Raw genomic sequence first — 72,089 nt, 5'->3', positions numbered from 1 at the left:
GTTCCGAACCTCCCACTGCAACACTTACTTAACCTTTTCATAATAAAAAAAGGGTTATATAATGTGCATAATTTACCAAAAAGTACTAACCAAAAAGTTATAAAAAGTGCCTAGCCTACCAGAAACAACAATTTCATACTGTACTCACCATTTAATTTAACATCTTTGGGCTGCAGGAAGGGAGGAGGATGATAATGAAACTGAAGGCTTTGTAAAGGCTTTCTTTAACTTGCGCTCAGGCATTTGCAATCATTTCAATAGCTTCTTTTGCGTTAATTTTAATCTCCTCCTGCCTACAAGTTATTCTGACGAGAATTTTTCTCAGCATTTCCTTGCGATGATACAAGGAACTGTTTCTGAACTCTTCTGAGACCCCCCCCCCCCACACTCCCCACTCAATGGGAACGACATGCTGAAGTGCGTCCTGAAGTGCATCCAGAAGCGCGATTGCCGCGACTGTGGAAGCTTGCTTGTCCATTGCCGGGTAGGGATATCACATGCACATCACCCATCGATATCTTTTCTGTTTGCTTTGGCTGAGAGACTCAGCACAGCTTTAAGCCCGCTGTTGCCCCAGGAACAGATAAACAGTCTTCCATACGGAGTTTGGACTTTGGCATGTCTTCTAGTTGGGGGAGGTCCCAAGAGAGTTTACAAACCTGACATTTTATTGAATGAGTGCGGCATTACTAGGAATGTTTCTGTTTGTTTACAATCGCGCAAGCGGATACACGTGACCGCATTCAGGTCGTAACGCAAGATGTTGGTCGTAAATCAAAATAAAAATTTTGGTCGTAAATCAAGTTGTTCGCATGTCAAGCCGGTCGTATATCAAGGGTCGACTGTATATACATATCTACATATACACATATCTACATATACATATATATACATATACACATCCACATATACATATATATATATATATATATATAAATACATATACAAATTTACATATCTACATATATATATATATATAGATATAAATATAGACATACATATATACATACATACATTCACATATATATATATATATATATAATAGCAAAATACCCGCGCTTCGCAGCGTCGAAGTACTGCTTTAAAATTTTAAATAATAAACTGAGGGAAATTATACCAATAATTATTTGTTAAGGATCTCTTTGTATACCATGTTGTCAGTTCGCCCCTCCGGTTGTAATATGACGAAGTTGTGCGCTGAGCTTACTCTTGAGCATGCAACGTATACTTGGCCATGTGAAAAGCAAATCAAGAACAGCAAGACCGCGCCAGCTGCGGAGCTCAGCTCGGAGCGAAATGAAGTGAATGAAATGAGGTGAATGGGAGGGGAGATGATCACGTGACTCCAACACCCGCCTTAACTCTCCATCCCTCCACAAACACACAAAACAGTCTCTCAGATCCCAACTCTCCTTTATATATATAGATAAATAGCAAAATACCCGCGCTTCGCAGCGGAGAAGTAGTGTGTTAAAGAGGTTATGAAAAAGAAAAGGAAACATTTTAAAAATAACGTAACATGATTGTCAATGTAATTGTGTTGTCATTGTTATGAGTGTTGCTGTCTTTTATATATATAATATACACACACACACATATAAACATATATATATACATATACATATATACATATATATACATATCTACATACATATATACATATAGACTTCCACATATTAACATATATATATATACACATACATACACACACACACACACACACACACATATATATATATACACACACACATATATATATACACATGTATTATATAGCAAAATACCTGCGCTTCGCAGCGGAGAAGTATTGTGTTAAATAGGTTATGAAAAAAAAAAAAGGAAACATTTTAAAAATAACGTAACATGATTGTCAATGTAATTGTGTTGTCATTGTTATGAGTGTTGCTGTCTTTTATATATATAATATACACACACACACACATAAACATATATATACATATACATATATATACATATCTACATATACACATATGTACATATACATACGTATATACACATCCAGATAAACATATATATACATATACAAATTTACATATCTACATATATATATATATATATATATATATATATATATATATAGACATACATATATACATACATACATTCACATATATATATATATATATATATATATACTGTATATATATATATATATGCTGTATATATATATATATATATATATATATATATATATATATATATATATACTGTATATATATATATATATATATATACTGTATATATACATATCTACTTATTGGCTCCTGTATTTAGGATATGGCAGATTGGATAATGGACGGATGGACATTTGTATGCATAGCCCCATTTGCCCGTTTTCGTTTTTTTTCTTTCTTCAGTAATATTTCAGTAAACCCGGAGCTTGTCAGTTCAAATCGTGGTACTGACACCACTGTGTGACCCTGAGGAAGTCACTTCACCTGCCTGTGCTGCAAAAAACAAAAGTAATGTAACAAATTGTACCTCAGATGTTGTAAGTTGGTGGAATAAAGGCATAAGTAAAATAGATAAATATGTATTATACACATAGGAACTATTCATTTATTTTCAGTTAAGTCATCTGCAGCAAACTTTTATAAATGAGGGTTTCTGAATTTTAGATAGTGCAAACTGTTTCTTCTTCGTTGACGTTTTCTCTTGGAGAGCTTTTTTCATTTCATTGAAAATGAAAGCAGCAGCTGCCAAAATATGTAGCTTTCTTATTAATTTTTCAACATTGTGTAAAATAAATGTATAAAGTAACATAAAAGGTTTAAATACTGGTTATTCTTTTACAGTAAAATATTACTAAAGAGATACAAAAAAAGTAAAATGGATATGTTCTTTTTCTTTAAGGAGATTAAATATTACTGAAGAAAGAAAAAAAAAATTAAACAGCCAAATGGGGCTATGCATATGAACTTAAAAGGTTTAAATAAAACAGAAATATATATTTTATTTTTACTTGCTTAACTTGTGGAGGGTGTATCCTGTAGCAAAGCCCTAACTTTTTTCGTGAAAGCCCATTTCAGTCAATAAGTCTTATGTGTGTGTTTATGTATGTGTGTATATATATGTAGATATGTGTATATGTAGATATGTATATATATGTATATGTATATAAATGTTTATGTGTGTGTGTATATTATATATATAATATATATATATATATATATATATATATAAAAGACAGCAACACTTATAACAATGACAACACAATTACATTGACAATCATGTTACGTTATTTTTAAAATGTTTCCTTTTTTTTCATAACCTCTTTAACACACTACTTCTCCGCTGTGAAGCGCGGATATTTTGCTATTATATATATATATACATACATATACACACATACATGCAGTTTCAATAACATAGAAATCAATATAAACATTAACATCATTATCATATGAGAATATGAAGTAATATATAAGAAGCACATTTCATATAAATATAAATTATTAAACAGTAAAATCTTCTTCTGTAATTTGCTATCGTGGCAATTTGTGTGTCTGTCCAGGATTTTAAATCACCTGTAGCTCGCAAACCGTTTCACCTATTGACTTGAAATCTGGTACACATATAGTACGTCACGTCTACTATCCGCTTTATGGGTGATGATTGTATTACTCTTTTTATCTTTATTTTATTTTATTGTAGAATCAACTCCTATCTGCGCACACCAGGGCGGCCGTGGGCGGATGCGTATGGTGTATTCACTCCATGTTATCGTGCATTGCGCTGTCACTGGTATTTTGATAAAAGAATTTGAACAACATATAAGAAGCGTATAAATTATTAAACAGTAAAACATTAACATTTAAGAAGTAAAGTTACATTAAGTACTACTGCAGTGCTTTCGGGTATACAGTGATCCCTCGCTATATCGCGCTTCGCCTTTCGCGGCTTCACTCCATCGCGGATTTTATATGTAAGCATATTTAAATATATATCGCGGATTTTTCGCTGCTTCGCGGGTTTCTGCGGACAATGGATCTTTTAATTTCTGGTACATGCTTCCTCAGTTGGTTTGCCCAGTTGATTTCATTGGCAGATGGCTGAGAAGCTATCCAGCTTACTTTCTCTCTTCCTCTCTCTCTCTCTCTCTCTTGCGCTGACGTAGGGGGGTGTGAGCAGGGGGGCTGTGTGCAGCTGCTTCCTGAAGGACAGGCTGCACGGAGCTTCGCATACTTAAAAGCTCAAAGGGCACGTATTGATTTTCTGTGGCTCTCTCTCTCTCTCTTCCTGCTCCTGACAGAGGGGGTGTGAGCTGCCGCCTTCAACAGCTTTGTACCGGCGGTGCTTCGCATACTTAAAAGCCAAAAAGCCGTATTGATTTTTTTTTTGACTGCTTGCTTTGCACTCCTTTGAAAAGGAAGATATGTTTGCATTCTTTTAATTGTGAGACAGAACTGTCATCTCTGTCTTGTCAAGGAGCACAGTTTAAACTTTTGAAAAAGAGACAAATGTTTGTTTGCAGTGTTTGAATAACGTTCCTGTCTCTCTACAACCTCCTGTGTTTCTGCGCAAATCTGTGACCCAAGCATGACAATATAAAAATAACCATATAAACATATGGTTTCTACTTCGCGGATTTTCCTATTTCGCGGGTGGCTCTGGAACGCAACCCCCGCGATGGAGGAGGGATTACTGTACCTCATTTTTTGTTTGCCCATTACATGCTTAAATGTATACATTTTTTGGTGTACCTACCCGAGAACACGCGACATATAACCGAGCGTGGGAGAAGCATGGATTTTAAACACGCGTTGAGTTCATCTGCTGGTCTCCCTCGTGGAATAACTGGTAATGTTTGACTAAAATCTACAGCGAGTAAAACGACATTACCTCCTTTTTTTTTTTACGATCTCTGAGATCTTGCTTTTTTCGGTTCAAGGCTTCATAAGCTCTTTTATGTTGTATGGTGTACTTATCCCAAACCATCATCTTTGAATGTTGCAAGACTTTCGCCTTGTATGTAGATCGGGGTAATTACATTCATTGCATTCCTAGTCTGAATCACAATCTGATTGTATGGGTGGTTACCTGGCACTGTAGGGTTGCCACCCATCCTTTAAAATACGGAATCGTGCCGCATTTGAGAATGAAATTGCGTGTCCCGTTTTGAATCAATACGGGACGGGATTTGTCCCGTATTTTTTTTATAATTTTTTCTTAAAGCAGCGTCTCATGCAAATCATCCCACACGCATTTTATGAAGATGCCTCCTTTCCTACTTTTGATTGGGTAATACTTGATGTCATCGTTAGTTTGATTGGTCTTTTTAACTGTCCAGTGAGGAGGGTGGGTCTTTTAAGTAGAGTCTGCAAACTATTGGCACTGAGATGTGGCACCCGCTGCAGTATGCGTCCCTTATTTTTTTGTATTAAATGTGGTAACCCTACCTGGCAGGTAACACTTAAGTTTGGTCATGAAGTCGTCTAAAATCCGCCACGTGCCCTCTTTTAATTGCGAGAAGCCGATATATATAGCCAAATTCTCGCGGTCTGTTGCGGCGAAGTACTGCTTTTAATTTTTTAATAAGAAAAGAAAACCTTTTTAAACGGATCGAAAATATACCAATAACAATTTGTTAAGGATCTGTTTTTTTCTGAACCTCGCTTTTCACAGCTGTCGCGCTACGGCGTGTGTTTCGTTTATTTGACAGTATGTAGATCGTGGTAATTACATTCATGGCATTCGTTTTCTAAATCACAATCTGACTGTATGGGTGGTTACCTGCCAGGTAACGCTTGTGGTTGGTCAGGAAGTCGCCTTACATCAGCCACGTGCCCTCTTTCTGTTTCCAGAAGCTGATCATAGAAGGGTTTTAATAGTTTACTTTCAAATAATGCAAAGAGTATGCGACACGTGTTTCTCCCTAATTCTGAGCTCATCAGGCATACACACTCACTGCATCCCCTCTCGTGAATCGAATCTCTATCGTCAGCGCCAGAGTTGAAGCCCCTAACGTTGCGGTCAGCAAGTCGGCTAACATCCGCCATGTGCCGTCTTTCAGTTGCAAGAAGCAGATCATAGAAAGGTTGAAACTGTAGCCCCTAACGTTGCGCCACGGCATGTGGTTCGTTTATACCTCGTGTCTTCTCATTAAACTTTTATCTCGCGAATATGTTATTGCAATCCGCAGCGGGAGCGTTTCTATAAACTTAATTTAAACTTACGTTTTACACCGTGCTTTGTTTCCCTTATGAACATGCTTGTATGCTTCACTCGCTCCCTTCTCAATTGTTTGATGAATTTTTTGCTCTTCGCTGTTTGCGGGTCTTCCTTCATTTCCCCCTACTTCGTTCTTTTATCTCACGAATATGTTATTGCAATCCTTAACGGGAGCGTTTCAATAAACTGATTGAAAATAGTTTTGCAGTTACCTTTTTAGTAAAAGGCGAGCTTTTAAGCCTGAGAAATCACCCCGTAAATGCACACGTTTAATTGCACATGTGTTAATATGTATGGTTACACAGTATTAAAAGACAGTGAACAACGTCAGTTACCTTTGTTCCCGCGTTTGATAAAAGGCGAGCTTTTAAGCCTGAGAAATCACCCCGTAAATGCACACGTTTAATTGCACATGTGTTAATATGTATGCTTACACAGTATTAAAAGACAGTCAAAAATTAACGTCATTTACCTTCGTTCCCGTGTTTGACTCGTGCTGTAAATCTCTTCCTTATTTTTAGTTCACGTGATTACGTAGGAGGCGTGATGACGCGATACGTGACTCCACCTCCTCCATTACAGTATATGGACAAAAAATATGTTCCAGTTATGACCATTACGCGTAGAATTTCGAAATGAAACCTGCCTAACTTTTCTAAGTAAGCTGTAAGGAATGAGCCTGCCAAATTTCAGCCTTCCACCTACACGGGAAGTTCGAGAATTAGTGATGAGTGAGTCAGTCAGTCAGTCAGTCAATCAGTCAGTCAGTCAGTCAGTGAGTCAGTGAGGGCTTTGCCTTTTATTAATATGTATAGATTCTCATACTCAACTGGTAGCACTGCGATCACTACCGCCAAAGGAGCTATGTCAGACCTTATCAGAGGAGCAGCTTGTCAGAAGATGGAGAGGGGAAAGCTCCGGAGTGAGAATAAATGCAGGGTAGGAAGGATTAAAAACTATTCAAGCTCCATATAACAAGGAATGTTCAATTGCTGTTTAAGTTGAAGGAATTGTGACATCTCATGGCCAATTACAGCGAGTTCAGGCACTGTGGCATTTTAATTACTGCTGTGAACCAACTTAACACTAGAATTACCAGAGCCTACGAAAAAACTCGTAGATTCGTCCCACCTTAAATCGCTTCTTAAATCCGTTCGCAGCTCTCCGCCAGCGTCTTTTGTCTTCTAAATGTGCAGATAAAGATAAGCTGCAAGCAGCTGGCTATTCCATCCCCCCACCGACTTAGAGCGTGCACGAACTTCTCCCAGCTCAAGCCTTGATTGATTATGTGGAATTGAAGTGGAGTTTTAGAGTGGAAATAATAGATCGTTATTTGGAACACACGCATTTCATGTGTGTTCCGTTTCTACAGTAATCTGTGTAAACACATTTTTAAAACAGAAATGTTTTTCATATTCTAGTAGTAAATGACAAAATGTAGGCATAAACTATATAACGTATGAAGCCTGAAGTCCAAATATCAAAGAAACTTTTTCACAAAAGGTACAAATATAACAGAACAAGTGCACTTTTATTCAAAAATATGACTGCAGGAAAAAAAGCCGCCTTAGCATGCAACATTGACACATATTTACTACGACTGCTGCCGTGGCGCAACAGTATCAGCTGCTGACTGGGAATCAAAAGGTCATGGCCTATTTCTGATGCTAGGCTCTGCAGACAGAGTGGAAAAAGCAGGAGAGGGTCTGGAGACTTACGTGAATGAGAAATATAACATGCAAATACAATACAATTAAAGCCGACACATTTGATCCATTCTTTGAAATATTGACTGAATTTGTCCACATTACTGCCTAGGAGTGAGTTTGCATCATTCTGTTGATGTTGCTCAGTAAATGAAATGATTCACTCCTATATCAAGACTCTAACAGTGAGTCATTCTGAACAAACTTCTTACACCATGTTCCTTTTGTGGACACAACAAGCTGGACCTGCAGTATTAAAATGTTAATATCTTCAAATACACATCTGTTATTAACATGCTTATACAGTGGTGTGAAAAACTATTTGCCCCCTTCCTGATTTCTTATTCTTTTGCATGTTTGTCACACAAAATGTTTCTGATCATCAAACACATTTAACCATTAGTCAAATATAACACAAGTAAACACAAAATGCAGTTTGTAAATGGTGGTTTTTATTATTTAGGAAGAAAAAAAAAATCCAAACCTACATGGCCCTGTGTGAAAAAGTAATTGCCCCCTGAACCTAATAACTGGTTGGGCCACCCTTAGCAGCAATAACTGCAATCAAGCGTTTGCGATAACTTGCAATGAGTCTTTTACAGCGCTCTGGAGGAATTTTGGCCCACTCATCTTTGCAAAATTGTTGTAATTCAGCTTTATTTGAGGGTTTTCTAGCATGAACCGCCTTTTTAAGGTCATGCCATAGCATCTCAATTGGATTCAGGTCAGGACTTTGACTAGGCCACTCCAAAGTCTTCATTTTGTTTTTCTTCAGCCATTCAGAGGTGGATTTGCTGGTGTGTTTTGGGTCATTGTCCTGTTGCAGCACCCAAGATCGCTTCAGCTTGAGTTGACGAACAGATGGCCGGACATTCTCCTTCAGGATTTTTTGGTAGACAGTAGAATTCATGGTTCCATCTATCACAGCAAGCCTTCCAGGTCCTGAAGCAGCAAAACAACCCCAGACCATCACACTACCACCACCATATTTTACTGTTGGTATGATGTTCTTTTTCTGAAATGCTGTGTTCCTTTTACGCCAGATGTAACGGGACATTTGCCTTCCAAAAAGTTCAACTTTTGACTCATCAGTCCACAAGGTATTTTCCCAAAAGTCTTGGCAATCATTGAGATGTTTCTTAGCAAAATTGAGACGAGCCCTAATGTTCTTTTTGCTTAACAGTGGTTTGCGTCTTGGAAATCTGCCATGCAGGCCGTTTTTGCCCAGTCTCTTTCTTATGGTGGAGTCGTGAACACTGACCTTAATTGAGGCAAGTGAGGCCTGCAGTTCTTTAGACGTTGTCCTGGGGTCTTTTGTGACCTCTCGGATGAGTCGTCTCTGCGCTCTTGGGGTAATTTTGGTCGGCCGGCCACTCCTGGGAAGGTTCACCACTGTTCCATGTTTTTGCCATTTGTGGATAATGGCTCTCACTGTGGTTCGCTGGAGTCCCAAAGCTTTAGAAATGGCTTTATAACCTTTACCAGACTGATAGATCTCAATTACTTCTGTTCTCATTTGTTCCTGAATTTCTTTGGATCTTGGCATGATGTCTAGCTTTTGAGGTGCTTTTGGTCTACTTCTCTGTGTCAGGCAGCTCCTACTTAAGTGATTTCTTGATTGAAACAGGTGTGGCAGTAATCAGGCCTGGGGGTGGCTACGGAAATTGAACTCAGGTGTGATACACCACAGTTACGTTATTTTTTAACAAGGGGGCAATTACTTTTTCACACAGGGCCGTGTAGGTTTGGATTTTTTTTCTCCCTAAATAATAAAAACCATCATTTACAAACTGCATTTTGTGTTTACTTGTGTTATATTTGACTAATGGTTAAATGTGTTTGATGATCAGAAACATTTTGTGTGACAAACATGCAAAAGAATAAGAAATCAGGAAGGGGGCAAATAGTTTTTCACACCACTGTATATTGTTTCTCTCTCGAGTTTCTATTAAGTTTTCATTTCCTATGGTTGACAAATGAAATGTTTAATGATCTATCTATCTATCTATCTATCTATCTATCTATCTATCTATTTAACATCCTATTAGCCCTTTCGATCACTTCTGCACACTCTTTGGATGTAGATAGTGATGAATTCACTATGACTCCTATTTCCCTTACATGAGGTGCACTCTAAAAGTTTCAAGCCCGCCATTATAAGGGGGGGCATACCATCCCCTTTCTTCTGGACTGGCATGGTAACCTACCATGTCATTGCACCATTTTCCCTCTCCTAGAGCGTTTCACAGACCTCCCTTCACCCCATGCCATCCTTTTACTGTCTAATATCCCTGTTCATGAGGCAGCTTACCACAAAGCATATTAAAAACTCTTTGATAAATCTCACCCACTTTTATATATTCAGTCTGTGCCCTGGAGAATGTTAATGTGATGCCACTTCTGACAGCACGCTTAATGACATTTAATTGTTGTCTGGAGTCTAAATCTTAGAAAATATTGATATGAGTTTTAATTGTTTGTATGGTTTTTGCATTCAGTACTGCAATTATGACTAAAAAAAACCCAGAGAATATTCCACCTGCATTTTGATATACCAGAGTAGCCAGTGCAGAAAGGGAAGTTAAACATAATTTACTCCTTAACATTTTTGAATGTATACCCTAAGGAAAGGGAGGACTTCGCATATAATGTTGGTCATTTCCGATTAGAAGTTAACAGTCGTGGGTTAATGGCTGCGCTCTCTTCTGTCCAAGTTTGATCATCTTCTGTGTTGCTGCTGAGGTCCAGAAAAACAAACTGATATTCAGATACTTGAATATTTTCATACATTTTTGATCATGATTATTATTCCATACCTGAAAGAAGTTTCCATAAAAAAAAGAATGTGGTTGCTTCTAATATACTTTTTTAAATATAATGTGAATGGTGATTCTATAGTAGTGTCAGAAATGGTATTGGATTAACAATTCCAGCACACTGTTGGATCCTATTGTGTGTCTCCAACTGAAATTCTTCACTACAGCTTGAATTTATGTACAGCAGCTATTAAGAATTGATGCTTTCAGAATTTCATTTGAAGTGAATTAAATTTGCAGCCAATTATTTAACACCTATGATGCATTATGTAGGTGCAGATGTGCATAATATGCTGAGGAACAAGTTTGCTGTCTTTGGAATACAGTAGAGGTGCCCACACTCCCTGTCATACCTCTGGTGTAGACAAACTGCTTTACTGATTAAAGCCGAAGTAAGAAGAATGATGCCTCCATTACAGACCCACAAAGCTTTAAACAATGTTATGAAAAAGTCTGGGAGGTCAGAGACAGGCTCAGGAGGCTTGCAAATCATTAAAAGGATCTTTAACTGATCAGGTCACCTTCAAACCAGGATCATAAGTGACAAGACAGAAATCAATTTGTCTCTTCCCCATGAGCCTTTCCTTTTTGAAATGAGGAGTGGGGTCAGGCCTAGGTGGGGGGGTGAGACTGGTAAAAAAATTTGCTTTATTCAATTTTGTGCAAGCTTAGGATCATACGTTTGTGCCACTAATCATCTTTTTTTTTCAGAATAGACTATTATACAGTAAGTCTTAATGCCAGGTCAATTATGGATATGTTTTATAATAAGACAGGGCCTCATGTTGCACTAATAATGAATATTTATTCAGGCAATCAGTCAATCTTGTCTTTATAGAGAACCTTTCACAGGAAGGAGTTATGCATACTGCTTACAAAAAAAGAAGAAGAAAGAGAAGCAGTAATGTAATGGAAGGGCAAAAATAACTTCCCCCAAATCCAAAGTTGAGAACACACCATTGAGTGATGATGAAACGTCACTTCTTTAATACTGTTGTCTCATTCACCTTTCCATTCATTAGTGAATTTCCTTAATCCTGTTTAAGCTTCTTGGGACCGAATCATATTTTGCCAGCGTCATTCACAAGACAGGAATGAGCTCTGGACTGGATGCAAGTCCATTGAAGGGCATAGTTACACAATCACACACACACTCACAGAGTCATAAATGCAGGAACAATTTTGAGTCAGCAAGCAACTTATGGTAACACACATAGTTTTGGGAAAAGAGAAGAAAATCACAGAAACGTCACAAGGACTGCAGGCAGGAAAGGGTTCAAAACCAGGAGTCTGGAGTTGTGGGGTAAAAAACTAGCATCTATGCCACTGTCCCCTTGCCTTACTCAGTCATAAAGTGCCCATACAAAATATTCATACACACGAATGAGTTCACACTCATTTTCTAATATACTGTACAATAAGAATCACAGTGGATTTATTTTGCTTTTTTGACAATGATCAACAGGAAATGACTCCTTCATATCAAAGTGAAAACATTTCCCTGCAAAGTGGTCTAAATAAATTATAAATGCAAAACATAAAATAATTGATCCCATAAGTGATCACCCCCTTCACTTCAGTATTTAGTAGATGCACCTTTGGCAGCCATGACAGCTTTGAGTCTGTGTGCACAAGTCTCTTTGCATATCTGGACACTGTAGTTTTTACCATTGCTTCCTTGCAAAAAAAACACTCTGCCATGTTGCAAGGAGATGGTGAATGAACAACCTTTTACAAGTGCTGCCACAAATTCTCACTGGGATTGAGATCTGTAACTCTGACTCGGCTACTCCAGGGGCTTCATTTATAATGCTTGCATCTGAACAAAAAGAAGGTCGAAATTTGCGTACACAACTTCCCACACAAACAACAGGATTTATCAATGAAAACTTGACGGGGGAACGTGTGTATAATTATAGCAGCTCTGATCCACATGTATGCAACATTTTGGAGAAACTGGGAAATGATGACACACTTCATCAAAGAAGGGAAATGCAGATAAATGACGACTCACATGCATAACAAGTCATATCACCGAGCTGTTATTATAATGTGTGTTGATGTGACAAACATATTAAAGCTCAAATGTGATGAATATAATGCACTGACTGTATTTTAGTTCCCTTTTAAGAGGGCCATTGCTGCGTATTTGCACTGAAGAATGTTTTTGATTTTTTCCTTACTTTAGACAACTTGTTGTCACTTCTCACGGAATTGGCTCACAGTTCAAGAATATCTCAGCCAAGCTTCACTCCATCATGTCTTTAATCAATCAGCGAAGTGCTACATCCAGTTTTCGTATGATGTGGGTGGATATACATGTAACCTAACATGTTGTTACCAACATAAAAAGGCAATTTGCAGCAGTGCCTGTTTTCATAACATAATCGGAGCCCTTTAATGCACTCATATTGCAATAAAAGCACCTAGCGAGAAGAAAAGCAGTCACATTCTGTGATGCCAAGACAAAACTGACAATTGTCAGTACAGCGCCGGCATAACACAGCATTAAAAAGGCCTCTCCAATTACAGATCAAAATCAGAGAGCATAGATGTGTTTTTTGCCTCCTCCTGTTACACATGCACTCTAGTGATCGACTTCATCACCAGACATCAGACCTATTTTTTGATTTCAGGAATGGTGTGGTTGGAGCTCATGGCATTTAGAGCAATGGTAACATGTTGCCATTCAACATATTTGAGCTTGTTGTTGACACCGATGCTTAGGCCACTAAATAAAGTTTCTTTGCGTGCCTCTAATTTAGAGCCAAGAACTTCTGTCTCGCACTTCTGGATGTGTCTTGTTGGCTACACTACCAGCCAACGAACGTCTGCAGCATCGTGACCGCATATGTATGAGACTGATTAACAAGGCTCATATAGGATTCTTTCAGGGTGGAACCGAGTGGGGTTTGTGGCACGTCCATGAGCACACATTTACAAGATGATTGTCATTTATAAAGGGTACATTGAGTAGAAATGTGTGTATGCCAGGTTACATAAATCTGATTTTTTTTTTTTGTGTATACTTTTTTCTGTTTATTGGTGTAAGCATATTTTGATTCTTGAAATCAGTTTTATAGATGATTTGTAGAAGTTCAAATTCATTTATAGAAGTTTTATGAATGAAGCCCCAGGACATTAACATTGTTGTTTTCAAGCCATGTCTCGGCAGCTTTGGGTTCATGCTTAGGGTTGTTGTCTTACTAGAAAACAATTCCTCTCCCCAAGGCTTAAGTTTCTTGCAGAAGGCATCAGGTTTTCCTCTAGGATTTCCATTTATTTGGCTGTATTCGTTTTAACTTCACAAACCTTCTTGTGCCTGATCCAGAGAAGCATCCCTACAGCATGATGCTGCCATCACCATACTTCATGGTTGGGATGGTGCGTTTTTTTGAAAATATCCCCATGTTCAAACATGACATTTATTCTGATGGTGAAAAAGCCAAATTTTGGTCTTTTCAAGCCATTAAACCTTCTTCAGGCTGACTTCAGAGTCTCCATGTACTTCTAGTAAACTCCAGTTGAGATGTCATGTGCTCTTTTTTTAACAGTGGCTTTCTCTTTGCCACTCTCCCATTACGATGGAATTGGTAAAGCATCCAGACAACAGTTCTCTTGGTGACCTGTGTCATTCGTCATCTTTCTGCACCATCGCCTACTTTCTGTGCATGGCCTGCTCTTAGTTACAGCTGTGCCATACTCTTTCCATTTCTTAATAAACGATTTAACTGCACCTCAAGGGATATTCAGTCACTTGCATATTTTCTTGTTTCCATCTTATGGCTTGTGCTTTTCAATCACCTTTTCACAGAGTTGGAGTGTTCTTTTTGTCTTCATTGTTTAGGTTAGCCCACCATACTGACTCTCCACAAGCTGGACCTTCCAGATAAAGTGCATTTATACTACAGTCAACTGAAACCCCAGACAAGTGATCTCCAATTAACTAATTATGTTAGTCACATAAAATCAATTGGTGACACCAGTGATGACTGAGGTGTGTCATTTTAAAGGGGTTAATACTTACATGATCAATTATTTGGTGTTTTGTATTTGTCTTTTTTCTCTTTCTTCATCATGTAAAGCACTTTGAGCTGCATTATTTATATGAAAATGTGCTATATAAATAAATGTTGTTGTTGTTGAATTTAGACAGCTTTGCAGTGAACACCGCATTCTCACTGTAAAACATGGTTGTGGCAGCAGCATGATGTGGGGATGCTTCTATGGAGCTGGGCCTGGAAGGCTGGCAGAGTAGAGGGTAAGAATACAGGGAGAGCCTGTTTAAGTAAGCCAGTAGATTTAACGGTTTTGGAAAGATACCCCTGGCTAATGCAAATTACCCATAAATTAGGTGATTGTGTTTGAATGCAGAAAGGTGAAATAATGGCGGCCATCAAGGGTGGGTTCCTACTTTTTGACCAGTGCTGCCAGTATAGATTTTCAGTCCTTCATTCCACTGAATTTGGATTAATCAATGCTAAAAATGGTTGGATAAACAGAGAACACATCCAAATCTTTAACAAAACATAACCTTCTCAAACCTACTTAGTCCAATTCAATATTCCAGGGCCTGAAGCTTTTTTGGGCAGCATCAGGCACAAGGATGAAACCATCCCTGGACTGGGTTCATTTACAATTTTATCCTCATTCAATTATACCACCAATTTGCATTGACAATTAACCTTACATGCCCATCTTAGCAGGATGTGAGAGACAAAACCAGAGAACCACAAAAAACAGGGGGAGCATGGACAGTGTTTCAAATCAAGTTCACTGGATCATTGAGTCAGCAGCGCTAACCACTGCGCCACTCTGCTAGTCACCAGAACATTTAAACTCTACATTTCGTTTTTCTCTTATAGCATCTTGTTGTTTAAGATTACAGTATTGTGCACAATAAGAAATCATAAGCAAATTGTAAAATTAGTGGCTGAATAAATAATGAATATTGGTGTTTTAAAGATGCCCATGTTACGTCAACTGCCAACTCTAATCTGATGTGTTGTCTGTGTGATTGTGTCTCCGAGATGGGCGGCTCTTCTCCAGGCCTTGCATCTTCAGAAATGACGAGTCAGATGACTGACACAACACTGGTGAATTCAAAGGATTTATCATAAAAATAATTTGTCAAAAACATTAAACAAATTAGCTTTGTTCATGTCTCAATGAAACTGAGTAGGGGTAAAGATTAAGAAAACTTGATAATGGATGGATGGATGAATGAATATTAGTCTTATCTTTAGTTGAGGCTATTTTAATATACAACGTAGACAACTGTGTTACTTTCCTATGAATGCCATGATTTTCAAAATGATTAATGAATGATATCATTTTTATATCTACTATGTATATATAAAATCCTATTCCTAAAATTGCAACAATTTTGTGCAATAATTTTATGTGACTTTTTATGTCACCTTTTTTGTCACGCTTTAAATCTGGCTTATTTTAAAACCTACATATATATGTTTAGTATCATTCTTTTCACACGTTATCGACCTTTAATGTGTTGTTGTTAGATTTTCAGATTCTTATTCCGTTTTTAAATTATAAACTAAAAAATATCAGGAACTCATGTCCCGTGAGACGAGAATTTGTGCCAAGAGATTTAACCAGAAATAAAAGACAAAGAGTAGGACAGCTGCTGTACTGGCTTTTAAATGTTTGAAGTGCCGCACGAGTTGCAGATCATATGGCAGCAGCAGCAGCAGCAGCAGCAAGCAAGCCAGCAGCTGATCGAGCAAAGAGGAGGTTAAAAAAAAAAGTGTTTGTTTCCCATTGTATCACCGTTTAAGAGGGGGTTTCAGAGGAGCGACTGCGTCTTGTGACGATGAGGGTTCGATTCTATGCTCCCATCTTCTATGCAGGAGCCCTTGAACCCAACACCTACCGATGAGCTAGGCAGTGAGGCAATAACAATGGAGCAAGGGGATGGTGTATAACAGTGCCAAGTGCTTTTATTTAAAACAATAATCAAAACAATGTTCAAATTAAATAAAGTGCAGTGATTCAAAAAAAAGTCTTCATTAAATAAATAATCCATATAACAAGAGTGAAAAGTGGAGGTTAAAATCCATTTGAAAAATCTTTAAAACAATGAGGTTAAAACACAATGCAGGAAGCAGTCTTTTAAAAACATTACAAGCCCGGTGTCTTCTACCTGGTGGCTCCCCTACTTCTCCCGTCTGGACTTCTCAATAGGGGAGTTGCCCTACATGCAGCTGACTTTCTCATTGCCTACTTCTGCTGTTCAGATCACCTCACTGACTCCTGGCTCCGGTAGGCTCCTCCTGACAGTGACTTGGGTTCCTCAGCGTCCAGGGCGCCCACGCTGGGGAATACACACCCCAAGTCCCGACTCCCGCTGCCTTCCGTGGAGAGTCATCCACCTTCCGTCATCGGACTTCCAATACAACTCGGAGTCCTGCCATGTGCAAAAGTTCTCTGATGACACTGCTATCGTGGGCTGCATCAGGAATGGGCTGGAGGAGGAGTATAGGGACCTAATCAATGACTTTGTTAAATGGTGCGACTCAAACCACCTACACCTGAACACCAACAAAACCAAGGAGCTGGTGGTGGATTTTAGGAGGCCCAGACCCCTCATAGACCCCGTGATCATTAAAGGTGACTGTGTGCAGATGGTGCAGACCTATAAATATCTGGGAGTGCAGCTGGATGATAAATTAGACTGGACTGCCAATACTGATGTGCTGTGCAAGAAAGGACAGAGCCGGCTATACTTCCTTAGAAGGCTGGCGTCCTTCAACATCTGCAATAAGATGCTGCAGATGTTCTATCAGACAGTTGTGGCGAGCGCCCTCTTCTACGCGGTGGTGTGCTGGGGAGGCAGCATTAAGAGGAAAGACGCCTCACGCCTGGACAAACTGGTGAGGAAGGCAAGCTCTATTGTTGGCATTGAGCTGGACAGTTTAACATCTGTGGCAGAGCGAAGGGCGCTCAGCAGGCTCCTATCAATTATGGAGAATCCACTGCATCCACTAAATAATATCATCTCCAGACAGAAGAGCAGCTTCAGCGACACACTGCTGTCAATGTCCTGCTCCACTGACAGATTGAGGAGATTGTTCCTCCCCCAAACTATGCGACTCTTCAATTCCACCCGGGGGGGTAAACATTAACATTTAACATTATACAAAGTTATTGTCTGTTTTTCACCTGCATTATTATCATTCTTTAATTTAATATTATTTATTGTATCAGTATGCTGCTGCTGGAGAATGTGAATTTCCCATTGGGATTAATAAAGTATCTATCTATCTATCTATCTATCTATCTATCTATCTATCTATCTATCTATCTATCTATCTATCTATCTATCTATCTATCTATCTATCTATCTATCTAGAATCAACTCTGCGGGAGCGACCACTACTGCTACTCCTCGGGTGTCGGCTTAACACCCAAGCTACCTGTACAGCTGCGCACGAGCCTGCACTCGCTCGCTCTCCGACTTTCTCCTCCTGCTTCCTGCCTTCTCCTGCAACCTCTGTTTCGTTCGGTCTTTCTTTTCCCCTCCTTAGTCGACTCACGCTTCTATATATCAAGATGGCATAGCAGCTGTGGCAAATCAGCAGCCCCAGGAACAATCACGGATGTGGGACAGTTTCTCACCTGTGCACTTAGGTGAGAAACGGCCACATCGCAAATCGCCCTGAGAACCGCTTCAGCCACACAACCACCATGCCCCTTCACCAAGCTGCGAGTGCGGTGATTATTTATTTTAAAACGGGCCTTTGATGGGAGCTGTGGACCAGCTATACCACACGTCTACTTGGGGTGTGTTCAGGCCCTCTTTTCATAATGCATGTGGCAGAGACACGAAGTTGCTGGCACATAGTGCATGCCAGGGGGGTTGGCGAGCGAAGTGAACAGGGGGTGAACCCCCTAGTATAACAAATAAAATAATAGGGTGTCACAGTGGTAGCACTGCCAGCTCGCAGTAAGGAGATTTGTTTATTTATAAAGCACTTTAAAAACAACATCAAAGCTGAACAAAGTGCTGTACAATAAAAACCCAACATATCAGACACAGTATAACCAAGGGTAAATGAAACAGAAACACATAACACATAAGAGCTGAAGAGATTCATAGTAAAAAGTAAACAGATAGCCAACATATCATACTGGGTTTGCATCCCATGTTCTTCCCATGTCTGCGTGGGTTTCCTTTAAAGACATGCAGGTTAAGTGACCTGCTGATGCTAAATTATTGTGTGTGTGTTTGTTTTCCCTGCAATGGACTGGCGACCTAACCAGGGTTTGTTCCTACCTTGTGCCCTATAACTGGCTCCAGCACCCTCCGTCACCCTGATCTGAATTAAGCTGTTTAGAAAATGACACAACATGACATTAAACATTAGCTACTAAAAATGATCTTCAGTTATCTGTTTCTGTTGAACAGTTCATTATACCACAGGAAAAAGCTTTTTACTGCAATGTCAGAATAACTTTGCTCTGTAAATAAATCTGATGTTCATAACATTGTCTCCAATATGAAAATTATGTTTCAGATGCTCATGGGTGCATTGCTCATAATTTTTGGCCCTGAAGCCATTTTTTCTTGTATTGTTCACTAATAATTTTCAATAGCTTATATACTTTTTTACTTTCAGAATATTATTAAATGCTTGTGTCAGTTGCATTTACTATGATGCGTTCTTTATTATAAAGAATACAGTATTACACTTCACATCCCAGAGTCTCCAATTTTTTCCTTTTACAGGTTAACTTAATTTATTTAAGCATTCTAAGACACAGGCTAGGAATTAAACTAAACAATTGAACAAGTTTATCTATGTAGTACCTCTGACACTAGTGTATGGTGAATTGTTAACATACAGAGCTATATTCCCATTTTATTCTCATTTCATTTTTTTTTACATTCTAATTATTCTCACTGATGCCAGGCGTATAATATACATGTTTGATGACAGCCATGAGTGAATTTTGTTTAAAACAGGGTGGGAACAATTAGCTGGCTCACTGAGTGTCACACTTCTAAACCAATCCAACGCCACATGAAAGCAGCGCTCAGAATAGGGTCGGTGATTTTGAACTGCGAAGATCAGAGGTGCTCATGTTAACCTGGTCTGACAGACATCAAGCTTCTGTTTACGATGAACCATCTACAGTAGAAAAATCTCTTAAAAAAACCCTGTTAGATATATAAATGTGTGTCGCATATACACATATTAAAAATAAACTTAACCTGTAGCATCAAATTACATTGGCATTTGAAGGCATCAAAGGGTGAGTGGTAAATGGGAACGGTACGCTGTTGCAGCTGCTGTGTGTTCTCTCTGCTGTTCAGCGGTATGACAATACTATAGGAGTGGATGTAAGGTTGAAAGAATTGGCAGCAATATTCATGAAGATATGTACTGCAGAATATGACGTTCAAATAAAATGGCGTATCACACTCTATCAATAGGACTGCCGTTAAGAGAGATAATAACGAAGAGCCACAGGAGATGCAGATTTCAGTACTCAAAACACTCTAACCAGCAAATCTGATTGACACCAGTAGACACACAGATGAGGCTGCACAGAATCCATCTTCTGACTTTACATCTAACCAGATAACTAAAGAAATTTAACATTAATGTCTAATTGGAAATGCAAACATACCATGACAAAAGAGCCACGGCGTTTTCACATGTCGTATATCCATAGACCATAATGCTTATCTAAACTGTATTTGCTGTTGTTATGTCATATTTTCAAACATGTGGAGCTTAGTAGTGCGGTGGTCTATATTTGTGTGCGCGTCTGTCTGCAACGCTCATTACAACATGCAAATTAATTACTAAGCTTCATTTACCTTGTGCTGCTGAACTTCTGAATGGATAACATCAATTTTAGCCTTTTATTTTCCCTCAGTGTCAGGTTTCTTGTTAAATATCTTTTGCTCGCTCTCTAAAACCCTGGCGAAGGTTTAAAACACGCACAAATTGTTTTAGAAGGCTCTATGAGATTACCTTTTACAGCGCAAGATTTCGCCACTATTCACTACACACTTTTTAGTGCATTGTCGTCTAATGTGTATTCTCAGTGAGCATGAAGTAGGGATTGAGCTTCAGACTCCCACCACTCAGCCACACCGCCTACTGCATGCACTTTCTAATTCATCGCTCTACAGCAAACATTATTGATGGCAGGTGAATTGTCAGTGGGCCACATCAAATCTGTGTGTGACTATGAACCCAGGTTATATGGCATGTGTTAATGACAAACATTACCTTTAAAAACAGATCCTCTAAGAAATTATTATGTTTGTAAAATGTATTCATTAAAAGCTATTTAGAACATTGTTCAAACAGCAATTAGTGAGTAATTTTAAAATAAAGTGAGTCCATTATGACATTATTCTAGTATTATGAATATAACATTTCTTGCTTCTGCAAAACCTGTTAATATTAACTGAGGTGGTGGTTGTTGCAGCAATTAAATAATCGCAAAGATTTGCATCTGTAACTAGGCTTCTATACTTACTTTAGTAACTTTCATTTGCGAAATTAAATTTTGTTACCAAATAGTGATACTATTCACACTGCACACTTTCAAAGTCTTATGTAAGACTCCTGAGTAATGTGCAGGGTGTAGAAATCGAGCAAAGAAAATTTGGTAAACTTACTGTTATTCAAGGTTCAAGGTTGCTTTATTTCGTCGTGTTTACAGAAGAAAACATGAAATTTGCCTTCTCAGTTGCATCTAATAACAAGACAGAAAGAAATGAAACAAAACAAATAGAGACAGGACAGGTTAAGGTAAGGTAGTTTGATAATGCAGATTTATACAATAATTGTTACAGGATACATATGAAACCTTATTAATTATCTCCGATATTCCTTATTAAAAAGTTGTATGGCACTGGGAAGAAATGAGTGATTTGTGTGGTTTTTCAAAGCGACTATCCTTCCTGATTTATTGAAGTTAAGTTCTACATGAGGGCGGCATGGTGGCGCAGTGGGTAGTGCTGCTGCCTCGCAGTTTGGAGACCCGGGTTCACTTCCTGGGACCTCCCTGTGTGGAGTTTGAATGTTCTCCTCGTGTCTGCGTGGGTTTCCTCCGGGCACTCCGGTTCCCACAGGTTAGTGCATTGGCGATCCTAAATTGTCCTTAGTGTGTGTGTGCGTGCCCTGCGGTGGGCTGGCGCCCTGCCCGGGGTTTGTTTCCTGCCTTGCACCCTGCCTTGCACCCTGTGTTGGCTGGGATTGGCTCCAGCAGACCCCTGTGACCCTGTAGTTAGGATATAGCGGGTTGGATGATGGATGGAAGTTCTACATGTAATGGATGTCTGTCGTCAGTTGAGGTTATTTCCAGTTTCTATGGCATTGTCCTCTGACACACACTTGCCATATCATCTCCATCAGTCCCAATAACTTTAGCTGCAAGGAGTAGAGTTGGCAAAGGTGGATGAGTTTAAATATTTGGGATCAACAGTACAGAGTAGTGGGAATTGTGGAAGAGAGTTGAAAAAGAGAGTGCAGGCAGGGTGGAATGGGTGGAGAAGAGTGTCAGGAGTAATTTGTGACAGATGGATATCAGCAAAAGTGAAAGGGAAGGTCTACAGGACGGTAGTGAGACCAGCTATGTTATATGGGTTGGAGACGGTGGCACTGACCAGAAAGCAGGAGACCGAGCTGGATGTGGCAGATTTAAAGATGCTAAGATTTGCATTGGGTGTGACGAGGATGGATAGGATTAGAAATGAGTACATTAGAGGGTCAGATCAAGTTGGACGGCTTGGAGACAAAGTCAGAGAGGCGAGATTGTGTTGGTTTGGACATGTGCAGAGGAGAGATGCTGGGTATATTGGGAGAAGGAAGGTAAGGACAGAGCTGCCAGGGAAGAGGAAAAGAGGAAGGCCTAAGCGAAGGTTTATGGATGTGGTGGGAGAGAATGTGCAGGAGATGGGAGTGACAAAACAAGATGTAGAGGACTGGAAGATATGGAAAAAGATGATCTGCTGTGGCGACCCCTAACGGAAACAGCCAAAAGAAGAAGAAGCTGACCTCTAAACCAGGCAATGAAACCGAAAGTGATAACAGACTGGATCATACTGCAATAAAAGGACAACGTGAGGTCCTTCTCTACTTTGAATAGTTTGAGTTTATGGAAGAGAAATAAACTCATTGCATTTAAAGAATTTTTTTTTGTATTTGCATTTCAGTTAAGATTGTTATCCAAGTTAGTTCCTAAGTATCTATATTCATTTACTATTTCTACCTCCTCGCCCAGAACAACAATGGGTGAACAATAGGAATTATTGTTAGACTTGTTGAACATTGTCTACATTAACGGCAAAAGAAGATGAAAAAATTGCAAAAAGGTGTCTCAAGATCCTGAAAGAGAAAGAAAGATGGCAATGTGAGCTGCATCTGTGGCAAAGTCCTTGCATTTATCTGAACACTGATCCTTAAAACTGGGAATATTAGAAAATTCGGCCTGTTGCAATGGACTCAGATTATTATAAAGTTTGGACAATGGGGTGAAAAGTTTTAACAGTGCTATACCAAAATTGAAATGAGCTCACCCAGTGAGGAATACCTGCTCTCTTCTTCAGACTTGATAATAAAGTCTTTGAAAAACTCACCAAAGGTAGTCGAGATGTGGCTGCTGCTGCTGCTGCTGAGTGCACTTTACTCCTTGTCTCATCAAACACATGGGTGTAAGTAGAGAAATTATCTGTCTTGGTCGTTCCACTACTTGAAGGACCTTCTCCATCTAATCATATTTGTAAATGGCACTCTGGTTTTTGATGATTTGTGCACAGACTTGGGGTCAGACCTGGAGTTCTGCTTTCAGGGGTGCCACTACCGACCAAACCAATACAGTAGTTCAGTCATGTCCAAACTCATAGTCTTTAAAAACACTCATGTTAGACAAAAACTGGCAAGCAGCTAAAAACATAGAGACTTAACCCTCTAAGTGGCAGCATATGGTAAAAGATTAGTTTATTTAATTACAGTGTTTTGTAATAATAATATGGCAGATTAGCAGACTAACACCAGCCAACTGCAACACCATCACATTAAGAACAGCTGACAAGGGCTGGGATAGTAGATATTTCTACTAGAAATCCACAGGCCACTTGCACTTGGACTGTAGTTTGCCCACCCCTGCTCTACAGCACATCCATCTACGCTAGCAGATTTGGTAAAGTCCTACTAGTTTAAATCTCTTCAAACGAACACAGAAAATTTTTGCCTGTATCTGTTCAAGTCATTCAGTTGCTCGCCTGTTTGCTTTCCAAACCCAATTATTTCAGGACAGAGCTGAGGTGGAGGTGATCCCACTGCATTCACTCACTCCGGGCCAGTTTAGAGTCACCAGTCAACCATCCCTTCATGTCTCGAGGATGTGGACAAAATTCATCCTGACACAGGCCTAACTCAAACATGGCTGCTCTTCCTATCATATGGGATGCAGGCAGGGAGGGGCGGGTCCAGGAGGGTATACAAACAAAACAAGCCAATCTTCTATTCTGCAGAGGGAGGAAAAGAGAAGGCATTAGCACACAGCGCCAACCCCTGGTTCGGAGGGTAATTACCATCACGTGAGCACTTAAGCTGCCTCCCAAGCTCATGCATGTGACACACTGTATATGCCATAAAATACACTCAATACAAAGGAAATGGAGCAATACAACCAAAAGTAAAACCATACCAAAAGTAGACAAATGTTAGTTGAGGGCTGAAAAACGGTAAATACACCGTTACCTGAAGGCTCTATAGCCAAAGCGACATTTCCAACTTTCTTTTCATTTTTGACCTTGCAATGCTTTCTCCTCCCCAGTAGCAGTCCTCCTCCAGTGCTACCAAACTCAATAAACGTGAAGGCTTTTTTTTTTTCCTGCCAAGGGCTCAAATAAGACTCAACTGGGCGTGGGGACACACGGCCTTGTGACACTGGAGGATGCACTTTCTTCTTTCTTTTATTGTAGTCTATAAGACATGGTCATTCCCTTCTCTTTGTGCCATTCTCTTCAAGCCATTCAGTTAATCCTCTGCTGGGTTTTAGTTCATCCACCCATTCATTTTCTAACCCGCTTATCCAATTCAGGGTAACTGAGGTGAAACCTGTCACACAAGGCCAATTTAGAGTCACCAAATAGGATGTGGGAATAAAACCAGAGAGAGGAATTCCCCACAAACACGAAAAGAACATGGAGACTCCATACACAGACAGTGGCAGGGCGCTAATTCAAGGCCTTTTACCAGACAAAGTATGGCACCAGCACTGACCGCTGCACCACCCCATTGTATTGTAGATCTCTTCTAGATCAGAAAGAACATTTTCAAGATGCTTAGAAAAGTAAAAGCATCATGGTAATTGCGAGTCTGTCCCCTTTGTGACATTGTTGCGCTGCACAGGCTCATCCATTTTTTAGGAAAGTGGCCAGCCAATTGGCTTAAACTGTCCCTGGCAGCACAGGCATTGTGCTCGGCTGTTTAACAAGTGGCACATTCAGTTGCTTGACTCCCACATTTCAGCATTCATGCGAGGGTCTCTGGGAGCTGACACGTCAGCATTCTTGCTCAGTGAGCCTCTTTATACAAAGACCGTGCAGTTTTCTCTCCGCCTTGGTTTTTTTGTATTCCAAGGACCTGAAGGCAGGCTTTTTAACAAGTTACGGTGCATCTGCTATATTATCACAGAGGGATTTTTCCCATGGCCCCCTAATCTATCACAGTGAAGGCCAGGACCAGGAGGAGACGGCATTGTCAGTATAAAGTCCCCAGAGACACCTCTAGGAAATCATATTTTCTCTGCCTTATTAAATGGCGGTGGGAGCTGAGCCTCTTAAGAGACAGCAGCAAAATAATACAATTACCCTTGGTTTGGCGACAGCATCTGTTTTATTTAGTTTTCTTTATTTTTAAGTTGTAGCTTTGCCATAAGGCCCTGTGCTTATTCCCTTTATGCACTTTCTTGTGCTTTTTAATGAAGACTGCTTTGGCAATGTCGCTGTCTGGTCAAGTGATTCATTGTCCACTTCGATTAAGTGGAGTTTTGTTTCCTTTTATTAGCTCGAAGAAACAGAAAGACCAAATGATATTAATAAAAAAATGATGAATTAACAGGATACATATTGGCACTGAACAGCTTTATTAAAAGATAAATGCTGATTTAAAAATAAAAAATACAGTTTCTGATTATTTCATATTTGAAAAAACTTAAAAAGTGCAAATTACCATAAATTGCCCTAATCTTTGAATGTTCATAAGAAATGTAATGATTTACTTCATGAGGTAGAAGTACATAATAAACAAGAATAGTTGCTTCATATATTTGAAATATTAAATTGTGCGTTTCAGTTTAAATGTTTAGAGATTTAATATTCTCAATGTGTCATTTTCACCCTCTGATAGAGAGCTAAGATCAAAAATCTAAAATATCATCATATTTGTAATCACAGACATTGAAGCAGTCCAAAATGATACTCCACATGCTTATGTTAACTTTCTGGGAAAGGCTCTTAGAGGGCTAGGACCACCAGTAAAGAATCTCAAATAACATAAATCGTCATTCCACATGCCTATACAGTAGAACCTCTGGTCATGAACGTTTCCAAACATGTACAAATCGGGTTACGATCAAATAGTTTGCCAAAATTTTGCATCTGTTCACGACCACACGCTCTGGTGGCAAATAAAAACACTGGCGGCAAGTTTCCCTACGCGCGTTCGTATGCGCCAATGATTTGCCATTCTCTGTTTCCCATTTTCTTTTGTTTGCGTATACAGGGCCTAACAAAGCATCTGATGTTGCAAAAGGAGCTACAATGTTAACCAAGCAGAGGCCTCAAGTGCTGGAAGAGGTGGAAAAACTGTTGCTAGTGTGGTTGAACGAGAAGCAACTTGCCGGGGATAGCATAAGCAAGCCGATCATATACAAGAAAGCCAGGAAGATTCATGGTGATTTGCTGAAAAAAAATCCTTCTTCAAGTGGCGAAGGTGAGGAATTTAAAGCCAGTAGAGGATGATGGTTTGAAAAGTTTCGCAAGAGAAGTGGCATTTCATTTTTTTCCCCTGTGCTTAAAACTCAAAAAAGTGTTTACAGCGAGCGGTTTGTAAGGGTCTAGCATGAACTCTTACAATGTTCATTTTTTCAGTTGTTCAAGGTGTTCTCAGCGTTATTCAATGTTTTACATTTAGTTTACAATTACACTGTGCATTCTATGGTATAATTAACTATTTTTGTGCTTAAAAAATAATATATTTGCATACAGTTCGTACGGTCTGGAACAGATTAATTGTATTTACATACAATCTTATGGGGAAATTACGTTTGGGTTACGACCAAATTGGGTCGCGTCCAGAGTTTTGGAACGAATTACGGTCGTGACCAGAGGTACCACTGTATTATTGATCCCCAATTTTGTCAAAGTTTTGTGATAAGGAGTGACTTTGACCCCTCATATGTTGTTAAGGGGTGAACCCATGCACATCTTCAAGTCCTTCTGATCATATTTGTGCAAGACACCTATTGGTTTACTCTTTATCATACATGTGCAATTTCCTACACAAATCATTTACTCATTATCATAAGGGTGTAGTTTTCTGCACAAGAAATGGTCCAAAAATGGCCTAAAAATGGGGGATTTTCACATCTACAGCGCCAAAAATAGATGGGAAAACCAAAGAGCTTGATGTCTTGCATAATTAGGCGTATCGTACTGTATGTGGGGGCATTCTTGTGAGGAGATGACACAAAAAAAACTGAAGTGATTTCAAAGCATTTCTAAGTAATTCTTATGAACATAAATTAAAGTATCTATCTATCTATCTATCTATCTATCTATCTATCTATCTATCTATCTATCTATCTATCTATCTATCTATCTATCTATCTATCTATCTATCTATCTATCTAAAGTCAGAAAACAAGACTAAATGATGACCATTGCAGCACAAGAGATAGGAATAGAGATTTCAATAGGAAAGAAACATAATGTCAATGGAGGGGGGATAGAGATCTATTAGGTAGTGCTGACAGTGTCCCTCATTCGAGCCCCACTCCTTGCCATTGCCTGTGTGGACTTTGCACATTCTTCATGTGTCTTAAAGGCTTTTTTGTTTTCTACAGGTTTTGTGTTTTTTTTCCACCTGCATCCCCAAAATGTTTGTGTTACAGTTAGTTGACTAGTGATTAGAAAAAGGCCTTGTGTGAGAGTGTGTGTGAGAGAGTGCAAGAGTGGCCTGGAGCATGTAGAAGTTATGGCACTTGTACCCATTAAATAGGCAGAATAGGCTACAGCCCCCCATGATTCAACTGGATTCAGCAGGTTTGACAACATTATATTATTATCCGGGAAAAGGTGAGCAATCCTGTTATGGTGGAAACCTGGTCTCCCAAAATACCCCAATTACATGTGCAAGTCTGCTTATGGAGCTTTCCTTTGTCAAAAAATGTTGATGTCATAAAAGTGCACTAAAGAAAAGATTAAAAATCACCAACTCCTGCAATGAATTTGCATGGAATTTACTGTATGTCTCTCAAAATTGAGCTGCTAAGCTCAACTTGTACGTTCAGCTCATCAACATAAATTTACCAATTTCTTAAATCATGAGACAGCTTATTTCATTTTTTTTATTTTTTTTATTTTATTGTAATCATTCCGTACAAATAGATCAATCTTTACAAAAAATAAGATTGAAAACAAATCAAACCCCACCCCTGAGAAGGAGAGCATGGCCAAAGGAGTAATACTTAAAGCTTGTAAACATACCTAAATTGTTGAGTTTAATAGGGCAATAAAGATTAATGGAGAAGAAAAAAAAATGCAGAGATAATTCTTATTCTAAAATATTATTGATTAGATCCTATCAGGCTTTGAAAAAGTTCTGTACAGATCCTCTAACTGAGAATTTGATTTTTTCCAATTGAAATTGGAGACAGATTATTTCAACCAGGAGAAGGAATAATACAATTGCCCAATCATTTGCCACACAAAATGTATTTTCGTTGACACTTCCACCATTTCTACCCATGGCTGCTGGATGTGTGTGCAAAGCAAATACACATGCAGTCTAACAGTGCAACAGACATATGTAGACTACAAAATCCTTAACTGCAACCCGGTTAAGGGTTTACATGGCCACATAACCAGGTTGCTCTCTGATAAATCATTGTGTGTAAACCCAGTTTCTCAGGGACCAGTATCTTGGATTCTCTAACCAGATGGTGGGTACAAATGGCATTTTTGAAACTGGGTTCCTCTGAATTATTAAAGCACAGGGAAAATACTTTCAATGCTATTATTTTCAGCATTGCAAAGCCCCAGTGTTTATGATTTGTCCTGTTCTCCTCTGCTGTTTTGGAAGCAACACAGAATGCATGGTAGCAGAACAGTGGTTAGTGCAGCTACCGCAGAGCTCTAGAGTTTTGAGATTAAATCCGGGCCTTTTCACTGTCTGAGTGGAAGTTTCATATTCTCCCTTTGTCCATATCAGTCCTTCTCCAGTTCCGCTGCAGAACTTCATGTTGGGTTAATTGGCAGTGTGTGTGACTGGGATGAACTGCCATCTTATACAGAGTTGCGGCTTCAGCTTACAACTGGAGTAAGTAGATTTAATATTGGATGAACAGATTCACAAAACAACCCAATGAAAGTTCTTCATTACTTTAAGGTAAGCTTTCATATATTACACATTTTTGCATGTTCCTCATGCCATTTAGGCCAACAGAGTGGACAAATGGGACTGGAACAAGAGTTTCACCTGATATGATGGCAGTTTCAGTTTCTTTCCCCAGGAGAGTGGAAGACCTACCTGAGGATTGTTGATGTCACATCTAAATTTACAAGCTTCAGCTTCTTCTGCAGTCGTCTTTTGTTGCATTCACATTCTTAGTACAGTGGAACCTCGGTTTGCGAGTAACTTGGTTTACGAGTGTTTTGCAAGACAAGCTAAAATTTTTAATAAATTTTGACTTGATAAACGAGCGAGGTCTTGCAATATGAGTAGTATGTATACGCTTTGTCTGCTGAATGTCATGTGATCACAACTGAGCTGATGGTTCTTCCCTCTCTCTCTTGCTGCGGGATTGTGGGCAATCGTCTCCTATTCTCCGTCTAGTTGGCGTGCCTCACTCATATAGTCAACATCCGTATGCATGTATACTGCTTACTACAGCATTGTGACTCTGTGTGTGTGTGTGTGTGTGTGTGCGCTGTGACGTGCGAGTCCCCGTCTTGCACCCCAAACATGAAGCTGAGTCTCAGTACTTTAGTAACACCAGCTGTATTCAGCTGTAAACAGCAACAGTGCGGTTATTTATTGTAGCGGGATCTGCCACTCTCCTATAAACAGACACAGCAGTCAGGCAGGGCCGTGGCCAAGTAGTACTGTGCCCTGCGCATTTATAATGTTCCTTGTTTCCTTGTATCACCCATTGACGGCAGGTGCTTATAGCATGTCCGCGATCTTTTCGGATTTGCTTTTATGGCGAACTGCTACAGCGCTGGGAGACTGCGATTGCTTTGGGACGCTCTTCTGCGTGTCGTCCCATTGGGTGGAATCCCACAAGAGTTTAGAAACTCACTAACACCAGCCATGATTCTTTTTAAAGGTAAAGTGCAGGTTAATTTGTTTTATGTATTTTTTACTTTATGTTTTGTATTAATCATTTTTATATGAATAGTTTTGGGTTGTGGAACGAATCATCCTGAGTTTCCATTATTTCTTATGGGGAAATTCACTTTGATACATGAGTGCTTTGGACTGCAAGCACGTTTCTAGAACGAATTATGCTCGCAAACTGAGGTTCCACTGTAGTTTGCAAGTGTAAACGTAGACTTGTTTTAGCTACCTATTAAATTATGCATTTATTAAATACAAATTCATTTCTGTTTTTATTAGGTCTGTTTTTTTAATTGGTTATTTCACCATCTTTAAAATACAGGTGTCAAACCTCTTAACCAATGAAGGGGTAACAGTGAAGATGTTTTAATCTAACTCCAATTTCTTATTACAATTTAAAGATTAATTTCACTGTAAATTAGGAATTGATTATAAGGTACTGTAATATTTGCGGTTGCATTGATCTACTAGCATTTTTAAAGCTATAGCTTATATTCCCTTACAAAGAAATACAATGATGGCTAATAGTTGCCTTTATTATGTAACATCAGAGGTTAAGTACTGTTTGTGCCTTATTATAAAACCGCAAGAGCTAAGCATTATGCCTTTTCATATGTTTCAAAAATAAAACCTCAGAGGCAGCTTAATTTAACGTGTATTTCACTCAGTTTAAAGTCTAGCTATTAAAGAACACTCTCCAATTATGAATATTCAGACTAAACCACAGAGGCTGAGTTTCTACCATGTGTCCACAGAGAATAAGGGTTATACTTTTTCAGCATTAATAGTCACGATAGTAGAGTAGAAGATCAGATGTAGATTAGAAAGATTAAAAATTTATTATGCAGCAAACTCAATTATTTGTAGTAACAGAATAATATAATTACAAATATATGCTGGATAATGGCTAAGAACACACACGTGTTCTCTGAGTTTGCCGTAGAAATGACCGAATTGGCTATTGGGTATCAGCCTCCTTATACTCTGATGTACAGCCCAAGGCAAGTTACTGGACCAGTTTGGAGCACCAACTGAAAATGAAATCTGTGACACAATAATGTAAAGCTTTGCAGATCGATAGTTATCAGATGGAATGAGGTGCGACTCTTTGACTCATGGGAACATGCAGCTGACATAAAAAACTCAACTTTGATGTTGAAAATCTTTTAAAAGGGGTTACACAGGTGTGTTGTGTAATCAAACAGTTTTTCTCCCCAAGAAAGGTCAAACTGAAGTTTGGTTCATCTTCCAGGAAAGACTTGGCTTGCTTCAGAGTCTACTCAGAGTGTAATTATTTAATTGTCCATTCCAATTGTCCATTATTTAATTGTCCAATGAATTACATGGCAATTCCTGTGGTGGTTCATCTGAACCTAGCAACATTTGTTTTTCCCACCAGATGGGACCAGTTCTCGTGCTCTTTGATGTATAGATAGGTTACTGCTTATTCAGTGCTTAGGATTGGCATCTACACTCAGGTCATTTATGGTGAGTGGAATAATAAAAATATTCTCCTATTCATAGTTGCTCCAAAAACCAACAGAAACTCCAGGTGTATGCTCTATGAACTTGAACAATTGGACAATTCAGAGAATTCTTGGAGTTATGCTGTAACACTGACCCATCACCTAAGGCAGTTGTATAAAAAATATTAAGTGATTAGCTAGAAATGCCATTCTTGTGGTCAGTTTGCATCTGAAGCTAACTGATATACATTTAATATGTTCAGTTTACTCATTATTTTAACCAATATATATATATAGTTTATCTTGAATTTTTTTTATAGACCAAGTAAAATATCAACAGAGACCTCACTTTTCTCTGAATTGTCCAACCACAAATTCATGTGAATGCACTGAAGTGGGATGTGAAGCATCAGAATTCGGAGATTTTAATGCTCCAAGCAGCACGTGAACTTAGCATCATTGCAACCAGAAGGAAACGAAGACACGGTCATGTAGACCAAAGTGGCCATGAGCCCTGAGACATGCATGACTATGTGGAAAGCCAAACAGAAAATTATGTATCCTCAGCAATTTATCCCAGCTTTCACAATGACAACATTAAGTGGGTTTTTTTTTCCATAACTGGGACCCTAACTGTTTTAGTGACTTGCGATTATTTATTTCTTTTCACCAGGCAGAACATGGTCACTGTAGGGCACTTGGTTCTTGTCCTGTTGGCCCTTCTTACTTTGTACGTTTTTTAACCAATTGGTTATTTGATACAACTCTTGTATTACTACTTTGGCATTTTTGGCTTCATTTTGGGTTGAAGGGATGTTAGAAACTGACCTCAGCCTTGTATCAAAAGCAAATAAAGATAAATGAAAGTTAAAATTACTTACTAAGCAACTTGGCAGGATGGAGATTTGCAATAATCCATAATTTAACTAGATTTCACAAATTGTCCAGAATTTGAACCCAGAGTGCTCAGTAGCAAGAGGGTCCAGTTCTAAAAGAATTTAACTTACTGACAGCAATTTAAGGCAGAATAAGAAACTAGTTTATATGAAAACCTACATCTACTGCACTTTACCATTTGAGATGAATACAACTAAGTTAAAAGGTGATAAATGGCATGAGTGTGCTTGGCCTGAAAACCCCTTAGACTCCTCAGATCATCTCATCTCGTCTTCTATTATGGCTTTATAATAATGAGGCTTGTGACTCCTCAAATCATTCCCTTTCAAAATATTACACTGAAAAAAATCAGCACTGATTAATGAAGAGAAAAATAAAAATAACAAGTAACATCTTTTTTTCTTGGGAAAATGCATATTTCTATTATGCTTTTTGCATTGTCAGATGCAATTTTAATTAAATATCTACCGTACATTTAAACTAATTTGTTTTTGCTTTCCAAACAAGTCAAAATGGGCACATTTTAATTAGCTCCCAATAATAAAAACTAATTTATTAATGTAATTCCTTGTCACTAATGCTGTATATGTATAATACATTTTTTAAATAATGGGTGAGGAAAGTAAAGATGAAAAGAGCATTTGTAACTATAATTATGTGATGAATATGGATGCCCAAAATGTTAAATCTTTAGGTCTAAATAATAACAAACTGAAGGAACATGTGTAGAATAAATGCTTGAGATAGATAGATAGATAGATAGATAGATAGATAGATAGATAGATAGATAGATAGATAGATAGATAGATAGATAGATAGATAGATAGATAGATAGATACTTTATTAATCCTAAGGGAAAATTCACATACTCCAGCAGCACCTTACTGATACAAAAAACAATATTAAATTAAAGATTGATAATAATGCAGGTAAAAACAGACAATAACTTTGTATAATGTTAACATTTATGCCCCCCGGGTGGAACTGAAGAGTCGCATAGTTTGGGGGAGGAACGATCTTCTCAGTCTGTCAGTGGAGCAGGACAGTGACAGCAGTCTGTCGCTGAAGCTGCTCTTCTGTCTTGAGATGATACTATTTAGTGGATGCAGTGGATTCTCCACAATTGATCGGAGCCTGCTGAGCGCCCGTCACTCTGCCACAGATGTCAAACTGTCTAGCTCCATGACAACAATAGATAGATAGATAGATAGATAGATAGATAGATAGATAGATAGATAGATAGATAGATAGATAGATAGATAGATAGATAGATAGATAGATAGATAGATAGATAGATAGAGCCTGCCTTCCTCACCAGTTTGTCCAGGTGTGAGGCATCTTTCTTCTTAATGCTGCCTCCCCAGCACACCACCACATAGAAGAGGGCGCTCGCCACAACCGTCTGATAGAACATCTGCAGCATCTTATTGCAGATGTTGAAGGACGCCAGCCTTCTAAGAAAGTATAACCGGCTCTGTCCTTTCTTATACAGATCATCAGTATTGGCAGTCCAGTCTAATTTATCATCCAGCTGCACTCCCAGGTATTTATAGGTCTGCACCATCTGCACACAGTCACCTCCGATGATCACGGGGTCCATGAGGGGTCTGGGCCTCCTAAAATCCACCACCAGCTCCTTGGTTTTGCTGGTGTTCAGGTGTAGGTGGTTTGAGTCGCAGCATTATAACAAAGTTCTTGATTAGGTCCCTATAATCCTCCTCCTGCCCACTCCTGATGCAGCCCACGATAGCAGTGTCATCAGCGAACTTTTGCATGTGGCAGGACTCCGAGATGTATTGGAAGTCCGATGTATATAGGCTGAACAGGACCGGAGAAAGTACAGTCCCTTGTGGCGCTCCTGTGTTGCTGACCACAATGTCAGACCTGCAGTTCCCAAGACGCACATACTGAGGTCTGTCTTTAAGATAGTCCACGATCCATGCCACCAGGTATGAATGTACTCCCATCTCTGTCAGCTTGTCCCTAAGAAGCAGAGGTTGGATTGTGTTGAAGGCGCTAGAGAAAACCTCTTGTCAAATCTTACCCGCTAAAATTAAAATGCATGGTTAATTAATATAATTTATTTGTATCGATATTTTGATTACAGTAATCCCTCGCTACTTCGTGGTTCACTTTTCGCGGATTCACTACTTCGCGGATTTTATATGTAAGCATATCTAAATACATAACGCGGATTTTTCGCTGCTTTGCGGGTTTCTACAGACAATGGGTCTTTTTACTTGCTTCCTCAGTTGGTTTGCCCAGTTGATTTCATACAAGAGATGCTATTGGCGGATGGCTGAGAAGCTACCCAATCAGAGCACGCAGTTAAGTTCCTGTGTGCTGCTGATTGGCTCAGCGACGGAGTGTTGCATTAACCAGGAAGTCTCATCTCACTTATTCATCATTAACGTGCTAATGCTTCAGGGGCCGTGTCCAAGCACCAACAGAAGATGCAAATGATTGCAGAAAAGGTAAACGTTTTGGATATGTTGAAGGAAGGGAACAGCTACACCGCTGCAGGACATCGATTCTTTTTATTTAAAAAGGAGGAAAAGCATATAAGATCTACGGCCGCAGTGTCCTTTAACCAGGGTGCAAAACGAGTTGCAAGTGGACGTGATAAGGCAGTAGTCTGGATGGAATCTGATTTAGGAATCTTTGCAACAAGGTCAACGACGTCATGACCGCCTACAAGCTGCTACGTGTACTTCGCTATACAGTAAGTGTAAACTTATCTACCGATTTCATATTGCTTAGCAGTTGTCCCTGTTTTTAATAGAGTAAATGGTGGGTTGTAAACAATACAGGGAGGGTTTAAAAACGTCCAAATACACGTTAAATAATTAAATAAATATAGTGTCTCTACTTCGAGGAAATTCAGTTATCGCGGTCGGCCTTGGAACCTATCTCCCGCGATAAGTGAGGGATTACTGTACAACTAAGGCTTTAAAATGTTGGGTTCTCTTCATGCAGGATGCCTTACACAGTTTCCAAATGAAGAGTTCTTCACTGTTGCAAAGAATTATTATGAAACTCTGTTAGAATCTCGAGTGGGTTAAATGAATATTAGTTATTTAATTTGCCTGTATGTTGTTTCCTTAATTGTCATTTTTACTTATTATTATGTTCTTTTTGGTCAGTGTGTTGATGATCTCATTCTGTGTACAACATTATTCTTGACATTTAAGGTCACTTTACCATTGTATGCACCGACTGATGATGTGTCAGGCACCATCTTATTATGACAGAAGAAAAACAGTTCAAATTTTCTGCATTTTTTTTTAAAAAACAAAGACTCACAGCAAAAAAGAATTTTAGAAATGAGATATTATTAACAGGGGTGGCTCTATTATGGAACTAATGAACCATAAGCTTTAAAGTCCCTAATGCTAGAGGAGCCCCAAAAGAGACTTTAGTCCACGTTGCTTAAAAATTTTGGGTGTCTACTGTATGAGAAAGTTTTAAAAAATAATAATGTTAATAATATAGTGTCATTTAATACAAAATAACAGCTAAAATAAAAGTGAAAAGGTTATTAAAGTATCATCTAGGCCAGCCGTTAACAAAAAAAGTTCAAATTAAGGATGTTTCATTCATTCTAAGTATATTTAATTTAAATTCATTATAAATAATTTTAAACACTATTAACATTTATGACAGAAATTACATTTTTTTTTTAAATTATTTATTTTAGGCTAGCCGTAATTGAAAAAAATTAAAGCATATTTTGTTGCTGGCGGTCATTGTAAAGGGCAACATTTCTGTAACTTTTATTTACACGAAATGATCTTATAAAAACCTTAAAATATACTTAACATATAATATTATTACAATAAATAATAACAATTTTACCACTGATATGTACAACTAAAATACAGTAAAAATGAAAAGGTAATAAAAATGTCTTCTTTGATAGAGGCAAACAGTAGACGATGTGTCGAAAGGGGAGCTGTTGATAGGCCCTCACTATGCACTGTGATAGCCTTTTCAACGTGACAGCACTGGATAGCAACCTAGACAAGAAATTTTTCAAAAAAGTGTTAATGAAAATTGTTTCAGGGGTGCTTTGCAATGGCTGACACTGCGCTCTGACCCCCAAAGGTCAAGTGAAAAGACAATTTCCCCTTGGGGATTAATACAGTGTACCAAATAACTATGTAATAAAGATGATATAGTGTGAGATTAGCCTAAGCCTATTGTTTTTATAAACACTGGTTACCCAGACCTCATTGCTGATTGCAAAGTGGCCCCCATAACAGTTCAAGCTTCAAGGCCCCAAACATGTAGGTCCGTTCTTGATTATTAAGAGTTTCAGATTACCCACTAAGTAATCTCGACTAGGAATTCTGGTTTACATCAGAATTTGTGGTCAACCCCATCATGTCTCAAGGGTACAGATTCTGTTTTTTGAGTCCTAATTTCTGCAATCAAAAAAAAAACCTTATCAGCAATTTGCTTTTTCATTAAAAGACCAGATTGCTGGACACAGAATTGAAAAAAATGTCTGTTTCAACACCTGAAAAGACTGTCACTTTATAAAATGTATTGTGTACTGATAAATAAACCTAAATCTCTGAAACTGAGCACCTTTTAAGAATTTCTCCTTTTCAGCAAATGTTATATTCAGGAATTGTCTGCTGTAGATGTGATGTAGTGGAAGACCATAATGATAACTTAAAACAGATCAGTTGCTTTAACATTATGGAGTATAAAATTCAAAAAACATCTCATGCCTGCTAAAATGGTTTAAGCCTACAGCTGGATGGACACTTTCATTCATTCAATTATCTTCCATATATGCTCATTCCAGATGGTTCTTAGAAATCTTGAGCCTAGGTGGGGTGTCAGTTCACAGTAGGGTCCACTCATACACAAAGACAGCCTTCACCATGCCATGAAAGCCATAGATGGATCTACCATCAGGGCATTCTGGGTGCACAACCAGGGGCTCATGATGTCTATCACAACCCACAATCTTCACTTACTCTTAACCCCTCCTCAATACTCGAGTCACCGCATGCACTAAACAGCAGGGTATGCTGCACTGTTTAAAATACGCCCAACTATCTGCTAATGAGCTCTCTTTATTAAGTCACTCATGGGCCTGTGGGGGTCGTGTGTATTAGGGACATGGAAGTATAGGAGAACATCTGAAGAAAATATAAAGTGGCCTCACGAAGTACAACCTTTTCCTAAAAGCGAAAGTGGAGCTTCACCATGTGCTTGTGTCAGCGGGTGTGCAGCTTAAGCACAAGCAGGCAGACACAGACAGTGCCTATTTGATTTTACATTATTTTTTCCAAATACAAATAAATGACAAAAAATTCGTACAAAATAAATATTTATAAAAATCCACTATTTGTGCTTATCCAAATATGGTATTCGGATTCTGCTCCAACCCTACATGACAGGGTAAGGCAAAATGCTTAATCTGAACCTAAACCAGATCCAGAATGTGACATAAAACTGAACTAGCTCACGTTCAAGTACTTCACTTACAAATACGTTACGTTAAGTTCACCGTTCTTAGAAAAATGAGCTTGTTCAATGAACGCGCTCTTTTGAACTAGTTCATGCACAACACTGCTCTTGGCATCACCCAAGCACCCTGGCAAGGCTGCCCTTCTAAAATACAAGTCCTAGACAGCACTGCAGGCATCCAAACTGGGACCCAGTCTGAGGAGCACTGCCACATTTTGTGCTGGGGGACAAACTATTAACTACATCCAGTCATACTTGCTCCATCTACTTTCTGTTCATCCAAACTGGGATGGATAATGAGGAATATCCTGGCCAGGTTGTACCTCCATTTTGGTGGTTTGTCCATTACAACCACCCAGCCAGGCAGGGGATTTTCCTCCAATCCAGAGGGGATTCTAGTCCACCCTATCTGGCACATACACGTGACATCCACTCAAGAGATCATGATAGTAAAACATGCATCATATCAGATCAGAAAGTATGCTGCTGGAGCCAATGCTATGTAAAGAGGCAAGCAAATTATACTATGTAGTCAATTCTGTTCATGTTTCTGCACAAACTTCAGCTGCCTGCATACTTGTAAACAAACATTCTTTTTTACATAGACCCTGTTTTCAGTTCCAAAGTTTAATCCATTGTCACCACTAGGGGGGGTGCCACTGAGCCCCCAACCACAAACACAGCAATACCCAACACAATTCCATGTTCAAATAAATGATTTTGATTTGACAAAATGCGGTTCCACATTCAATCACCAGTAAAATAAACCATTCACAGTCCTCCTTCTTCCTCCAAAAGAGCGTTGCCTACTGCCTCCCAACTCAATTAAAGTGAGGAGTTTCTTTTAAACTAAACTGGGCTTTCTTTTAAACTAGACTTGGGAACTGCTTCCCATCTCTTATCCATGTCATCTGAAGCACTTACTGATTGTGTAGAAACCAGGGCAGTCTCCTGGCAGTGCCATCTGGTGATAACCAAAGACCCTGACAGGGCTGCATTTCTGGACTGCAACTCCCATGCCACTCTGCAGGTGTCTTAAACTGGTCCCACCTATTGTGTGGGGCAATGAACTGCTCCCAGTGAGTGTGTTCTTCTGCTCTTAGATTATGGCCTCCTGGCTGGGCATGAATCCTTCCTTTATCCTGGCCCAGATGCCTTTCCTTCCTCTCTGGAACCTACACTGCTAACTGCTTTTGTAAATGACTCCTCCGTTGGTCTTGCAGGTAGTGATCGCACATGGAGACTTCAGAATGTGTCCAACAGAGCTTTGCAGGCCATTAAATTAACAGGCACTCACTAAGGAAACACTACAAATGAATCCTATTATCCTTGTTCACTTGATTTTATGCTTAAATCTTCCTTGGAGTCACTTTTTGGACTGCACTTAAACCATCCCCTCCCTTTTAAGTAGTTTTCCAAGGATCATCCCACTATGACCGCTAGTCTTCCAAAGGCAAAATCTAAGGATCCCCGGACCAAGAAATCTCTAAACTGAATTTTTTTTCCCATTTCTATGCTAAGGTGGACTTGTATGTCCATTGGGAAGATTGGTTTCTCCTGGTTCATTTAACATGCCCTTTATGGAAACAGCTAATTCCTCATCTGCTTATATAAAATATATAATACAAGCGGCACTGTGTGTGTGTAATTTCAGTATACAGAGAAGTAAGAAAGGAGACAAAAATTAAATAAACAAAAGTCTATCTATGCATCTTATCTGCCATATTTGAACAATTACTGTCCCAGTTGCAACCTTCCTTCTTCATAGTTCAGACAATTGTTTTTGAATTATTTTTATTTTAACATGGCTTTCTCATAGCTACATTTTAATATAATCCTGATTTACTGTATATGCATTGTATTATCGTTTTGATCATGGCTCCGCAATCCGTACTAACCCCTATTTTGTCTGCTGTTCTTTTTCTGGTTTTCTGTGGTGTTGATCTGCACCACCACCACCTGATCCAGGCACCATGAAGTCCCTTCATTATTGGATTGAAGGCCAGATGTCCACATGACCATCATCATTTTCTTCTTCCATGTGAAGCCTGAAAACCACTGAGGACTGATTGAGATCATTGATGTTAGGTAGGTCCTGTGGCCTCAGAACCCCTGCAGATTTTGTTTTTTTTTTCTTCAGCCCTCTTTGTTTTTTCTGTCCTCCCAGGCCATCAGACCTTTCTTTATTCTTTGTTATTTAGTATTGCCTAAACTTATTTTTATATTTTTATTTTTTATAAATGTTTCTTTCTTCATCTAGTAAAGCACTTTGAGCTACATCATTTGTTTGAAAATGTGCTATATAAATAAATGATGTTGTTGTTGTTACACTCCCTAAATCTTGGAACAACTATAGGGCACTTCTACAAACTGTCATCTTGAAGTGACTAACTCAAACACATGAATTAATTCAGGAGGGCCACTCCTTCAGGTCAAAGTTCAGCTTTCATAGGACCAAACAATAGTTAAAAAAAGGCTATTAAAATGAACATCAGCTGTGGAATTGTTGCAGCAGGGGTCAGATTAAAGGAATACTCTACTGAAAAATAATAAATTATTTCATACAGTATATCACCCCATGGCCAAGAAAAAATTTTAATCTCTTACTTTCATGGAGAACCGAAAGTATGAGAATATGAGGAGAACAAAGAGGCAAATATGAGACTAGGATATAAACGGAAGTCACAATGTTTCAGCTTGAGTGGGCCTCTATAGCGACCAATGCAGAACAGCAGCAAACAATATCAAAAACATCCATGAACAAATCTAACGTTACATCACATAATTCAATTGCGTTAAGTCAACTAGTTTTATGCCCACAATGTCCCGAATTACATACATTTTTACTAAGATATTGTTCAATAAAAACACTATATGGAACTTTCCCATGAAAGATAAAAGATCATACTGAAATGTGGACCTGCATTTGACCTGAAGACTCGCCTCCCCTTACATTCATTGGTCGGGAGTTTAGCCCAGTAACAGCTTACTCATTGGTTAATATTGCACTTCATGTGATGCCAAGTTGTACAATGAGAGATGACTAAAGATTTTAAGTGAATGAAAACATTATCAGGAAGAGACTATGCCTTGATTTTGTTCACATCCAAGAGTCTTCAACAAACAGAAGGCCAATTCATCTGTGCAGTTTCTTAGGCTACAATTAAATAACCCCAAGGAACTCCAGTTGCAGCTCACCAATATGAATGTATGAGGGTAAGTCAATAATTATTATTATGTCTTTCAGTACATACCTTAGTTTGTTGGTATCACATGAACCACCAATAAACAGTATGTTACTGGGCTGGGCTTCTGACCAATGAACGAGGGGGCCGGGCGAGTCTACAAATTGAATCTACGTCCGCATTTAAGCATGTTACCTTGTTAATTCACAAGACCGTTTTTCCTGAAAGTGGTTTATTTAACAACAACAACAACAATATTTATTTAAATAGCACATTTTCATATAAACGATGTAGCACAAAGTGCTTTACAGCAGTGGTCCCCAACCTTTTTGACAGCAAGGACCACTTTATTAGATGCAAATTTTTCCACGGACCGGTCGGGGGGGTGGGGGGGGGGCGTTGGTGGGGGGGGGCAGTTTTATACATAATTTACATAACATTTCTATTATTATTAAAGTTATTAAGCAGTTCGCATACGTTTGCAATCTGAGATTTTTCTTCTTTTTTTTGCATATAACAAAGACATATGCTTTACATTTGTCATTCCAACAGATTGCACATCACAAACATTAACACTGTTATCGTTTTTTTCGTGTCTGCCGTTTCTATAGGAGGGTGACAATGAGTTATATTCCAATGGATGTTTTTCAAATGTTGATAAGCAATAAGTAAAAGGAATCACTGAAAACCACAGAAAACAAAAACAGCAAAAAAAAAAAAACAGTACGAGGAAAGTTCGAAGAAAGAATTTTTTTTACAATGTTTCTGTTTGGGGATTGTTGTGTAAATGTGCACATCTGAGCTGCGACCACAGATCTAACTGCTCTGTGCATGATTCATTCAAGCATTTCAAGGTCACTTCGTTGTAATGAAAGCATCTGTTGAATGTACTTCGTAGTAACGAGATTTCTATAGACTCATGTCATATGGGGAAACTGTCGGGACCATAAAAATACTTTGTTGTAATAGTCTCACACCTCGGTCTCTCTCCTCTCTCTGCGCTGCTGCAAAGCCCCACCCGCCAAGCGTTCTGAAAAGTCTGAGTGAGTCGCCATTGCCGGCAGTTCTCTCGCGGCCCGGCTGTCAGACGGCTGCGGACCGGTAGTGGGCCGCGGACCGGGGGTTGGGGACCCCTGCTTTACAGGATGAAGAAAGGGAAATAAGACAAAATATAAAAAAAAATTAGGCAATACTAATTAACATAGAGTAAGAGTAAGGTCCGATGGCCAGGGAGGACAGAAAAAACAAAAAAAAAAACTCCAGATGGCTGAAGAAAAAAATAAAATTTGCAGGGGTTCCAGGCCATGAGACCACCCAGCCCCCACTGGGCATTCTACCTAACATCAATGAGCTCAATCAGTCCTTGTGGTTTTCAGGCTTCACATTGAAGAATTTGATGATGATGGTCATGTGGACCTCTGGCCTTCAATCCATCAATGAAGGGACATCACGGTGCTTTGATCAGGTGGTGGTGGTGCAGGTCTCTACCACAGAAAACCAGAAAAAGAACAGAAGAGAAAGTAGGGGTTAGTACAGATTTCGGAGCCACCATGAATGATAATGATAATTAAATGCATATACAGAATATCAGGATTAAACTAAAATGAAGCCGTGAGAAAGCCATGTTAAAGTAATGTGTTTTTAGCAGTTTTTTAAAGTTCTCCACCATATTAGCCTTGTGAATTTCTATTGGTATGCTATTCCAGATTTTAGGTGCATAACAGCAGAAGGCCGCCTGACCACTTCTTTTAAGTTTAACTCTTAGAATTATAAGCAGACACTCATTTGAAGATCTAAGGTTACGATTTGGTGTGTAAGGTGAAAGGCATTCCAAGATATAGGATGGAGTGAGATTATTTAAGGCTTTATAAACCATAAGCAGTATTTTAAAGTCAATTCTGAATGACACAGGTAACCAGTGTAGTGACATCAAAACTGGAGAGATGTGCTCGGATTTTCTTTTCCGAGTTAAGATTCTAGCAGATGCATTCTGCACTCGTTGCAATTGATTGATGTCTTTTTTGGGTGGTCCTGAGAGGAGTGCGTTACAGTAATCTAGCTTTTGTTTTCAGACGGCTAGATTACTGTAACAATATTTAAGAACAAATACACGTATCTGGGACATTATAAGCATAGAACTAGATGGCTTGGCATGTGAATTATGTGAACCAAGTAACATGAGATTTTTGTGTCATGGACTTTTGATATTTTTTGCTGTTGTCTTGCGCGAGTCACCACAGATACCCATTAGAACTGAAACTTTGTGACTTCTGTGTTCTGTGAATTAATCCTTTCCCTGAATTATTCCTTTAACATTAGAAGTGCCATGGCTGATGTTAATTGCCGTTGTGATTTTAAATACTTATTTCATCAGTGTGAACATCACACTCTTGTCATTCCCTGACTTTCACTAATTTGATGCCCTTCAAATGCCAATGTTGTTGCGACTCGGAAACTCTATTCTAAACTGATAATATTTTACTTCAAAGACTGTATGCCACCACCAGCAATACTATTAGATATTGGTACCCAGGTCTGAATCGCTGTCTCTCAACTCCTTCACTTCAGCTTTCTTGAATGGTCTTTCTCTCCATTTACTCAAAGTGAATTCCCAGCTCTCTGATGGCTCGGACTCTCCTAGTTTCGTTCCTTGGTGCTCCTGAGGCTGACAGGCTGCCTTATTATAACAAAAAGAAGCAAAGTCACAATATTGTGTAGTGTATTTGACATAAACAGATTAGTCATATCCCTGCGGACTCTTTGAAATATTTTCTCATAAACAGACAATTATTTTCACTTTCTGATTGCTTCGTATCTGCACATGCTATGTCACTTGACTTTGCGCAGTTCCTGTGCTACAGTCTTGTTATTCTGTCTTCTCAACAGTGTCATCTGCCTCTTTCAGCTTACTGTCATGAAAGCTAATTAAGGACTTGTGTTTTCAAAAAAAAAGAGTGATTAGATTTGAGGTTTATGCAATGCAAAAACAATGTGAATATTGACTGCGGCATTCATCAGTCATTGCTGCTAGGGCTCTGATTTGAAGTCTGTGAGGATTCTCAGTCACAGTAAGATATTGCATGTTAAATGAATTTCTTAGACCTTGGAGGCTACGGGGAAGTGGCGAGTTCTCTTGGAATAGCTAAGTTACCCTGTAAAAATACGAAAAGACATAACAAAGTATTTCTTTAAATCTGCTGTCACTCATTATGCCGTCAGCATTGTGGACCTTGAGCTACTTTAGCTGTAGGTCAAGCAGGGTTTTCTTTTAAAAGCAGGCATACATAACCACAAAGGTTTCTCTTAATTATCCTGCTTCGCCTGCTCAAATGAGCCAAGTTTGTTTGAAGGCACAGCATCCTTGGGGGCTGTGTTACTTGTGGAGCAGATAGAAATGATTAGGACAACATTAAAAAGCAAACGTAACATTAAAGAATCCCTAATGATACAACAGATGTGTTGATGTCTGATAATTTCTTTGTGACCTTGCAGTGTAACGTTATTGCTTTCCATTCTAGCTATAAATAGCATTTGCTTCAGTTTTTAATATCTGTTATTCTAATTAGTTCTATAGCAGGTAGACAGATGATCACACAGTAAGTTGTGATATAAATATAAACGGATCTTTAGCTTATGTTGCCTATATATTGAGCATAATACTAGCTAAATGATTTATTTATGCTATAATATATAAAGACTTGACTTCTGTCTGTCTGTTTCAAATAATATACAGACCCATAGATTCATTGGCAACCCCCAGACGGCATGGACCAGAACCCGCCATCTTACCTGCTGACTCCCCCTACAGCCAGATCACAGCACAAAGACTTGGCAGCAGTTGTGGTGGCCCGGCTTTACAATGCGCAATGGCACCACTGGGGACAGAAGCCATCTGTTACAAGAAATAGACACAAAATACATTAAAAATAAAAATTCTGGTGCAGTAAGACATGCTGATTTTTGTGGCCATGATAGAAAACAATTAGACCAAACAACATATTATATTAATGGAGGAAATGAACAGGAAATGAAGAGCTGGAAGAGAATGTCTGTAGAGACTTTGGTCGACTGCAAGAAAACCAAGCATTAAAATTCTAAAACAACAGCCAACAACCATAGTCAAAAAGAAAGAAAAAAAAAAATGACCTAATGCTAACTTGAAGACTTTAGCACTCACTATTCAGCAAATTGCATGTTATCCTTAAGCGGGCCGAAAACACAGAAGCAGTTTTGTACATATCTCTTTTATAATGGAAGTGTGGTGATGTCACATTTCACAACCACGTGACCAGCAGTGTATGTCCTTACTATGAACAATATTGGTTGACTTCACAGAAATAATGCAGAAAATTATATGCAAATATATGCGAATCCAAAATAGCATGGAGTTATCAGGTGTTCAGTGGGAATTCGCAGTGGTAGCACTGCTGCTTTGGAGTTAAGGAGATTGTGGGTTCACTTCCTGGGTCATCCCTGCATGGACAGCACTTTGAGTACTGAGAAGGGTGCTATATAAATGTAAAGAGTTATTATTATTATTAATTAAACTTGCAAAGAATTCATTTTTACTGGAGAAATAGTCTCTGAAGTACCTTTTTAATATGGGAGGCTTTATACTTGCCAAGAAGGCTGCTTTAAAAAGTTTATTTTTGTTTTACTGTGGTGCCATCTTTGGCTCCATTACTGCACACAAAGCGAAGTAACTACCCTGTAAGTTTGGAGAACCGCCGTCATACCTAGCACGGTATAAAAGATCTCCATTGTGAATGAAGCACTGTTCAACTTTGCGAATAATTTAAAGAGAAAGCTTTGTGAGTACTCTCGTATAAATTCTGGTTTAGAAATCTATGCATGTTACTACTCCAATTTCTTTTCTCCCTTTGGTTTTGGTTGTTATCAGTGTCCCTGCAGTTTGTTGCGGGTATCCTGTTAACTCTTACGTCCTGGTTCTTGTGGTATACAGGGTGCATGGCTTAGCACAAAGTGGTCAGTTTTTAAATAAATAAATCATTTCATAGCTGGCTCGATCTCAGTGGGTGGGAGTGCATGCTCGCGAGGTTGGTGGGGTTGTTGAGACAGAGCACACCTGTACGTGAGGGTGTAGTCTGTCTTGATTGCTTCATTGGCTTTCCGTGGGTCACGTACGAGGTGCTGCACCCATGGAGGTATATAAGGAGGAGACAATAGGAGACAGAAAAAGATAATGAAAGAACAGGAGAAAATGTTGAATGAGGACAGAGGTTAAAGAAAGGAGAATCAACGCAGACCGCCCTCTCCTTTTCTCTGTGCACCTTGTGGTGTTAAACCAAAAGTTAAGGATAACATTTTACAAAATGAAAATAAAAAGAATAATAAAGGAATAATCACCATATTCCAAAATTTGCTCATAATGCTGCAGAGTTATGTAGAATATAGTAAATAGGAGACATGAAAGAAAGAGCATGTGGTTATATAAACTGTAGTAAACTAATCTCAAAAAGAACCTCATATGTATTTTAAATTACGGATACCAAACTTAATACCGTACTAAATAAAAGCAAACAAAAAAGAAATGAGAAAATAACTAATTGAAGAATGGCAAAATAAGATAGATAGATAGATAGATAGATAGATAGATAGATAGATAGATACTTTATTAATCCTAAGGGGAAATTCACAAAGAAATTATAAAAAAAATTATGCAAAGTACACTCATATCTGAGTATCAGTTGGCGACACTAATCTTAATGTTGCATTGGAGACAGAACAGAAAGGTGAAGCTCCATAGTGTTTGGAGAGTGCAGGTTCATAACCTCTTCTGCAGACATCAAGAAACAGGAAAGAGTGGTTGCTGGGTAATGGAGCAGCTTTCCATGTACTGAGATTTTCCGGAGGAGAAACACAGTGGTGCATTTTTGTGTTTCTTTTTTGTGGAAAATATGCAGCACACCAAATTTTTTAAAAAGACACTTCACTCCTCCGGGGTGATAAGAACAAGACGCGTAAATAGAATTGACTTTACTGCTGTGGTATGGATTACATGCAGCTGCTGAAAAGAACACATGGAGAAATATTCCTCATTTTCCACACCAAACAAATCTTTAAAATTTCTAAAAAGTGCTTTAATGCATTTCACAATTGTGAAATCACCTGCAAAACAAATATTTGTGTCAGTTTCCGGAAATTGTATACAAATCAAAACTTGCTTGTTTCATAGTGTGGTGCACATTAGGACTGGTGGGGGACATCAAACTTGACTTGACGTCATTTGGTACTAATTAGGTGATTATGAATGGTAAGGTTGATGGGCTGAATTTTTGTCAAAATTGGCTCTAATTCTCTATTGCAATTATTTTTATCTCAAATGATTTCTTTAATTAAATATTTGGAAAAAAAAAGTAAATATACAGTAGAAAGAAGTGAAGGAATGTGATGTACCAATCTGCTATGCTCCAAAAACACATTTTTATGATATTCTCAGAGACATAAAATCTGTATGGAATGGTTCATGCAACATTTCCATGTAAATTACACTTCACTGATACTGTGGGAAATCACTCAAGAAAAGATTTCACAATACAATACCACTGATTGCACTGTAAAATAATATACACTCAAGTACATTAACTTACGCAATGTGTATAACATACCCAAATAAATGTAGAATAAAATAAACAGAAAATGGAATCAAGTGAACAAATTCAATATTTAATTTGAAACTAAACACATTGGGTCAAATGAAGCAAACAAGCTTTACATAAAGACAGGTTCATACAGGAGTGGCTTAATGCCTCTGTTCACAATGACCATTACACTTCGATTGTAGTGTGTGTGTGTGTGTGTGTGTGTGTGTGTGTGTGTGTGTGTGTGTGTGTGTGTGTGTGTTTTCATGCGTTAATTTCCTTCTGTTCATTAGGAAATACAAGCTGTCCGCTATCTTCACTTATACATTTTCTTGAGTGTGTGAATGTGTGTGTGTATGTGCTCCTTGCGTGGGTACATATATATATTGTCACACATGTGAGCATGGGAGGCAGCTAAAGGGCTCAAATGAGGGTAATTCCACACCAGACCAGGGGGTGGCGGAGTGCACTAATCCTTTCTCTTTTTCCACTGCAGACCAGTTACGGAAAATTCCACATGGCCCTGATGACATCACTTCCAGTTCTGGACTTGATGATGTCCTTTCCAGTCACAGTGCTGTCACTTCCGGCCCCGATGGCCTTACTTCCTCTGCCTTGCTTTAAAGCCACCATTTTTACCTCACCCAAGCAATTCTGTTTTGGACTCCAATCTGTTCACAACTGTACTATCTATTTATCAACCTTTTTGCAGGCAGGTTCAAGTATACAGGAGGCTGACCCCAACCTTTTTGTGGCTCTTTTGTCATTCTTTGACAATTTACAATTTACATAAATTATATGTCTCAAAAACTACTTATGCAAACATTTTGCAAATCAATAGGCCAGGTCCAATGACTAAATGGTACACAATGCAAAAATCTCAATTAAATTAAACAATCTATATGGCACTTATCGTTAACATCAGAAAGCTGTTTTTGAGGGATATAGGAATAAACACTGGACCAACGTGAAGAAAAACAAACTGTCCTGAAAACAAGCAAAAAGGAAAAGCAAATACGATGCAACTTGTTTGAAGCAGATGGGTACATTTTTTCAGAAGTTATCATCATACATGCAGTAAGGAGGTTATGGGTTTACTTCCCGGGTCCTCCCTGTGTGGAGAGCACTTTGAGTAGTGAGAAAAGCGGTATATAAATGTAAAGAATTATTATTAATTATTATTATTATTACTGGCCTTGGTGTTCAAAGCATATATTTCACATTTACATTTATTTGCTTGGCAGGCGCTTTTTTCCAAAATAACTTACAAAAGAGGTAAATAAAATTGAGCAACATTACACTAGGGCCTGTTTGTTCAGCAAGTGTAATAAGACAGGTAACAAAAGTTGATTGCCACATGTAAAAACATGTAATAACTAATAAATTTACAACAATAGATTAACAAACAATAAAGTAATTAAACTTAACCTAACAGCAAATCAACCAACACTATGAAACATCACAGAGCAGAGTATTTTATATATATATATTGTAGCAGTTGAGGCTCTTATCGACCTCTTGAACCCTCAGGTATCACTCCAAACACCAGGTAAAAGTCCAAGACTTCTTTATTTTGTAATAATTACGTGCACAAAGCACCCTCCACTCCACACTATTCATACAATAAATCAATTCTCACTAATCACAATACTCTCTCCTCTACTCCCAGACACTTAGCCACCCTACCTCCCAGCTCAGCTCAGTGTCTGGGCTTTCCCAGAGTCCTTTTATACCCCCTGACCCGGAGGTGTTCCTGCCCAACAATCCACAAGTCCTTATTACTTCCGGGTCAGGGTAAAAGTCCTTTTCTTCAACCTGGAAGTACGTCTTTTCTCCTTTTCATGTGACCAGGACGTACTTCCAGGTTATAGGGCACATAACAGTCTGGCAGCCTCCCTACAGCGACTCCTGGTGGCCCCCATGGTATCCAGCAGGGCTGTGCATACAAACTACAAAGTCCATGAGGCCCTGCTGGAATTCGGGGAACGTCCATGCTGTCGGGAGAGCTCCACCTGGTGGCCTGGGGGTGAGGGCCGGAATATTTAGCCAGCCATCCACCACAATATATATAAATACACCAGCAACGATAACATGCAGTGAATACACTTGACTTATAGTTTTCATTCTCTTTCTCTGTACGTTTAGCATTCATTTGCTCAGAGGTTAATGTGCTTGCTCCTTACTGAGCAGCTCTTCTTTTCTCCACCCTAGCGGCCCGCTTCTTCTCTTCTTCCATCAGCATCTTTTCATGTTAAAACTGATTAAGTCAGTTTTTGTGTTGCAATTACTTAGTACGTTTTTCTTAATTTTTCACTTAACCTGGCACTTAAGTCTTCAATCTGCCTCAAGAATGATTTAGTCGTATGCACTTTGTGAATTTCCCCTTGGGATTAATAAAGTATCTATCTATCTATCTATCTATCTATCTATCTATCTATCTATCTATCTATCTATCTATCTATCTATCTAAGAGCCACACTGCAGCCCTACTGCCAAGAGTTGATTCTACAATAAAATAAAATAAAAATAAAAAGAGTAATAAAAATCATCACCCTGGAAGCAGACAGTAGAGGTCACGTAGTTTATGTGTACCAAATTTCAGGTCAATAGGTCAAACGGTTTGCAAGCTACAGGTGATTTAATATCCTGGATTGACAAACGGACAGCCACGGTAGCATATTATATACAGTAAGAAGATATATATATATATATATATATATATATATATATATATATATATATATATATATATATATATATAGTGAAAGAAACAGCCAGACACACAACAAAGGTTTGGGGCAGCCACCTGTATAGTTTCCCTGGCTTCAAAAGGCTTTAAAGTAGCATACAATGTGTACAGGTTAGAGTCCAAAACAGAACTGTTTAAGTATGAGGGCGGATGAGGGTTTTTTTATAGGTGGTTCACAGGAAGTGACATCCTCGGGGCTGGGACAGGAAGGATTTCTCTTGTTTGGTCTGCGGAGAGAAAAGAGAGAGGTTTAGTGCACTCCACCGACCCCTGGCCTGGCGTGGAATTGGCATCCCTTTGGTTAACTCCCAAGCGCATGTGTGTGACAAAATATATATATATATATATATATATATATATATCAGAAACCGCTTGTTCTCTAAATTTTTGTATCTTTGCTGGGATGACACAAAAAACACATCATTTTCCCTTGAAAATTTGTAATTATAAGATGTGGAAATGAATATTTCAGTTTTGCACAAACAAAAACACACACATACAGACACCATGCTAAAAATCTGCATTTCTCAATGGTTTGAACCTCATAGAATCAGAATGTGAACTGAAATCAATAACACATTTTTGACTTTATCACCAAACTTCTGTTTACATGGAAGTAAAATTTTAAAAATCTCTGACAGAGCAGATTGAGAACATTAAAAGTTTATAAAATGAAATAATGATGAAGTAGCAGGAAGGTTTTCTACCAACTATGAAAGTGAATGGAGAGAAAGCTTATAGGCCCCATGGAATTTGAAAAACTGAGTTTGATCCTTTTGTGTTATTAAGTGGTTGGATAGCTTAGTGTACTCAATACAGACAGAGCTAATGAGAATTTTGTTTCTGAACTTTCTTATTTGTTAAATAATTATTTCTATTTATGGGAAACAGCATGTTTCATAGTATAACTTAATTCTCCATATTAGACAATTAGGTTTTTAGGTTTACACTACATACCACCTCACCTGCTCACACAGCCCTTTAACTTTTTCTCCGTAACTCATACTATGGATGTGATACCGTTGCCTGTACATAACTGGTTTGGGCTGTCTGGTGTGTGGAGAAAGCCCTATTTCAGGCACCTGCTCCCTTATCCTCTTTTGCCAAGCCACTTCGCAGGATTTACCTTTTTTATTATATAAGTTTTGTTGGTTTTTTGGTCATTTCCATTTGGCTTTTTCAGTTTTCTGATTTTGTATTGCTAGAGGCTGTATTTGGTTTGTTGAATTTCAGATTTCCTTTTGCTTAATTTGATTAATTTAGCTTCCTTTTTATTGTTTTGAGTTGGTATTTTTTCTTTTTATAAATTTCCAATTCTTGAGTTATTTTTTAAAACTTTGAATTCTTTGATTTGATTTTGATTTTTCATAATTTAATTTAGTCAAATATATTAAATCATTCCAGATTTTCCTTTAATAATCTGGGTCATGGTTTTGCAAATCCCAACTTCCTTTTGGAGTGTTTTAAGCATTGGTCCCCTTTCTGAATATTTAGGTTTAGTCACAACACCTGATATAAATGGTTAATCCTTGGACTAAATGCAAAAAGTATAAAGTCTAAACAAGACCCAATAAAAAAAGCAAGAGATAACATGAAACAAAAATGAACATCCATCCATCCATTTTCCAACCCGCTGAATCCGAACACAGGGTCACGGGGGTCTGCCGGAGCCAATCCCAGCCAACACAGGGCACAAGGCAGGGAACCAATCCTGGGCAGGGTGCCACCCACCGCAGGACACACACAAACACACCCACACACCAAGCACACACTAGGGCCAATTTAGAATCGCCAATCCACCTAATCTGCATGTCTTTGGACTGTGGGAGGAAACCGGAGCGCCCGGAGGGTTAAAAACACTGTGGATTAAATAACTAGAAGAATTGGCAAGGCTTTGTTACTGAGCACGGCACTAAAGATAACATACTGCTGAATTGAACTTATACTCTAAAACAGAAGGGTTGATGTTTTCTAAGCCAAAATCGTAGCTTTCTAAAAGTAAAGGTTAAAACTAAGACATCACTTAAGAATACACCATCCTCCATACAAATATAAGAGTGCAACACCCAGCAGTATGATATAGCAAGCAAATGATTCATATGTGACATACAGAAGAGGCAATGAAACAATGAAAACAATAGAAGTTCATGCCATGTTTCCAATAAAGCCCAAACTCAACCTTAAGTTTTGGTCTTTAACACAAGACAACAAAGTATAACAAAACTAATTATTTCTTTACATCTCCTTGGCTTTTCATTTCTTCATTTTTTTCTGACCAAAGAAAGCTGACAAAACTTTCCTCAGATTTTGTAAATATTCTGTTAGAGAGTGTCAGAGTATTAGGCTTCCCTTCAAAATAGTACCCATGACATCACATGCTGATGACTGCATTATGCGCCTTGTAATGAAATCTATAATGGCCTGTTCAGTTATGGAACAGTTTTCTGTGGACAAAGGAGACTAAGACTAATATATACCAGAATCTTGGAAAGAGGAGAGTATGGAGAAGAGAAGAAACGGGTCATGATCTGATGAATGTCACATCTTTTGTGAAACATGCTGGAGGCAATTTTATGGCATGATCTTGCATGACTACCAATGGAAGTCGGTCACTAGTGTTTATTGATGATATGACTACTGGCACGAATAGCAGGATAAATTTTAAAGTGTACAGGTCTATAGTATCTGCTGAGATTCAGTCAAATGCTGCAAAACTGATAGGATGACACTTCATATTACAGATGAACAATGAGCCAAAACATTGTGAAAGCAAACCAAATGTTTTTCAACACAAAATAGTGGAGTATTCTTCAAAGGCCAACTCACTGAACTGACCTCAACCCAGTTGGACAAGCATTTCACTTGCTGAAGACAAAACTCATGGGAGAAAGTCCAACGAACAAACAGCAACTGAAGACAGCTGCAGTAAAGGCCTGGCAAAGTATCACTAGAGTGGAAACCCACCATTTGGAAATGACCATGGGTTCAGACTTCAGACACTCATTGATTGTAAAGGCTTTTAACAACACACTGAAAGTGATTGTTAGATTTATGATTATATTAGTCTGTTCAAATACTTTTGAGCCTCTGAAAATAAGGGGGCCATGTATAAAAATGGCTGTCTTTTCTAAATGGTTCATATGATATTTTTGTTAAGCCACTTGAATTTAAGCTGAAAGTCTAGACTGCAATCACATCTTGATTGCTTTGTTTCAAATCGTTGTGGTGGTGTACAGAACCAAAATTATGAAAATTATGTCACTGTCCAAATAGTTATAGACATGACTATATACGTCTAGCAGAACTAAAATGGAACATAATGAAGTAAGAATGAAAATGTCCAATGTTTTGCCTGACCTTACAGCTGATTCTGTCTGCACTTCCCTGCCCTGTGCTTAGCAGGCAGCACACCTTTTAGATTTCCCCAGTTATTGCATGTATGACATGTCATTGACAGTATTGCACATAAATCAACAACAGTGATAGTTCTAGCAATGTCTACACTAAAATAGGAATTAATCCTCTGTTCAAGTCGCTTAAAATATGCTATCATTAGTCATCAACATTTCTGATGACTAAGCAGGTTTTGGTTTAGTTATTAGACTTTTATAAATACTAGAGAAACTGCTGATACTTCTGATGTTTTCTAAACAGTTGTTTCTTTCAGTTCCTGTCATAATGTGTTTTAGAACTTCTGGTGGCCCTTCTAGAGCAAGCTGAAATTTTGGCTACACACTGTTTTGTATTCAAAATGAAAAAAATCAGCTGGACGTTGATCAGTCTGCTGATGTAACTTTGCTAATCAGTGGTCTTCAGAGAAGCATTGACATAAGGACTTAAAAGCAATGCTGTCATATGGTGGAAAGTTTGGACTTTTGAACGATATTGTCATTTGTCGCTGTGCATTTCTGTCGGTGGGGCATTCTTGTATTCTGTATGCTGTTCAGTTACTCTCTGCTCAGGATTACTTCTTGTTTGTCTTTTGTGTTTTGCGTCTTGACTTCTTCTTCTTTCTCATTCTTTGTCAGTTAATTACCTTCTAGGATGTGCTTGATGCTCAGCAGATGTTGCTGCTGTTCTGTTATTTTCAGCCATCATGGTCGTTATCGAATGGTTTATCTGTCACATTTCAATTAACACACAACCACAGGTCATGGTCACTATATTGTCACTACCACACATTTTTTGAATTTCTAGAACAGATCAGGTCATGAGCTTTCGATTAAAGCCAAGATCAAGGTCTCCATTAGTTTACAAGAAGTCGCATGATAGATGAACACACCTTAGCATTTTATATCAATATATAGATAGGTGATTTTTTTTATTAAGCAATTCACGTAAGGCTGGAACGGTTATCCTTCATGTTTTCAGAGCTGTCCTGTAGATACAGACGTATTGCGTAGGTAGAGTAGCACTTAGTTCTTAATCAGAATGAACCCTGGAGGCCCACCCTCCCACCGTTATATTTTGTTTCTTCTATAGCATTAAATGTTACTTTATTTTATGTGTATGCTGGCAATGGCAAACATGATGAATTCAGAATGCTAAATAGTTTTGCTCTCTTATGCTTTTCATATCAAACTGCTCTATAGGCATTTGCCAGATGAATGATTTAGAAGGCCTTAATGTTGACAGGAGCAACAGGCCTTAATGATTCAGACAGATGTTTTCAGCAAAAAATGGCACAAACACGGACCGATAAAGGAAGAAATAACTCTCACAAGGTTACCATCAACATTACCTTGACAATTGAAGGGGGATCAGATGACTGTAAAAGAATTGCAGTGTCTATAATTCTGTCTGCTTCATTTTTTTAGGTTACATGTTGCAATCCCTATGAGAAGTGAAAAATGTACCTTGCAATAAAAATGGTCTTTTGTAGACACACAAGCATTTTTGATTTTGTAAAAGTAATTTACTTTAATAACCTGCACTCAAACAGCTTTGAACTTGAGCACCATTATTAAAGTACTCTCCCTATCTATTAGCTAAACTAAATGTGTGAACAGCAAGCTGAGGAAGGCCTCAGATCAAGCTGGGCAGAGTACAGCACTAATTTGTTCGTATACATGGACAGTGAGACATGAAGACAGAAACATATTAAAGGTGTTTTGAAATGTGGGCTTGGAGGAAACCATATTGAAACAAGGGGAAAGAGTGTAGGTGAAGTGAATCTAACAAAGTCAGAAAAGTTTTGAGCACCATGGTATTTCAAAAGAAGAATTAATTCTATCCCTAAGCCCATTGTTTCCAACATACTGCAATTGGGCATCTGGATAAAATCCTAGATAGCCTAATAACAAACCATATATAGTATAGGGAACCTTAATGCACACCACCCAAATCTGAACTACAGACCTTTACACTACAGGAAGAAACTGAGAGTATGCGGAGAAATACTCTCACAGGGAGAAATGCAAATTCACAAAGTGAGTGGGTATCCAAAATCGAAAAACCCAGAACTCTGCAGCTGAGATGAAGCAATGCTAACCATTGTTCCACTATTCTCCACCAATAAAAATGCATGTATTCTCATAATTCTCTTTTCTCTGAATACAAGATCTAATGTTCACATTATTTATGATCAAAAATTTACTTTTGACCGATAAAAATAAATAGTCAATAAGTTTCAAATAGTATAAGTAATATATTTACACAGAGTTAAAACTCTAAATCAGTAGTAGAAAAATACAAAACCAGACAATAATTGAAATGCAGATAGTCATCAACTTACAACCTATGTGTCTTACGACCATTCAACTTTCGACTGCTACAGCGTCTTGCAGGCAAATGACAGTTTTCACCATGCCATCTCTGTAAGCCGCTACTCATTCATCTCTAGTGGTTTCAGCTATGTTCACTTACATTTGCCCTACAGGAGAAAAAGGCAATTAATCTTAGCACAAAAAAGAAGGTGATCAAGTAGTATGAGGGAGGAAAGAAAGCAAATGTAATTGCACTTGACTTTAAGTTATCCCTTTGTAACTGGTGTGCACCGTACGCACTGAACTGCTGCACTCTGGCCTTGAATCCCGTTAACCTCCGAAGCTTCTGCATTGTGAATCACGATGTGCTGCTTCATGCAAACCGCAATAAAGGGGTAATGAACCACCCTGAACTCCTTTATCTGTTAGTGTTTATAATTAACAGGCCAAAATGTTAAAACAGAAAACATATGAGTTCTCAAACTCTGCCGGTACAATTCCTCCTCTCACAGTTAACACAATGAACACTGGGAGAGGCTCACACTGATGATGTTAACATAACACAGACAAAGAAAGAACTTGTGAAGCTCTTAAAGGTTCAGCATCTATGCAAGAAACAGTAATAATTAAACAGAATATCTATCTATCTATCTATCTATCTATCTATCTATCTATCTAAGAATGATGATAAGAAAAGGATATTAAACAAACAATATGACTTAAGGGACATAATATACAGTACTATACATACAGTCAGGTTTGGATACATACAGTATACAGGTCTGTCTTACATCCAGATCTACTTACAACCGTCCATCAGAACTGAAGATGACCGTAAGTCAACAACTGCCTGTATACCAAAACAGGCTATTGAAGAATGACACAGTTCACATCAAATGCTCACAAAAGAAGAATTTTGAAATATCAATTTAGTAGTCATAACAACATATAGAAATATAGGGAAATTAAATCAACCAAAGATACCAATTGGCAGGAAAGGAGGAGGGAAACAAAAACGGAGGGAAGGCTAAAATACACCTCTGGGGACCACTAATTGTGGAGTGAGCATACTCAAAATCCCAGAACCATAGAATGAGCATCCTACTATATGGAGCAGTTACTTCCTAGTGTCTGTAAATGTGGTATTACAATGGGACTGTCCAAAGTTATACTTTGATTGCTAAAGGTTGTTAATCAGACTTGTTTTTCTTTTCATTGTTTAGAAGGAGTTAAGAAAGCAGTGATACCAAATGTCACTGCAAGATAGTGAGAACAGACAGAGAATGGCAAGTAAATAAGCATTTGAAGCTCTGGATGCATTAATGTAACAAGGGAACGCAGTACAGTTACCTAAAGCAGATTTTAGGCTGAATTGAGGCAGGAGTGGATGTATGAGCATTTCTAATTCTTGAACATCCTATAGGACTCAGGTTAATCAGTAGATAACTTCTACTTAAGGGCACTTCTTTTCTTATATCAGTCTGTCCTGCACAAATAATTTGCTAATGTTGTGAAATTTTATAGTATGACCTTTGTACCAAAGAGTCTACACCTTTCTTTAAAACTTCAACAATATAAAACATTTGCTCTTCACCATGTGGAGTTTGCATGTTCTCCCCGTGTCTGCGTGGGTTTCCTCCGGATGCTATCCCATAGTCCAAAGACATGCAGGTTAGGAGCATTGGTGATCCTAAATTGGCCCTAGTGTGTGCTTGGTGTGTGGGTGTGTGTGTCCTGTGGTGGGTTGGCGCCCTGCCCGGGATTTGTTCTTACTTTGCGCCCTGTGCTGGCTGGGATTCTCTCCAGCAGACCCCCGTGACCCTTTGTTAGGATATAGCGGGTTGGATGATGGATGGATGGATGGATGGATAATGACTGACTGACCGACTGACTGTTCTTCACTAATAATGATTGCCTCACTTTCACTTAAGGCAGATAGCAGAAATATTTTGCACATTGTTGCCTGATCAACACAATACAGGGTGTGCCAAAAACAAGTACCACATTTCAAACATTTATTCTAGAAAAATGCTACAAGATAAAATAAATTTCATTACGGCACAAGAAAGGGTATACAAATTAGATCCTTTTCACTGTGTTTTAAAAATGATGTCTTCAGGGTGGTGGCCATCAAGTAACAATACACTCTTTGAGGTGATTTTTGAATGCTTGCATGACTCGTTCAGCCATTTCAAGGGGAATAGCGGCAATTTCGTGGCAAATAGTGTCAATGTGGGCTTCAACATTTTGAGGTCAGTGTGTGTATACCTTTGATTTGAGATAGCCCCACAAGACGAAATCACACAGAGCTTGATCAGGCGAACGTGAAGGCCACCCGACAGAGATCAGCTTCCATGGAAACATATATATGTATATATCTATATCTATCTATATCTGTATCTATATATATATATATGTATATATCTATATCTAACATATATGTATGTATAACAAGGAAATTCAATGCTAACATATTTGGTTTCAGTAAAGATCTACACAAGCAGGTGGCTCATTCCAGTGTCTGTTGGCTCTGTCTCCTGGAGTCATCTTGTTTATTACTGTCTTGTAACTGTTGGATGCCATGCATGTTGTGATCACAATTTATGATTATATACGGCAGAAGTGCCATAAATAAATGCTTTCTAGTACATCAAGTTGAAGCTATTGAGGACGTTACATGTTAGAAAATTTCAAAACTTTATACTAATGTAAAGACTTAAGAATTGGGGTTCTTAGCTCCTACTGCACCATGGCTATTTCTAGGTGAACCATCCCACCAATTAACAGCAGTTTGCTTGTTTGTATATCTCAGGATGACTGAATCAGGGAATGAGATGGCCATCCAGAAATAGCACAAAAGGTGTGTGAACACTGAGGCCCCAGGCGTTTTTGTATAAAACAGGATAGGAAGTAGGCAAAGGCTGCCTTTATTTTACTACTGTATTCCAGAGATGAGAAAAGCATGGGAAAATGAAAAATGGTAGACACAAACAGGAAGCAGAAAAGATCTTAAACTATAAACTAGTACATTTGTATTATTTTAAAATTTTACACAAAGTTTAGTTTGCATTGGGCAAGGGCAGTGCACATTCTCACCTTTGCTTCGCTGATCCAATATCATCATGAAAGTGACAGTGATAGCCCACAATTTCATACTTTTCATTTTTTGATATTTTAAATTGTCAGTCTGTATAAAAACAGCCAGACAGACTATAAACAAAGCATTGCACTGCTTAATTCCATTTGTAGTGAAAAACTACCTTAATTTTCCTACAAGCTTAGCTAGCGAAAGAAGGATTATTATTTTTTTTTACCATTATTTCAGTGATTATTTTTAATTTCGTCACTATAATGTGCATTTATTTCTTCATGGTCTTTTCCATTTTGATTGTTTTCCTGGGTGCTACCAGTTTAGAGATTTCAGTCTTCAACATTTATGCAGCTATGTTGGTAGACATGTAATGAACGTGTTGTACCATGAAAAAACATAAATGTTTAGGATAAAGTTGAGAAGAAACATCCAGCAGATGGAAGGCCCGTGGGACACATTGAATTCTTAGTTAAAAGGCCCAGGGTAGATCTGTTAATGAATAAGAAACATATTACTAGTAATAAAACCAAAAAGCTAAGATCAAATTCAGAAGTCAAAAAAGAGAGCAAAAGTTTAAAGCCAAACCTGTGACTGAGGATCACTAACTTAAAAACCAACGGACATGCAGGAAGATTGTTTTAGATTTGTACCAAATGTAAGATACTGGGAGCTATGCACCACCATCTTAAATAGGGAACAGCCAATGATGTTGAATTGCCATATACGTGACATCACAGGTCATGTCTATAAAATTGACAAGAAGTGTCAAACAAAATGTCAGCACTTATGAAAACAAACTAGTGATAATGTGATGTCATTAACGTAACATGCAAAATAAGAAAATACAGTAATCCCTCGCTATATCGCGCTTCGCCTTTCGCGGCTTCACTCTATCGCGGATTTTATATGTAAGCATATTTAAATATATATCGCAGATTTTTTGCTGGTTCGTGGATTTCTGAGGACAATGGGTCTTTTAATTTCTGGTACATGCTTCCTCAGTTGGTTTGCCCAGTTGATTTCATACAAGGGACGCTATTGGCAGATGGCTAAGAAGCTACCCAACTTACTTTTCTCTGTCTCTCTTGCGCTGACTTTCTCTGATCCTGACGTAGGGGGTGTGAGCAGGGGGGCTGTTTGCACACCTAGGCGATACGGACGCTCGTCTAAAAATGCTGAAAGATTATTTTCACGTTGCTACCTTCTGTGTGCAGCTGCTTCGTGAAGCGATATGCTGCACGGTGCTTCACATACTTAAAAGCTCAAAGGGCACGTATTGATTTTTCACTGTTTTGTTCTTCTCTGTCTCTCTCTCTCTCACCCTGCTCCTGCCGGAGGGGGTGTGAGCTGCCGCCTTCAACAGCTTTGTGCCGCGGTGCTTCGCATACTTAAAAGCCAAACAGCCCTATTGATTTGTTTGCTTTCCTCTCTGTTTCTGACATGCTCTGCTCCTGATGCGCACTCCTTTGAAGAGAAAGATATGTTTGCATTCTTTTAATTGTGAGACAGAACTGTCATCTCTGTCTTGTCATGGAGCACAGTTTAAACTTTTGAAAAAGAGACAAATGTTTGTTTGCAGTGTTTGAATAACGTTCCTGTCTCTCTACAACCTCCTGTGTTTCTGCGCAAATCTGTGACCCAAGCATGACAATATAAAAATAACCATATAAACATATGGTTTCTACTTCGCAGATTTTCTTATTTTGCGGGTGACTCTGGAACGCAACCCCCGCGATGGAGGAGGGATTACTGTACTTGAAAAGTAAAGCATTGAGGTTCAAAGTAGACATAAATGATTAACAAAAAAATTTTAATGATATTCATGACTGATTCTGAACTGGCACATTCAGTTTTCCAGGATGGGATCTTTGGGAAAGTTTTTAAGGTAAAAGACATGAACACCGGAGGCTGATACCCAAGAGCTGTCCTCAGGACCACCATAACTCTTGAAATGCATAAGATTTAGGACTCTGATGTTGCGAGTTTGCATTTATTTGTATATAATTTATTAATATTTTTTAATTCTTGTGTTTTTGATGGGGCAGTTGATGTTTGCTGTAATAATTCTAGATTTTTGAGCTTTTATAAAAGCTGTGTGTCACCTTAGGTAAAATAAAGTATTGTTTCTTAGACTCAATAAAGTTTGTGAGATGAGTGGATACATTTTTCTCTATGCTGGGAAATATGGAGATTACAGTCTAATATTCATTTTGCAGTTTCAAATAGCTTTTGTATTATTTAACTTGCCTTATTGCATATTTTTTTAGTTTTGCAGTGCTGTTTCAGGGTTTTCATGGGTGGTAAAGTCGCATACCTTTCTGGTATAAATATGGTGGAAATCAGCATATTTACTATTCTTGGGTGGTCTGTTCATCTAAAGCATAGTTTTATTTGGTTTCAAAAAGGTTAGTGTTAGGTAAGCTTCAGTTTTGACCCACCTTCTCTCTTTAAACTTTGATTTTTGTATTATCCCCTGTATTGACATAGTTGTTTTGGATTTTGGATCTCCTTTTGGCTTTTACTTTAGCATTCCTATTGAATATTACTTTGCCCAACTCCTTGATTATCAGTTTCTGGTCATCCTCTCTACTTGTTCACAATAATATGTTGGTCTCCATTACTATGCCCTTAGCACTTGGAACCTTATCTCTGTGAGTCACTAATTTTTTGAATTTCAAATTCTAGGTCACTACCAAACATAACCAAGAAAAGAGGCATGACTGTCGACGACAACAGATTTTCTGAACTTGCTTATTATTATTTGGAGTTTCAGGGTGCCAGCACATTCTGGCAGCATTCTTCTGTGAAAAGAAATCCAACCACCTGATGTGGTCAAAAAAACAATGTCCTAGTGAGTCATTTGATCACACTGGGCTATGAATGATAGATAGAAGCCGCAGGATGACTGACTCTGGTGACATAATTTTTCATTGTGGTGTGAGACAATGAATGGAATACTAGTTGCAGTACCTCACATTTGAGAGTGTTGCCAGGCATTTCTTGATCATTTCAATATGCTCATTATTTCTGTTTATGACCCCCATAGCTGATTCTAGAATTGGGGTTGTAGAGCTAAAATCTTTGGGCACAGCAGTTGAGCTCACTTACTGTATCTTACAGTGCATTTTTCTCTGTTTATCATGGGCATGATATCTCTCATGGAAAACTAATTCTTAATTTCTGTTAAAATAGTATATTTTTTAATTGTTGACCCACTACTGCAAAGCTTTAGTTATTGTGTCAGTAAACCTCATCCAGGAGTCTAGATCAGGGGTGACCAACGTCAGTCCTGGAGGGCCGCATTGGCTGCAGGGTTTTGTTCCGACCTAGTTACATAATTTGTAAGCAGTCCTTACCAATAATTTAATTTCATGGCTTGTAAGTGCTTTAACTCTGCAATGTCAAGTCATTCTCATATCGGAGATTTTTTTCTTTTCTATGGATATGATCTAAATGACTTGAAGCCTAAACTGGATTAGTAATTCTCAGCCCTGTACATTTTTTGCTTCACTTTCCTACTAAGTATTTTTCTTAAACCAAATAGTGCACAATGAACACACACAGGTGTAAATGAAAACAAGTTAGATGGAGAGCTGCTGGTTCCTTTGTATTTGCATCTTATTGCAATTTGGATGCTTTTAGAAATAGGGAATGCAGCTGTTTAAGACTAAAATAAGCAATAAGAATTCAAAATTTTAACAAGTGAGACAACTAACATGAAGTAGAAAAATGTCACTTGAGCAATTCAGCTTCGTTGTTTTTGTGTAACACTCTTCACCGATTGCAGGCACAGAGTGTGGAACAAAAAAAAACTTTCCTCTGTATTCAAATAAATCATTCTTGGAGACAAGATGGAAATGCAGAATGGTTCTTTATTTGCACATAGATATGCACAAATGTCTCAGTCCATGGAATGAGCAAACAATAAAACAATTCATTCCATTTTATACTTTTCTATTACAACTGCCTTATCTAACACATCACGTCATTTTACTCATAATATGCAGAATCCCCTCATCTTAGCCACTCAACTACAGCCACCAGTAACTTTGTATACATGTCAATTCTTCCACTATTCAAAACATCACTTCATTAACAGAGGTGACCTGCAGATTTTCCCATTGGTCTTATCACCGCTTCACAATATGGGTGTTTGGGCTTTCTCACTAGTTTGTCTTCTGTGATGGATGGCAGGAACCTTTGCCCAGCCGAGACACCCCTGTATCCGAAGGACCTAAGGAGAGACGGTGTTTCCTGGGACACTGGAGGGCATCCACCCTGGTTTGTTGCTGGGGCCCGTGGCCACCGCCAGAGGGCATTTGGACTTCCTTGGAGCCCTGTGTTACAACACTTCCACCACTAGCTGATCAACAAGCATCTGGAGCACTTCCGGGTGCCATTACAAAAGAGGTCAGCAGCCACTACACTGGGGGCCAGAGTCGGGTGGAAGAGGAAAAAGCTTGCTGGAGGAGGAGTGGTGGTGAGAAAGGACTGTGAATTGGAAAGAAGAAAACTGTGCTGTACAGGTGGGAGGCAGGGGGAAGCTGTTCCCATGTAAAAAATAAAGATGTGTTGCACCTGCAGTTGTGTCTGTGCCTGTCTGTGTTGGGTAGGGTGGTCCACAGCCTCACTTTTTAAGGGGGTGTTCATTACACACCTACTTCATTTTAACCTTAGCAACTATCTTGGGGGTTCCTCTAGATGAGTCAAAAGACTCACATGCCCAAGCATTAAGCCACGCTTAGTTATCTGTTTGGTTACCTTCAGCCCTTTTCCTTATGCTTTTAATAATCCATTTTTACAACTTAATTTTGGTTTATGCTTATATTAAATTGTAAAAATGACCATGTATTGATTAAAAGTGTTTGATTAAAATTCTTTAAGTGTTGTGCACAATTCTCAGTTAAAATATAAGTATTGATTACACGCATTACTAAATACAGAACTTGTTCGCATATAAACGCTGATTTGTTAAAACATGCAAAGAACAAAACAGAAAATGATTAAACATAAATGGAAATCAACCATTTCTGTCCATTAATAACTGATGGACTATGACCAGTTGACAATGGTGGAGATTAAAATTGTACAAATGAAAGTCAAAAACAAAGTCCCTGTCGTGGAGACCTCGGCTTACTGGCTGCAGAGGCAGCCTTTGGGGGTGGCGACTAGGGCAATCGCCCCAGGCCCCGTGCCTGAGGGGGGCCCCGCGATAGGAGATTCTTTTGTCACCGTCAGCTCATCATAGAAATATGCGGGGCCTCTGCAAGACATTCAACTCCGTTATAGACTGAAATACGGTACGTGGTGGATTTCTTCTAATTCCTGTGACCGTTGCGAGTGCAGAAAGAAGATTTTCAAAGTTGAAACTTATCAAAAATTATTTACGATCAACAATGTCGCAAAACAGACTGTGCAGTTTAGCTATTTTGTCAATCGAAAAGGAACTTGCCTCAACATTGGACTACGAGGATCTTATCAATGATTTTGCTCAGCGAAAAGCCAGAAAAGTGGACTTCCGTCTGTGACTGTCAAAGCAACTGTTTGGTAAATGTTCGTTTTATTACAAGTGTTGTGGTTCTCCGTAATTAAATAAATTTGCCGACTCCAGCGGGTTCGGCAGAAACGACTGTTATCTAGTTTGTTAATTTTGCATGCAAGATGTTTCTGAATCATTAATTAAGTTGGTTAAAGGCCACTAAACCAATATAAGAACAATTACAATACGTAATGTAATCAAACGGCCAATGGTACCTACATAAGGCACCATGTTTTTTAACAATAATAAGGCGTACAGCATTAGAGGCGGACAAGTCCGTGAGCGTGGTGGTATGGTATATAGCCTACACTTATGGCTCTTGGCCCCGCATATGACACTCGCCCAAGACCCCGCGTACTCCTAAGGCTGCCTCTGCTGGCTGACTACCTGCTGCTGGGTTTTCCATAGTGGAGTCTGTGCTGGCCATCTTTCCATCCGAAGATTCCTGTGCTCCGTTATCCGACTTTTCTATATCTGAGACAGCAACCTGGCAGTAGAGCAGTGGCACCAAGTGCTACATCCAGATACTGAGGAGAGAAACAGACTAGAGGAAGGTTAGTAATAGTTCAGAAATCTTGTGATACTTACATTTCTGTACAATAAGTTCTTATCAATAATTGCAACTGGATTGCAACAAAAGCCTGCAGCCACCGTGGCCCTCCAGAGCTGATGTTGCTCACCACTGGTCTAAATAACAGACCATGACTGGTCATAACCAACAGTTTTAGAACATGACCAGCAGTTTCTTTTCTATATTTTGATTTAGTTAATTTTATTTTTATTTTTCATTGATTTCAGTTTGTTTTCCTAAAATTTTAAAGTTAGTTTATATTTTGTCAGGAAACCTCGATTTAATCTTTGTTTCGAAAACACTCATGCAGCGTCTGCTTCCCACTATGGAGCTCCTTCTGTGAACCAAGTTGTAGTGCTGCTCCATCTACCGAGTCCTCACTGCTCATCATGAGAATACTGATCAGGTATCCCATTAGTTTGGCTTATCAGAAGCATGTACAGAGCAAGGGAAACAGAAACTTGATTACAGATAATAAAGTACATTTTAAACAGTGCATTATGTATTGCATCAGCCACAAAGTAAAAGTGGGAATAAAATGGATTGAAAGAAAACAAATGAAATCAGCAAGCATATCAGTCTGGCGCAGTGCAAGGGCATTTAATTGCTTCCCTACTTGATTTTGTAAGGGTTCAGTATAAGCACATAATGAACTTGGTATTTTTACATTCATCCCTCTGTGCTTCCCTCTACAGAAGAAACTCAAAAAAAGCTTAAAAATACAAGGCCTTAGGGTGTTTCAGCAGGGTTTCCTAATAAGCGCTATTGATTTTCCTGTTCAGCTTAAATAGGTCTCAACTGGTGGTTCTAAGGAAACATGCTGTAAAGTTTAAACAGGTTTTACTCTGTTTTCCTTCTGAAAATACTTTTTTTTTGCCGGATTTCTATTTGTGTGCAGGTGGATGAGTAGGACCGTACCCTACTCAAAACACTTTCTATGTGATATTATTTTAACCACAAAGTTGTATATACCCTGTGTAACTTGTTTATGCAGTTTAGAAGAACTACTTAAAATATAAATAAACAGGTATCTACATCATGTTTGCTCTATTCCACATATTATTGCACAGTCACAACATCAAATCCCAAGATCTACAGACAGAAAATAGATTTTCAACCTGCCTGACTCAGAGCATCAAAGTATCATTAGGGCTTTAATTTTAACTTCAATAAATGTGTTATGTAATCCATCCATCCATCCATCCATTGTCTCCCGCTTATCCGAGGTCGGGTCGCGGGGGCAGCAGCTTGAGCAGAGATGCCCAGACTTCCCTCTCCCCGGCCACTTCTTCTAGCTCTTCCAGGAGAATCCCAAGGCGTTCCCAGACCAGTCGAGAGACATAGTCCCTCCAACGTGTCCTGGGTCTTCCACGGGGCCTCCTCCCGGTTAGACGTGCCCAGAACACCTCACCAGGTAGGCGTGCAGGAGGCATCCTGATCAGATGCCCGAGCCACCTCATCTGACTCCTCTCGATGCAGAGGAGCAGCGGCTCTACTCTGAGCCCCTCCCGGATGACTGAGCTTCTCACCCAATCTTTAAGGGAAAGCCCAGACACCCTGCGGAGGAAACTCATTTCAGCCGCTTGTATTCGCGATCTCGTTCTTTCGGTCACTACCCATAGCTCATGACCATAGGTGAGGGTAGGAACATAGATCGACTGGTAAATTGAGAGCTTCGCCTTGCGGCTCAGCTCCTTTTTCACCACGACAGACTGATGCAGCGTCCGCATTACTGCGGATGCCGCACCGATCCGCCTGTCGATCTCACGCTCCATTCTTCCCTCACTCGTGAACAAGACCCCGAGATACTTGAACTCCTCCACTTGGGGCAGGATCTCGCTACCAACCCTGAGAGGGCACTCCACCCTTTCCGGCTGAGGACCATGGTCTCGGATTTGTGTTATGTAATATACATAAGATAGTGATTTAGCAGGTTGGACAATGACTGACTGACTGGTGGGCCAGGATAGAGTGGTCACAAAAGCAGGCCACAAGACAATGGCAGAGGACCAAAAGGGGCCTCTCTTATGAAAATCTACACTGGAAGGTAGCGTGCAGTGCTTGAAGTGGAACTAAATTACTGGCGGCACTCCGATACAATAGCATTCAATCGAGGAGTGAGGGGCCCCCTGTGAAACATTGTGCAATGCGATACTATAACATTTGATGGAAGAGTTGGTGAGGGGCAGTCCCGTGAAACTTCAAGTGGAGTGAGAGTAGCTTTCTGGTACTCATCAGCACGCTAAGAAAAGGTGCCGGCACCCTAGATAGACACTGGACTGCTGTGTACCAGTGAGTACTGGCCCACTTCCAGCTCTGGTACTGTGAGTGATCAGTTTCTGATAGTAACCTAATACTGTAAGGATTGTAAAATGAGAGGAAGGAAACAGATGAAGTGTTAGGGTCCAAGGGGAAAGTCCCATTTAATTGAAAGGCAGGTATCTGCAGAAAATAGCAAGATAAACATAACAACCCCAAGGACTGTTGGTCCTGTTTAAAGAGTTGGCATCTTAGCCTTGAAAGGAGCTTTCAGTTAGTAGAAGCTGGTCCATTAATGAATTCCAACTTCTGGTAACCATATCCTTTACAAAGTGGAGCAGTGGCAGGGGTTTGGCCGTGGTCAGCCGCAGCCCACAGGTAGGGAAATGCTGGTGTATAGTATTTGACAAGTCAAGCTGTATTATTTAAGGGGGATTAATAAGGAATAAAGAGGGAATAAGAAGGGAACAGAACAGATGACGCAGAGAGCCACCAAAGCACACATCCATCCACAACAGAGGTCAGCATGATCTCTGTTCTTTGTACAAGTCAAGTCAAGTTGGGGAGCATGCACCGGTACAGTGCGTTGCCGCACCCACTACACGACGAAACAACTCGGGATCCCGGGTGGCGACCCCCCAGGCAGACAAACGGTCCAGTCCCACCCTCAGGAAATGACCCTCTATCTGCCGCAGCCAGGTGTTACGTGGACGACCCCTTGGCCTGGTCCAGCCACTCTGGTCCCCAACAATGAGGATCTTATGAGCTGGATCACCCTCTGGGAAGCGCGCCACGTTTCCGGAGAGACACAGTACCAAAGGAGTCCATTCTTCGTCTCAGGTCACTGGATAGTGTCCATGTCTCGTAACTTTATAGCAAGACAGGAAGCACCAGGACCCTAAAGACTTGGACCTTCGTCCTTTTGCATAGATATCGGGAGCACCACACACCCCTTTCCAGCAACCTCATGACCCCCCATGCTCTCCCAATCCGTCTACTGACTTCATAGGAAGAGTCACCAGGGACATGAATGTCACTGCCAAGGTAAGTTTTTTGTATTAATTGAACTCTTTACCTTTCTGTATTTAGTTATTATTTTTATTTTGTTTTAAACTGATTGTGTGGCTGTTTTGGCCTAATACATTTCTCAAATTGAGTTCTTTATTGGCAAAACTATAATAGCTCCAAATGCTGCGTGAGCAGGCCATAATGTCCTGTGACCTTTGACTGAATAAACCATTTAAAAAATGGACGGATGTCTAAATGGACATTTCTATATTGTTTGCTGTTGTCTAACATTGATCACCATAGATGCTCATTCTATCTCCGCCCTCGATTAAAACATGAGATAAAAATGTCATCACTACAATCCACATAGAGTAAGTAACATATAAAAAATATACATATGTATTTTAGTGGGAGTATTCTTTTAAACTTTTTAATGTATGAAAGTTCCACTTTGCATAAAACGATGGCAATATTAGTCTTTAATTAACACAGTGCCTGACGTACTGAGAACACGCCTGAACGCTTCTGCCAGGTAGCATTACTAAGAGTAACTGTGGCCAATCACTCGTGCACTGATTGTGCAGAATTGGGCACGACAGTCTGAAGGGTTAATGTGCGCTCATGCCAGCTGGGCTGATTTAAGTGTTGGTCTGGAATGCCAAAAAGGCAGGACCACAATAAGGAACTTGTCTTTCTCCACAATGAATACATTTTATACAGGAAGATGAAATGCTAAGTTGTTAATTCGATTAAAACACAATAAAATCCACAAGACACTTTCCCTGGCGCGTTATGCCACTGGATTTTCTTTTTGCGTGCATTTGTGCTTTAATGAATGTGCCATAAATAAAAGGCTTCTGTTTTGCCCAGCAGTGTCATAAATAACTGCAGCTGGACATCTGGGGAATGTTACAGTGCTGGACCAAGTGGGAGGCCGGAGATATTTGTGCGGAATTCTTTTATTTTGCAAGTCAGGGATCCCTCTTGCTGGGGTGGGGAGGTAGGGGGCGGCTTTTGGGCGAATTCATATGTCAGGGCAAATTCTTCAGCTTTCTGCATCTTCTTAAAACATTATAAAACATGCATCAATACAGTGTATTACTCCTTGATACCTTGAAAAACAAATGAATAATAATTCAGAATTTAGTCACAATATAAAAATGAAAATGATGTAGTGATGCAACATTCATCATCTTCCATGTATGCTTCAATAGTTTACAGTCCATGGAAGTTTTCTAGAGCAACAGCCCTGCTCCAGTTCAGTTGTCAGTTATATGAAATTCTTTGCTGTTGGTTTTAGGCCTTTTTTGAACCCTTTCGGCCCTGACATCCTATTACTAATTCATATATGCAGTCATTTCTGTAAAGCACAGGTACGTCTGCAGCCGTTGGAACCGGGTGTGCTACTATTACTGGACTGGAGACTGGAGAGAGGTGGCAGTTGCTTTGGGTGCCGCCTGGTGGCATATAGTCATATGAAACACAGACGTGAACATGGATGCTTCTGTGCACCACATGTGCGCACCACATAGTAAGTAGCTCCACTTTCAATTTTATTTCCTGAAGAAGATGGAAGTATTTGACAGCTATTGTGTAATAATAGTGATTTTTTTGAGCTTCGTAGACACCCCAAAGGTAGAATATCTCACAAAATAATGTTTCCCATAAAAACAGAAAATCCAGTGTCGAAAGGGTGAAGTTATAAGTCAAATTGTATGCCACATTAAGACACTGCTGTGCCACAGGTATGTTATTTTAAACAACATTTATTTTTATAGCACATTTTGATACAAATTATGTAGCTCAAAGTGCTTTACAGGATGAGGAAAGAGAAAAAAGACAAAATCTAAAAATAAAACTAGGCAATACTACTTAACATAGAATAAAAGTAAGGTCCGGTGGCCAGGGAGGACAGAAAAAACAAAATTCCAGATGGCTGGAGAAAAAAACAAAATCTGCAGGGGTTCCAGGACATGAGACCACCCAGCCCCAACTAGGCATTCTACCTGACATCAATGATCTCAATCAGTCCTCATGGCTTTCAGGCTTCACATGGAAGAATTTGATGATGATATTCATGGGGACCTCTGGCCTTCAAACCAGTGAGAGGGTTTCATCCACCAAGAAGTCACTGGTGTTTCACGAATGGCAGCCTGAATTATAAAGCTACTAGAATGCTGAAATCAAAATGAAAATAATGACAAGATATATGGCACAGAGTGCCATGGTGGCACAGTGGTTGACATTGCAGCCTCACATTTAATTCCTTGCTCAGGTGTTATGTGAGTAGAGTTTTAATGCTGACTTCATGTCCACGTCATGGGTTTTCTATATGTAGTAAAGTTCCAGATCTCAAAGTTGTGTATCCACTCATCCCATTTTTCAGTCTCATTTTAAAGGACGTTTTGCCAGTCAGGGCCGTCTTAACAGCATCATACGCTCCTGGGCAAAGTAGGGCACCGGGGCCCCTGTTTTGATAGCAAAATAGAAACATCCATAGGCATCACAAACATCATGGGCCCCCGGCCAATGCCCATTGTGTCCATACAGTAAGAAAGCCTTGCTGTCAGAATCAGATGCAATGCAGGAGCAAATTCTGAATAGGATTTCAGTCTCTCACAAGGTATACATATATATTTTCCAAGTTTGTATTTTTTATACAATATTTTTTTGATGTTTACTTAAACTTTGTGATGTTTTAGAGTGTGTAGATTCTAATTATACATCCTTATTGCAGTGCTTTCCTCTGTACTATCTTGAAAACAGGAGATAGTATTTTAAATGAGAGGACACTAATAAATAAAAGTAAGTCAAGATCCGTACCAAGTACGTTAATGTGAGTTCAAACTGATCTTTTGCCAGAAACCAAAATTAAACCCAGGAATCAAAGTCAGTGAAAACGAGAAAGTCATAAAAACAGTCAAAAATAAAAAGAAAGTCTGTATTGCAATGTTTCAAGGTTTATCTGTCAATTTTGGAGGAAATGTTCGCGCTTGAACCAATATTCAAACTCTTGGCCTAACGAGGTTAGGGTCACAACCTCTAATATCAAGTCCTCTAGCTACCGGCAGGCACATTGTAGCAAAAGGATCCACAAAATGTTGGCACTTGAAAGAAAAGACAAAACAGTGTTGTAAGTAAAATGTAAGTGATTTTTTAGCATTGTTAAGGTGAAATAAACACAAAAACAACTTCATATTTGGAAT

This window comes from Erpetoichthys calabaricus, chromosome 15 (assembly GCF_900747795.2).
Source record: "Erpetoichthys calabaricus chromosome 15, fErpCal1.3, whole genome shotgun sequence".
NCBI classification, from domain to species: Eukaryota; Metazoa; Chordata; class Cladistia; order Polypteriformes; family Polypteridae; genus Erpetoichthys; species Erpetoichthys calabaricus.
This window is presented reverse-complemented; position numbering follows the sequence as displayed.